General features: G+C 45.2%; 1 protein-coding gene and 1 pseudogene across 1 annotated transcript in view; both read left to right on the forward strand.

Annotated features, from left to right (window-relative positions):
• Window positions 1-11,222: 11,222 nt before the first annotated feature.
• On the forward strand, window positions 11,223-46,716 carry LOC141180583 (olfactory receptor 8A1-like; annotated as a pseudogene).
• A 20,218-nt stretch (window positions 46,717-66,934) lies between these two features.
• The window catches only part of LOC141180584 (olfactory receptor 2A14-like), a 15,100-nt gene continuing 9,945 nt past the window's right edge, over window positions 66,935-72,089 (forward strand). The window contains exon 1 of the mRNA XM_073660678.1: window positions 66,935-67,034. Coding sequence (XP_073516779.1) covers window positions 66,935-67,034 — 100 coding nt within the window. The remainder of the gene's footprint in view (window positions 67,035-72,089) is intronic.

A 72,089-nucleotide genomic window follows, 5' to 3' on the forward strand; every position in this document is an offset into this window, starting at 1 on the left:
CACAGATGTTCAATGATATTCAGGTCTGGGGACTGGGATGGCCATTCCAGAACATTGTAATTGTTCCTCTGCATGAATGCCTGAGTAGATTTGGAGCGGTGTTTTGGATCATTGTCTTGCTGAAAGATCCATCCCCTGTGTAACTTCAACTTTGTCACTGATTCTTGGACATTATTGTCAAGAATCTGCTGATACTGAGTGTAATCCATGCGTCCCTCAACTTTAACAAGATTCCCGGTGCCGGCATTGGCCACACAGCCCCAAAGCATGATGGAACCTCCACCAAATTTTACTGTGGGTAGCAACTGTTTTTCTTGGAATGCTGTGTTTTTTTGCCGCCATGCATAACGCCTTTTTGTATGACCAAACAACTCAATCTTGGTTTCATCAGTCCACAGGACCTTCTTCCAAAAAGAAATTGGCTTCTCCTAATGTGGTTTTGCATACCTCAGCCGACTCTGTTTGTGGCGTGCTTGCAGAAAAGGCTTCTTTCGCATCACTCTCCCATACAGCTTCTCCTTGTGCAAAGTGCGTTGTATAGTTGACCGATGCACAGTGACACCATCTGCAGCAAGTTGATGCTGCAGCTCTCTGGAGGTGGTCTGAGGATTGTCCTTGACTGATCTCACCATTCTTCTTCTCTGCCTTTCTGATGTTTTTCTTGGCCTGCCACTTCTGGCCTTAACAAGAACTGTCCCTGTGTTCTTCCATTTCCTGACTATGTTCCTCACAGTGGAAACTGACAGGTTAAATCTCTGAGACAGCTTTTTGCATCCTTCCCCTGAACAACTATGTTGAATAATCTTTGTTTTCAGATCATTTGACAGTTGTTTTGAGGAGCCCATGATGCCACTCTTCAGAGGAGATTCAAACAGGAAAACAACTTGCAACTGGCCACTTTAAGTAGCTTTTCTCATGATTGCATACACCTGGCTATGAAGTTCAAAGCTCAATGAGGTTACAAAACCAAAAAAAGGGCTTTAGTAAGTCAGTAAAAAGTAGGTAGGAGTATTTAAAACAAGAAAATGATAAGGGTGCCCATACTTATGCACCTGTCAAATTTTGTTTGAAAGCAGATTGCACATTTTCTGTTAGTACAATAAACCTCATTTCAAGGCAGAAACATTACTGTGTCCAACAGTTATTACATATATCAAACTGAAATAGCTGTTGCAAAAACACCAATTTTTATAAAACATTAAGCTTAAGATTAATAGGGGTGCCCAAACTTTTTCATATAACTGTATATGTACATGTATATAGTTGTTTGTAATTGCACTATATCACTTTTTGCACTTTGTCACTTGAGTTTTTTTCTGGACACTGAGGAATAAGAAAAATTATCTATATCCTCGGTCTTACCTTTTGACCTCAATCTGGATGAAAATCCGTAGACTGACTAAGTATTATTGAGTGGACAGTATTGAGAGAGTTTACATCAGTATTCTTATTTGTAAATTATGGACCCACCAGTGTTCTTTGTGTGTTTACACATGGTGTATTTGTATGTAGAGTCTGTTTTTAATTATTTTAAATAAAGCTATTTTATTTTTGAAGCTATATGTTAGCTGATTTTGCCCTCAAAATTACTCTAAACTATTATTCGTCATTTCCAACCTGAAAAGAGGTCAGCACAGATGAAAACATATTCATGTGTGTCTACCTTGGGTAATTGTATGAAATCAATCTGTAGTTGCTGGAACGGAACAATGGTCTTGGGCTGCATCATTGTAGTACCTTAGCAGTTTTCCCTGGACTATGAAAGGTACAGATAGTACAGTCAGAAACATATGCAGTAGCAGCTTGATTCAACCCTGGTGCCAACCAATGTTGACTTACCATGGCATCTTTAGCACAGTGAGTCAGACTATGTGTTAAATGGGTCATCATAGGGAAGAGTGAACTGTTAAGATGACAATTCTCACCTGATCTCCACACATCACACACATGTTGCTCCCTTACTCTTCCAGTCTTCTTTTTCTTTAGCAAGGACTGTTGCTATAGTTTATCCTGCTGCACACTACATACAAAGTTTTCTGGCAGTGGCAAGATGGTGGCTTCTTTAGCAGAAATGTCTTCCAGGGCATTTCCCAGAGCTTCCTTTGTCTTTTCCCTAGTATGAGCCTAAACTTTAATAATCGCGACCTGTTTGCTTAGCTTCAAAGCCCTGATACTTTCTGCATTAAATATGCCTTACTGACCCAATGAAATCCCTACTCATTGAGATGTGTCCATAGTCATATGCCACTCCAAAAGCATATATTGAGTCGGTATAAACATTTGCAGTTCAGTCTTCGGCCATTGTACACACTGCAAGTGCCTTCAGCTGTGCCTCTTGAGCTGAAGGAGAGTACGGGAGTGGTTGCTGTATTATCACATCTTCCAAGGTGGTCACCGCATCCTATGGGTCCCAAGGAGATTGAAGGAGATTTTCTTCATTTATTCAAAATGGAAGCTTCGGGACTCAAAGGGTTAAGTGATCGACATGATCTAAGTTCATTTTTGTAAAATAGTATTTTATTAGTGACTCATATTTTTAATTGGAGTTATTTTTGCTTGTTTTACTTTGATGTTGGCATTGTTAATTAAAGTAAGACTATGGAAATAGTATATAAAGGGAAGTGTTAATGGTGATGTATGAGCCAGAAGAAATGTGTACTCATGTGAAACAGCTGTTGCTTGTTCGCATGTCTTTGCTCCTAATGTGATGACCATATAAAGTTTCTGTTTTTAATCATGTACTAATGGTGAGTGCCGCTTTCAACAGTTCTTTTCTACTATTAAATACTACCACAACGTGGAATAACTACTTTTCCAGCAGTAGCGCGGTCCACTAGAATAATCCATCTCCTTTTACTCCTCAGTATATGCAGATGAAGATTTCCTTCTATCCGCAGGCTTGACTTTAGCAGCTGTATACTCTATGAGCAAACAATAGGGACTTTTCCAACCTGGTCAGGTCAGCACTTCCCTCACTTCTCTCTAACATCCTCTACCCTATACTGTATCACACTATCTGCACTTATCTCTCTATTTCCTCTTCTTGTAGGAAAGCATGGCAGATCTTCACCTTAGACACACATGGAAATAGTGATGGCAAGTAGTGGAAGACTTGATCATCCTACGCTTTTGCTGTTAGTTTTCAATATTTTTACTCAAATAGCTTCTTGTGGCTCCCACCTTCTTATTACCAGATCACTTAGTACAGTTGAATTTTTTTACAGCTCTTGTCTTCTATTAAACTTCTACCAAGTACTATAATCTAAACAAGCAGACCACCGCAAGATCTGGTTTATGACAAATATTACGCTTGATTCTGCATGCCTGATTTTTGTGTTTTGGGTGTGACAGCAGTGCCAGCATTTTTACTTCTTTTTTTTTCTTTTGATTTAATAGTAGCTTTATTACTCATTTGAAATTGCAACTGAACACTTTTAAAAAATAGGCTACAAAAATGGACTACTGGGAATAGGTATATAGTATATTTTTGAAAAAGAGTTTGTTACGAGCTTGAAATGTGTAATAAAGCTACTGTTAAATACTTAAACAGCATGGAACGACTACTTTTCCAGCAGCAGAGCGGTTAACCAGAAACGTGCATCTCCTTTTACTCCTCAATATATGCATTAATACAACTGAAACCAAGAGTGAGAGGAACCAGTAGAACAGATGCTCTTTTGCACTGAGCAGCAAAATTAATTTTGGATGTCTCCCTCCCAGCCAACTAAGCAAGACTGTCCTCCTCATCATCACCATCATTGCCATTTTTATAGCTGCCTAATGCCACAAACTCAGCCTAATTAGAGGCTACCTAGCTGTATTTCTTGAAGAAAGCAATTTCTGCTTGGTATTCTTTCATGGCAAAGACTATTGCCCGTTCCTTGTAATTGTTGTTGTGTGAAAAGTTGTACATCATCATCGATTCAAAACGCAGTAATTATGTCCAGGAACAGTACATGCGTTTCCTGGCCCACTCAGTTAATGTTTTGCATGGCAGTGAAGATGATTAGTGATAGGTGAGCACTAAAATGCTCGGGTGCTTGATGCTCGGGTCAAGCACATTGGAATACTCAGGTGCTCGACCCTAGCAATGAGCCCAATATAAGTCTATGGGAAACTCGAGCATTTTTCATGCGGCTTCCCCAGATGGTCTTAAGAGGGCCTAAAAATTGCCCAAATCGATGGGAACAGTGCTCAAATGACATGGGAACAGCATGGGGAAGACCCCTGGAAGCATTTCTGACTCCCAGGCCACTTCTGTAAACAATGTTGTCAGAGGTATTATGCCACTTTTACGGACTGACAATAAAACATACAAAAACAAAACCAAAATGGATTTTCCTGGGAAATATGTTAAGGAATATCCTCTCCAGGGTAATGACTTGTATTTAAAGCTAAATAAATAACCAAAAACAAAAATACTCCTTCACACCTTGGGCTATGTTCACACGTAGCGTTTTTGATGTGTTTTTGCACTTTTGCATTGCTTTCAACAGTGACAAATGCATTCACCAGGAAATGTCACTTTAACATTTTCCAACCTTATCTGGCCATGTGGTGTGTGAGATATCATCAGACACATCGTGTTTCATTTATGAAGGAGGGACTCTAAAAGTCACAAAGCCTATTTTTATAGGGCCATCAGGCGGCCTTTACTATTCTTAAAGGGCTAGCAGTCGGACCTCACTATTCTTAGAGAGCCATCAGCCAGCTATGTTTTATTGTTCTCACTACTAAAGAGTGGGTCTCCTATACTGTTATTGCGTATGCAGTGAGTGGCAGGGCTGACCAAAATTTGGACGCACCTCAATACCACTTTGAAAATTTGGACGCAACCCAATACCCCTTTGAAGAGACTTAGAGGAGGGCCTCTTGAAAATAATGTTCCCATTAATAGGAAGTAGGTCTCCCATTGTGTTTGCCTATGCAGTGAATGCAAGGGTTGCCAATAATTGGGAGGCACTCCAATGCCCCTTGGAAGAGACGTGGAGGAGGGTCTCATAAAAAATGTTCCCATTAGAAAGGAGCGAGTCTCCTATGCTTGTAATGCCCATGCACTAAGTGTATGAGTTGACAAAAATTTACCCCTGGGGTGGAGGGTGAGGAGAAGGAGGAGGACAAGAGCAAATAGCCAAAATCAGGAAGCGTATACCCATGTGTGGGTGTGAAGAGGTGTTTGGGAATACACCTTAAAAAAAAAGACACTGAATTTGAGTTTATGTTACGCTGCTATCATTCGGTGATGTTGAAAAATCTGGCCCAATCCAGCCCTGGTTCATTTTTATAAGAGTCAGCCTGTCAGCATTTTCAGTTGAAAGGCAGATGCACTTAACAGTTATAATTCCACCAGCGGCACTAAAAATCCTCTCTGATAAAACGCTGGTGGCAGGGCAGGCCAGGACCTCCAAGGCGTAGAGAGCAAGTTGATTCCACGTATCCAGCTTGGATATACAATAATTATAAGGCACAGAGGAATGACGGAGGATGTTGGTATGGTCCGCAGAGTACTCCCTCAGCATCTTCCCAAACTTTGCACTCCTTGTGAGAGTACCCCATGCCTCAGGGCCTGTGCGATGGGAGGGGCTCAGAGAATTCTCACAGAACTTTGACAGTGTTCCCCGGCCTCTGCTGGATTGAAGTTGTGTCTCTTTCGCCTGTACTCCTTGGTTGTCCAACGAACTGTGACCTCTGCCACCAGCATTTTCAGATGGGAATTTTTTTAATAGTTCCGCAACAAGGGCCTTCTGGTACAGCCCCTTTTTTGTAGACCTGTCCGCCTCAGGAATAAGAGATATAAAGTTCTCCTTGCAGCGTGGGTCTAGAAGTGTCATCAACCAGTCATGACTGTCACCCAAAATTTTGAGAACGCGAGGGGCATAGGAAAGGCAGCATAACATAAACTCAGAGATGCTTGCCAGACTACTAACAGGCAAGACTTCCGTGTCCTTACTAAGAGGATGACTGACCATGCTCTGCTCCTCCTCCTCTCTGTCCTCTGGCCATCCATACTGAACAGACGGTATGACAGTTGTCCACGTAGTACCGTCTATAGCGCATGAAATTAGCTCCTGTTCTTCCTCCTCCTCTTCTTCCTCATTATCACCCAATCCACGTTGGGAGGAGATGAGGCTGGGCTGTGTGAAATCACACTGTATGGTGTAATCACCCTTGATCCATCTCATCGTGCTCCGCCTGCAATGCATCCTCTTTGATTGTGAGCAGAGAGCATTTCAGAAGACAGAGAAGTGGGATGGTGATACTAATTATGGCGTCATTGCCGCCCACCATCTTGGTGGAGTCCTCAAAGTTTTGGAGGATGGTACATATGTCTGACATCCATGTCCACTCCTGAGGTCTTATATGTGGAGTCTGAACTGAATACCGATGGCCTTGTTGATGCTGGTACTCAACAACTGCCCTTTTCTGCTCACAAATCCTTCCCAACATCTGCAGTGTAGAGTTCCAATGCATGGGGATATCACACACCAGTCTGTGATCCGGAAGCTGCAAGCGCTGCTAAAGCATGGCAAGGTTGGCAGAAGCTGTAGGTGACTTTCTAAAATGGGCACACAGGCGGCGTACTTTAACAAAAAAATCCAGCAGCTCCGGGTAGGATTTGAGAAACTGCTGAACCACAAGGTTAAGTACATGGGTCAGGCATGGTACATGTGGGAGCTCGCCTCGCCTCAGAGCGGCCACCAGGTTCCGGCCATTGTCTCACATGACCATGCCTGGATGTAGGTTCAGCGGTGTGAGCCACAGATCTGCCTGCTCTTTCAGAGCTGTCCACAACTCTTCAGCATGGTGCGGTTTGTCACCTAAGCATAATAGCTTCAGCACAGCCTGTTACCTCTTGGCCGAGACAGTGCTGCAGTGTTTCCAGCTTGAGACTGATGTGGTCATTTTGGAGATGGAGGCTGAAGAGAAGGAAGAGGCTGAGGAGGATGAGGTCCAGGAGCTGTAGACTGTGGGGGCAACCCTGATTGACCTTGGGTCCGCAATCCTTGGCATCGGGAGGATGTGTTCCGTCTCAAGGTCTGACTGGGTCCCAGCTTCCACTATGTTTACACTTGTCCATGTGTCCGTGGTTAGGTTGCCTTTCCTGGTAACTGCGTTGTTGGGGGCACGGCTAATGTATTGGCACCCGTGCTTGTATATTGCGGGGTCGGCACACCGGGAGAAATAGTGGCTGCTGGGGACCGAATACCGAGGCATGGCCACCGCCATCAGGTTGCAGAATGCTTCCGTCTCCATGAGCATAAAAGGCAACATTTCAAGCGCAAGCAGTCGTGAAATGTGAGAATTTAGTAGTGTGGCCTGTGGGGCACTGGCTTTGTATTTGCGCTTGCGTTCCAAGGATTGGGGTATGGACAACTGAATGCTACACTGGAACAAGGACGTGGACATTCTTCCTGATGCTGCTACTTGAGTGTGTGCAATGACAGGAGCAGGGCAGGAGGCATCTTCACATGCACCATGAACAGGGGATTGGCTTGCATGCACAACAGCGGAAAAAGCAGTGGTGCCACCCGCAAACACTGTTGCTGGATCCTGAGGTTCGGCCCACAAAGTCGGGTGCTTTGCTGCCACGTGCCTGATCATGCTGGTGGTAGTCAGGCTGCTAGTATTGCCACCTCTGCTGATGCTGACCTGGCAGGTGGTGCAAATGGCTTTTTTGGGGTTATCAGCAGAGTCTTTAAAAAACAACCAGACTCGGGAAGACCTAACAGCTGTACTGGCAACTTCCTTCATGTTGGTGTTACGGGGAATGGTTGCCTGCCTTCTGTCTGTGGCCACCACACTGATTCTTCCTGCCTGTTGAGGTGCTCTGCCTCCCTCCCCCTGTGTGCTTCTGTCCTCGCTCTGCATGTTCTCCTGCCAGGTTGGGTCAGTTACTATATCATCCACCACCTCGTCTTCCACTTCCGCACCCTGGTCCTCCTCCTGACTTTCTGGCAATTGTGTCTCATCATCGTCCACCTCTTGTGACACTTTCCCACCGTCGTCTTCGTGTGACCGTGGCTGCTTAAAAATATTTGGGCATTGCTTCATGCGATCTCCTCTTGTCCCGCTTCAAGCGGACCGGGCGAGAGGCCCAAATCTATAAATGGAAAAGTGAACAGCTCTTCGGAGTGTCCCAGAGTGGGATCAGTTGTCTCCGGGCACTCGGCATGGTGGAAGGAAGGAGGATCAGGGTGAGGAATATGCGGTCCAGACTCATGGCTACTGAGACTTGACCGTGTGGAAGACAGGGTGGTGGTGGCTAAGTGACTGGAAGCATTATCCGCTTTCCAACCAACAACCTTTTGACACTGCTCTGGGTTCAATAGTAGTGTGCTGCGGTCCCCTAGGATTTGGGACAGGAAGGTCGAGCGAGAAGATGTGGGTGTTTGTTGTGGCACAATTTCAGCTTGCCCACGGCCTCGGCCTATGCATGCACCATCACCATCACGTCCAGTTCCCCGTCCCTTGCCACTCGCCTTGCCCATTTTAAATGGAGGAAAATATCTTCCATGCTCACTACAAATGGCTGAATTTGGAGTGAAGTTATATGTAATCCATGTGATGGAGAAAACAGAGTTTTAAATACCTGGCCTGTAAGTAACTATTTTGAACAGAAAACTAGTGTTAATTGCTTCACTGACACACTGAAACAAATTTTTAATGGAGGCCAGAAATGGCAGTATTTTCTGACAACGTATATGTGATCCGTGTGATGGACAAAGCACAGTTTTAAATAGCTGGATTTTTAGATCTGTAATATGGAAAGCACCTGGCTGTATTTTTCAGTGCCAACAAGCAAATGGCGCAGAAAAACGGTGTTCTCTGGATTGCTTTTTAAGCAAATAATGAGGATTAAGATCCAAAAAAAAATTATTCCTGGCCCCTGAGACTTGGGCCTATTTCTAGAAATATCTAACAGCAGCACCAGACAGAACTGGAATGGAGCCTCTTGTGCTATATGCACTGCAGTCTGCTATATACCCTGCCTACCTATATACACTGCCTGCCTGATATCTCTGCAGATGGATTATTCCTCAGAAGGACTGTTTGTTGAGATGGATATGTGTCTCTAATATAGTTTGGTACACCTACACTAACTAATAACAAATCTCTCCCTAGCTCAGCAGCACCTCTCCCTACACTGCCTGATTGCGGAGTAGACTGTGATGAGCATGGCGGCGCCAGGTCTGAAATAGACCTGATGATGCTGTGCGGCCAGCCAATCACTGTAATGCCACAACCAACATGGCTGCGGCTTTACAGTGAGTGGCAGGCAATCCCTACATGTTCATTGGCTCTGTAAAGAGCGCCAAACATGCAGGGAGGAGACCCGAGCTCCCGCCGAACAACCCCTTAAATATTCAGCGAGCACTGAGCAGTAGCGAGCATGCTCGCTCATCACTAAAGATGATGCATCACTGCAACAAGGAAAGTACTAGTAACATCCACATGATTGGGCACTGGATCTAGCAATGCTTCCAACACCAAGAGGTGCATGTCCACCACCTCTTCCATCTCCTACTTAATGGACACCTCCCTGTCCCATAAAGGCACATTGCACCTTGAAAAAACTAAAAAAATTTAGCCCTTAGACTGGAATTATAAAAGTTTAGTTCAGGTTGTTTAAAGATGATTAAACTAAAACTAAAAATAATTTCTTTATTAGTCTGAAGTAATTATTGCTATCACAACCACAGGGAAATTTCCTTTTGGGATATAATCCCTTATTTTTATATTTGTTTCCTCCCTGCGCTTTAGAATTATATATTATATAAGCCGAGTATAAAGGACTCATTCCCAGCACACAAACAGGTGTGTGCTGCAGAGTGCTACGTTCCATCTTACTGTCTTTATATTGTCTTAGAAGTAACCGGGGATCTTACGTGCGTTCTGCTTGAAAAAGCCACCGAGGTCTGATCAGTGTGTGTCTGGCAGTATTGTAATGAAGGGAAATTATGTCTGTACAAAAATTTCTATAACTCAGAAACAGAACTAAATAAATCTGTCATGAACAAAATCTTATTTTGAGACAAACACTTGAATCTAGTGAGAATATCTGGTAATTATTTTTTTTTATATTCTTGATTTTTTTAATGTTTTTGTTTTTATGGGGTTTTTTTGTATTATTGTTAAATTTTAGAAAATGTTGCTATTTCTGCAGTTTTAAAACCTTACATTAACATTTTATTTGGAAAATTATCAAATTTACTTCCGATTTTTTACAGGATAGTTAGTAGAAACTGATTGGATTTATTCTCTTTTTTTCTTTCCAGATTTATGTGAATATCTCATGGACAACAACACGTATATAACATTTCATATTCTGCCTTTCTCATCAAAAACCTTCAATAAGCCATTGATTGCTGGGATTTTCTCAGCCATTTATTTGATTGCAATCACTTTGAATTCAGTGGTTATTGCACTGATATGTCTGGATGTCCATCTACACACCCCCATGTATCTATTCTTCTGTAACTTATCCATCATAGACATCTGCTACACCACGGTCATCATCCCAAAACTTCTCCATATTTTATTATCTGGGAATGGCCTGATGTCCTTCACCCAGTGCTTCACCCAGATGTACTTTTTCTTCACGGGAGCCAGTGTGGAGGACATACTTTTCTTCGTCATGGGATTTGACCGATACGTTGCGATTTGCCACCCTCTGTCCTACCACCAGATCCTGAACAAGAAAATCTGTGTCCTGATTGTTGTTGTTATCTGGACCTCTGCCGCTCTAAATTCTTCACTATTTATAGGTTTACTAACTAAAATGCCCTTCAGTAAGGTTGTTACTATTCAAAACATCTTCTGTGACGCCATAGACATATTTAATGCATCCTGTGGTGGCTCCCATGACTTTTACATCCTAGTCTATGTTGAGCTTGTGTTGTTTGGAATTTTCCCCCTTTTCTGCAACTTTTTTTCATACGTAAGAATAATCCGTGTGATTTTATGCATTAAGTCAAGGGAAGGAAGAAGAAAAACCTTCTCCGCCTGCTTGTCCCATCTCATTGTCATGATAATTTACTATTTTGCATGTTCAATGGATTACATGATGCCGTTCTCAGATGGCACCATGATGATCAAACAGATTTTATCAGCGTTTTACACCACGGTGGTGCCCATGGTGAACCCCCTCATATACAGTCTACGCAGCAGTGAAATCCTGAGAGCTCTTCAGAGGTTACTGAGGATTAAATGAAACATCAGTGATGTATTCATCATGTAAGATTGCCGAAAAAAAATTACATTAACCCCTTCGTGGCTCAGCGATTTTCTTTTTTTCCTCCCCTTCTTCCAAGAGCTATAACTTTTTTATTTTTCCGTCCACATAACCATTTGAGGGCTTGTTCTTTGCAGAAAAAGTTGTACTTTTGAATGACACCATTCACTTTATCATATGATGCACTGGTAAGCGTAAAAAAAATGGCAAATGCATTGAAAACAGGGCAATTTTACAATTTTTTTTTCCTTTTCGCGGGGGGGGTTATTTGACATGTTCACTATACGGTAAAATTGACTGGAAAATATGATTCTCCAAGGTAGTATGAGTACGCAGATACCAAACATGCATAGTTTTTTTTTCATTTAAGTGGTTAAAAAAATTAATTTGTAAATAAAATTCTTTTGCTTGTGTCGAGATTTTCCGAGACCAGTACCATTTTCAATTTTCAGTACTTGGGGCTGTGTGAGGGCTTGTTTTTTGTGACCTAAGCTTATGTTTTTTTGATACAATTTTGAGGTAGGAACAATGTTTTGATCGCCTCTTATTACATTTTATCGCAATGTTGTAGCAGCCAAATAATGTAGTTTTGGCGTTTTGAGTTTTTTTTTCATCACACTGTTTACTGATTGGAATAATTTATTTTATATTTTGATAGCTTGAACTTTTATAAATGCTGCAATACTATTTTTAAAAACATTTTTTTTCACTTTCTACTGTATTTGTTAGTCCCCTATGGGGGGACTTGAACCTGCGATCATCCAATCGCTTGTGCTATACATAGCAGTGCATAAGCTAAACACTGGCTTTCACTGGCGAACCATCATGGCAAGCACTTGGGCCATCAGCAAACCCCAGCTGTCATGGCAAAGCATCGGCGCCCCGCAAACCCGTCACGGGCGCTTCAATGAGTGCATGGCATGACGTGTCCCCCTACCAGCGGATTTTAAATGCCGATATCATAGATTGAGCATCACCAGCTGCGATCCGGCCTGTCATCTCAATGCCATCCCAGCGTGTGAGAAATCCCCTGCTCAAGCGGTGAGCACAGGAGAATTCTCCCACGCTGTCAGTGACGTGCATCTGGTGAGCTGAGTTCATTGGACATGAACTCGGCTCATCTGGATGCCGTCACAGCCAGACACTGAGGAGCTTCACTGAGGAGCTTCTCAGTGTCTGCGTCATGGCAAGCTGGATGGCAGCTTTCGGCTACGCTCCAGCCTGTCATGTCAATGTAACAGAGTTGAAGCTGTCCTGGGAACCATGGAAAGGTAAGGATGAGGTTGGTTTATTATTTTATTTTTATTGCAGGAGATCGTTGGCTTCAGCTGGAATGGGCGTGACGGTAAGTAGGGTATAATTTAGAACATTAAAGAAATGTGTCTTTATTTCAATTAAAGGACTTTATTCTGGGTGTTTGTGTTTTTTTTAACTTTGACTATGGGGTTAGTAATGGGGGGTGTCTTATAGACACCTCTCCATTACTAACCTGGGCTTAATGTCAGCTGGCATTATAAGCTGACATCAACCCCAGCCCTATTACCCCACTGCCACCGCTACAGGGCAGTGGGAAGAGCGAGGCTAAGTGCCAGAATTGGCACTACCTATGGATGCGCCATTTCTGGGGTGGCTGACGGCTGGTGTTTCTAGCCTAGGAGGGGGCCAATATTCATGGCACCCTTCCTGGGCTATTAATATCAGCCCCCAGCTGTCTGCCTAGCCATGGATAGCTATTAAAATAATGGGGACCCCACATCATATTTTTGGGGTCCCCCATTTTAATAGCTAGTAAAGGCTAGGTATTCAGCTGGGGGCTGATATTAGTAGCCTGGGAAGCTCCGTGGTTATAACCCCATTCCCAGGCTTTAAATATCTGCCCCAGCCGTCTACTTAACCTCCGATAGAGACTAAAATTACGGGGAACCCCACGCCTATTTTTTTTTAATAAATCCTTTATTTTAACACTAAATGACAAGTACAGTAACCAACACTGTCACTATACTTACATATGTGACTGACATGTTTCTTTCTATCTAATCTATATGTAATGCTCTATTCTTTCTGTCCTAAATTTTCGGGGACTGATGATGAATTGCAGGCCGGCTTTTTTAAAGAGACGGTGCATGAAGACACTATTATTTTTTTAATAAATCCTTTATTTTAACACTAAATGACAAGTACAGTAACCAACATTGTCACTGTACTTATTATATATGTGACTGACATGTTTCTATCTATCTAATCTATGTATGATGCTCTATTATTTCTGTTCTAAATTGTCGGGTACCGGTGTATGCCCCTGCTGAATTGCCAGCTATTCATATTTCACTGTGAGCACTGTTCCCATCGATTTGGGCAATCACTGTAATGCCACAACCACCATGGCTGCGGCATTACAGTGAGTGGCAGACAATCCCTGCATGATTGGTGCTCTAAATAGTGCCAGACATGCAGGACGGGGACCCGAGCTCCCGTCCGAGCATCTCGAAAGTACTCGGCGAGCTCCGAGCATCTCGAGTACTGAGATGCTCGGGCGAGTACCGAGCAGTGGCAAGCATGCTTGCTCATCACTAGTTATCACCTCTATGTGGATAACTTTTATACAAGCATCCTGCTCTTCAAGTCCCTCTCTGTGCGAGGTACCGCAGCCTGTGGTATGGTCCGCAAAAATCACAGAGGCCTCCCAAAGACTTTAATTGGGCAGCTGCTCAGAACGGGTGAGAGCAGAGCCCAATGTAGTGACCACCTGTTGGTGGTCAAGTACAAGGACAAGAGGGATGTCCTTCTCTTGACAATCATACATGGTGATGGCAGCACCCTCAGCACTGTATGAAGTTCCACTACACAGGTTGTCAAACCAGACTGTGTAGTGGGGTACAGCAAGTACATGGGGGAGTTGATCTCTCTGATCAAGTCCTCCAGCCGTCCAATGCTTTGAGAAAGGCCAGGGTGTGGTACAAGAAGTTGGCCGTGCACATCGTACAGATGGCAATGCACAACACTTTCCCTCTGTCACAATGTGCAGGCCAGACTTCTACGTCGTACCTTCACTTCCAGGAGGTAGTTATCAAGGCCCTGATATTTGGCAGTGGTGAGGGAATGGGCCCCAGCACTTCCAGAACTGAAGGACCTCGAATTGTACCAGGCCAGCATTTCCAGGGTGATCCCTCACAGTGGAAAAAAGGTAAGTGACAAAAGAGGTGCAGGGTGTGTTATGAAAGGGGAATACGCAAGGACACCATTTATCAATGCGACACCTGCCCCAACAAACTTGATCTGTGCTTGAAAGAATGCTTCAGAAGGTACCATGCTTCCATGCACTACTAAATTAATTTCTGACGTATGACAACCTGATGAACACTCCACAACTGACGTTTGACAACCTGACTAACACTACGTCAGTTGTGGAGTGTTAGTCAGGTTGTCATACGTCAGTTGTGGAGCGTTCATCAGGTTGTCCTACACAACTGACATATGACACTAAATTATAACATTCACAAATTGGGTATCAGTTCCAAAAAGGGGGCACTTGTTGGGCATTTCCACTGTTTAGGCACATCAGGGGCTCTGAGAATGTGACATGACGCCCATAGACCATTCCATCAGAGTCCGCATTCCAAAGTGTCACTCCTTCCCTTCCGAGCCCTGACATTCACCCAAACAGTAGTTTTCTCCATCACATGAGGTATCAGCGTACTTAGAAGAAATTGTACAACAGATTTTTAGGTCCACTTTCTCCTGTTACCCTTGTGAAAATATTTTTTTCAACATTTTTGTGGAAAAAATTAGATTTATAAATTTCTGTGAAGCACCTGGGGGTTCAAGGTGCTCACTAGCATTGAGCGAACACTAAAATGCTTGGGTGCTCGAAGCTCGGGCCGAGCTCGCCGTGATACTCGGGTGCTCGACCCGAGCAACGAGCCCAATGTTAGTCTATGGGAGACTCGAGCATTTTCGTGGCGGCACCCCCGGCAGTCTTTTAAAAGCCTAACAAGTGCCCAAAACGATAGTGACAGTGCTCAAATGACATGGGGACAGCATGGGGATCGCCCCAGGAAGCATTTCAGACCCCCAGGTCACTGCTGTCAACAACGTGGTCAGAGGTATTAAGCCACTTTTAAGGGCTCACAATAAAACATTCAAAAAAGAAACTGAAACTGCTTTCATGTGTAATATGTTAAGAAAGTTCCTTTCCAGGGTAAAGACTTGTGTATGAGGTAAAATAAATAACCAAAAAAAAAAATACTCCTCCACACCTTGGGCTATGTTCACAATTAGCATTTTTTATGCGTTTTTGCACTTTTGTATTGCTTTCAACCGTGACAAATGCATTCACCGGGAAATGTCATTTTAACATTTTACAACCTTATCTGGCCATGTGCTGTGTGACACATGCATACAGTGCTGAAAAGACATGGGAATAGCATGGGGAAGACCCCGGGAAGCATCTCTGACACCCAGGTCACTGCCTAAAAGTGTGCCCATCAGAAGTCATCCTTGCCGCATCAGAAGATGCAGACTTGCAACTACCCCCGTGCAAGTTCTTGTCCCAAGGCAGTGTTCAATTGTACCTCCCCCATTCCTTGCAATGCAAGCGCAAATATGCAGCCAACCACCTACCCACCCCCAGGCTGCAATTCCATACTGCTTGCTTGCACTGGAAATTGGGCCTTTTAGGCATGTGGAGGCGGAATCTGGCCACCATGTCATGGCTGTGTTGGCGGCCTGGAATCCATACTCAGTCCCCAGCCACCCGACGGCCGGGTGTCCACACTTGGTCCCCAGCCGCCAGGGGGCGGCCGGGTGTCCATACTCGGTCCCCAGCCGCCCCGTGGCCAGGTGTCCACACACGGTCCCCAGCCGCCTGGGGGCAGCCAGGTGTCCATAAATGGTCCCCAGCCGCCCATATTTCTCCTTAGAACATCCCCCCACCCAATTTTCTTTAGGGCAGCATTGGACGAGCCCACCAGAGAACCAGACTACTAAGGTGGGCTCTGGCTTCTCCATCAGGGGAGTTGAGAGTGCCAAGGTGAAGACCATGATAATGATGATACAAGTTAGCATCTGCTTTGTTTTCTTGGAATGCAAGCGTAAGTGTGCAGTCTGTCACCCACCCACCCCCAGGCTGCAATACTATACTGCTTGCTTGCTTGCACTTGAAATTGTGCCTTTTAGGCATGTGGAGGCGGAATCTGGCCACCACGTCATGGCTGCGTTGGCGGCCTGGAATCCATACTAAGTCCCCAGCCGCCCGGCGGCCGGGTGTCCACACTCGGTCCCCAGCCTCCAGGGGGTGGCCGGGTGTCCATACTCGGTCCCCAGCTGCCTCGAAGCCTGGTGTCCACACATGGTCCCTAGCCGTCTGGGGGCAGCCGGGTGTCCATAAGGGGTCCCCAGCCGCACCTATTTCTCCTGTCAACTTCCCCTCACACACTTTTCATAGCCCGGCCTGCTTTAGGGCAGCATTGGACGAGCCCACCAGTGAACCAAACTCCTCTGGTGGGCCCTGGCTTCTCCATCAGGGGAGTTGAGAGTGCCAAGGTGAGGAGCATGATGAGGATGATAGAAGTTAGCATCTGCTTTGTTTTCAAGGAATGCAAGCACATGTATGTAGTAGGGCTAGGCCTGAGGTGGTCAGCGTTTTGGCGCATATCCTACCTCCTCCGAGGATTGCTGGATGTTTTCCTGCTTTTATCCAAGTTCTATGACTCCCGTTAAAACAAAGCTTCAGGTGATAAATGATGGATGAGCTAGTGGCAAAGGAGAAAGAGCAGGAGGAACAGGGACCATTCACATCAATATCAGGCCAGTCAACCACATATGTCTTGTAGGATATGTTTCTGATACAAAAGGAGCGGTCCGGCTACACAGTTATAGGGCATACAGTGAGTGCAATACCTACCAAAAATTTTGAGGCTCTCCAATGCTCCTTGGAAATGACATGGAGGTCTGAGGGCCTTAACTAAACCATTTTTTCCATATATAGCAACTGGGTCTCCTGTGCACTGTTGGCCTAAGCAGTGAATGGAAGGCTTTCCAAAAATTATGAGGAAATGCAATGCCCCTTGAAACAGACGTGGATTACAGCCTACTAAAAACCTTCTACCCATTATTGGGGAGTGTGTCTCCCTTAGTTTTCGCCTTTGCATTGAAATGCAAAAGCTGACTAAAGTTAGGAGGAAATGCAATGCCCGTTGAAAGAGTCGTGGAGATTAGAGGTAATTAAAAACAACATTTCAATGCCCCTTGGAAGAGCTGTGGAGTTCAGAGTGGTTTAACAAGACGGTTTTAATGCCCCTTGGAAGAGACGTGGAGGTCACGGTAGCTTAACAAGACAGTTTTAATGCCCCTTGGTAGAGTGGTGGAGGTCGCAGTGGAATAAAAAGACAATATCAATGCCCCGTGGAAGAAACGTGGAGGTCACAGTAGCTTAACAAGACGGTTTTAATGCCCCTTGGAAGAGCTGTGGAGTTCAGAGTGGTTTAACAAGACGGTTTTAATGCCCCTTGGAAGAGACGTGAAGGTCACAGTAGCTTAACAAGACGGTTTTAATGCCACTTGGAAGAGTGGTGGAGGTCGCAGTGGAACAAAAAGACAATATCAATGCCCCTTGGAAGAGACGTTGAGGTCACAGTAGCTTAACAAGATGGTTTTAATGCCCCTTGGAAGAGTGGTGGAGGTCGCAGTGGAATAAAAAGACAATATCAATGCCCCGCAGAAGAGACGTGGAGGTCATAGTAGCTTAACAAGATTGTTTTAATGGCCCTTGGAAGAGCTGGGGAGTTCAAAGTGGTTTAGCAAGATGGTTTTAATGCCAATTGGAAGAGACATGAAGGTCACAGCAGCTTAACAAGATGGTCTTAATGCCCCTTGGAAGAGTGGTGGAGGTCGCAGTGGAATAAAAAGACAATTTCAATGCCCCGTGGAAAAGACATGGAGGTCACAGTAGCTTAACAAGATGGTTTTAATGCCCATTGGAAGAGCTGTGGAGTTCAGAGTGGTTTAACAAGACGGTTTTAATGCCCCTTGGAAGAGACGTGGAGGTCATAGTAGCTTAACTAGATGGTTTTATTGCCCCTTACAAGAGCCATACAGTACAGCATCTTAAAAACATTATTCCCATTATTGGGGAGTGGGTCTCACATAGTATTTGCTTATGCCTTCCAAGCACAAGCTTCCAAAAATTAGGATGGAGCAACTTGCAATGCCTCTTACAAGAGCCATGCAGTACAGCATATTACAAACATTCTTCCCATTATTGGGGAGTGGGTCTCCCATAGTATTTGCTTTTGCCTTCCAAGCAAAAGCTTCCAAAAATTAGGACAGAGCAACTTGCAATGCCCCTTACAAGAGCCATTCAGTACAGCATATTACAAACATTAGTCCCATTATTGGGGAGTGGGTCTCCCAGAGTATTTTCTTATGCCTTCCAAGCACAAGCTTCCAAAAATTAGGACGGAGCAACTTGAAATGCCTCTTACAAGAGCCATGCAGTACAGCATATTACAAACATTAGTCCCATTATTGGGGAGTGGGTCTCCCATAGTATTTGCTTATGCCTTCCAAGCAAAAGCTTCCAAATATTTCGATGGAGCAACTTGCAATGCCTCTCACAAGAGCCATGCAGTACAGCATATTACAAACATCAGTCCCATTATTGGGGAGTAGATCTCCCATAGTATTTGCTTATGCATTCCAAGCAAAAGCTTCCAAAAATTAGGACAGAGCAACTTGCAATGCCCCTTACAAGAGCCATTCAGTACAGCATATTACAAACATTAATCCCATTATTGGGCAGTGGGTCTCCCATTGTATTTGCTTATGCCTTCCAAGCAAAAGCTTCCAAAAATTAGGATGGAGCAACTTGAAATGCCTCTTACAAGAGCCATGCAGTACAGCTATTACAAACATTAGTCCCATTATTGGGGAGTACATCTCCCATAGTATTTGCTTATGCATTCCAAGTAAAAGCTTTCAAAAATTATGAGGAAATGCAATGCCCGTTCGAAGAGTCGTGGAGGTCCCAGTAGCTTAACAAGATGCTTTTAATGCCCCTCAGAAGAGACGTGGAGGTCAGAGTGGTATAACAAGATGGTTTTAATGCCCCTTGGAAGAGACGTGGAGGTCAGAGTGGTGTAACAAGATGCTTTTTATGCCCCTCATAAGAGACGTGAAGGGCAGAGTGGTATAGCAAGACGGTTTTAATGCCCCTTACAAGAGACGTGGAGGTCAGAGTGGTATAACAAGATGCTTTTAATGCCCCTCAGAAGAGACGTGGAGGTCAGAGTGGTATAACAATACACTTTTAATGCCCCTCAGAAGAGACGTGGAGGTCAGAGTGGTATAACAAGACGGTTTTAATGCCCCTCAGAAGAGACGTGGAGGTCAGAGTGGTATTACAAGACGGTTTTAATGCCCCTTGGAAGAGACGTGGAGGTCAGAGTGGTATACTAAGACGGTTTTAATGCCCCTTGGAAGAGACGAGGAGGTTTGAGTGGTATAACAAGACGGTTTTAATGCCCCTTGGAAGAGACGTGGAGGTCAAAGTGGTATAACAAGACACTTTTAATGCCCATCAGAAGAGACGTGGAGGTCAGAGTGGTATAACAAGACGGTTTATTGCCCCTTGGAAGAGACGTGAGGGTCAGAGTGGTACAACAAGATGCTTTTAATGCCCCTCAGAAGAGACGTGGAGGTTAGAGTGGTATAACAAGACGGTTTTAATGCCCCTTGGAAGAGACGTGGAGGTCAGAGTGGTATAACAAGACGCTTTTAATGCCCCTCAGAAGAGAAGTGTAGGTCAGAGTGGTATAACAAGACGGTTTTAATGACCCTTACAAGAGACGTGGAGGTCAGAGTGGTATAACAAGACGCTTTTAATGCCCCTCAGATGAGACGTGGAGGTCAGAGTGGTATAACAAGATGCTTTTAATGCCCCTCAGAAGAGACGTGGAGGTCAGAGTGGTATAACAATACACTTTTAATGCCCCTCAGAAGAGACATGGAGGTCAGAGTGGTATAACAAGACGGTTTTAATGCCCCTCAGAAGAAACGTGGAGGTCAGAGTGGTATTACAAGACGGTTTTAATGCCCCTTGGAAGAGACGTGGAGGTCAGAGTGGTATAACAAGACGGTTTTAATGCCCCTTGGAAGAGACGTGGAGGTTTGAGTGGTATAACAAGACGGTTTTAATGCCCCTTGGAAGAGACGTGGAGGTCAAAATGGTATAACAAGACACTTTTAATGCCCATCAGAAGAGATGTGGAGGTCAGAGTGGTATAACAAGACGGTTTATTGCCCCTTGGAAGAGATGTGAGGGTCAGAGTGGTACAACAAGATGCTTTTAATGCCCCTCAGAAGAGACGTGGAGGTTAGAGTGGTATAACAAGACGGTTTTAATGCCCCTTGGAAGAGACGTGGAGGTCAGAGTGGTATAACAAGACGCTTTTAATGCCCCTCAGAAGAGAAGTGTAGGTCAGAGTGGTATAACAAGACGGTTTTAATGACCCTTACAAGAGACGTGGAGGTCAGAGTGGTATAACAAGACGCTTTTAATGCCCCTCAGATGAGACGTGGAGGTCAGAGTGGTATAACAAGATGCTTTTAATGCCCCTCAGAAGAGACATGGAGGTCAGCGTGGTATAGCAAGATGCTTTTAATGCCCCTCAGAAGAAACGTGGAGGTCAGAGTGGTATAACAAGATGGTTCTAATGCCCCTTAGAAAAGATGTGGAGGTCAGATTGGTATAACAAGACGATTTTAATGCCCCTTTGAAGAGCCATACAGTACAGCATCTTAAAAATATTATTCCCATTATTGGGGAGTGGGTCTCCCACAGTCTTTGCTTATGCCTTCCAAGCAAAAGCTGACAAAAATCAGGATGAAGGAACTTTCAATAATGGCAACACGGATCACGGTCACCCTGGTTGTATAGTGGTGGTGGAGGCTGATGATAAGGAGAAGAACATAATACAGCCAAAAAGAGGAAGTGTATACACATGTGTGGGTGTGAAGCGGTGCATGTGAATACACCTCCCGAAATAACACAGTGGTTTTGACTTTATGTTACAATGCTGTCATTTGGTGGTGATGAGAAGTCTGGCCCAATCCAGCCCTTGTTCATTTTGATAAGGGTCAGCTTGTCAGCATTTTCAGTTGACAGGCGAGTGCGCTTATCAGTTATAATTCCCCCATCGGCACTAAAAACACGCTCCGATAACACGCTAGTGGCAGGGTAGGCCAGGACCTCCAAGGCGTACAGAGTGAGTTCATTCCAAGTGTCCAGCTTGGATACCCAATAAATAAAAGGCACAGAGGAATCAGGGAGGATGCTGGTACGGTCGGCAAGGTACTCCCTCACCATCTTTTGAAACTTTCCACTCCTTGTGAGAGTACCCCGCGCCTCAGGGTCTGTCTGAAGGGAGGGTCTGAGAAAACTGTCCCAGAATATTGACAGTGTTCCCCTGCCTCTGCTGGATTGGAGTTGTGTCTCTCTCGCATGTACGCCTTGGTTGGGCAATGAACTGTGACCTCTGCCGCTAGAGTGTTCATATGGGAATTTTTTTAACAGTTCTGCAGCAAGGGCCTTCTGGTACTGCCCCATTTTTGTAGACCTCTCCACCTCAGGAATAAGAGAGGGAAAGTTTTCCTTGTATCGGGGGTCTGCAAGTGTCACCAACCAGTAATGACTGTCACCCGTTTTGACAACGCGAGGGTCACGGTTAAAGCAGCGTAATATAAAGTCAGCCATGCGTGCCAGACTGGTAACGGGCAAGATTTCCGTCTCCTCACCAAGATGACGACTGACCATGCTCTCCTCCTCCTCCTCCTCCTCCCCCTGTCCTCAGGCCACCCACGCTGAACCAACGGTATGACAGTTGTACAGGTACTACCGTCTACAGCGCACGATACCAGCTCCTGTTCTTCCTCCTCCTCCTCTCCCTCATTGTCCCCCAATGCACGTTGGGATGAGATGAGGTTGGGCTGTGTGTAATTGCTCGCTCTGGCTTCTTGATCCATCTCATCATACTCTGGCTGTAATGCCTCCTCTTTAATTCTCTGCAGAGAGCATTGCAAAAGACAGACAAGTGGGATGCTGACACTAATGATGGCATCATCGCTACTCACCATCTTGGTGGCCTCCTCAAAGTTTGTCAGGATGGTACAAATGTCAGACATCCAGGTCCACTCCTGAGGTCTTATGTGTGGAGTCTGACCTGAATATCGATAGCCTTGATGCAGCTGGTACTCCACAACTGCTCTCTTCTGCTCACAAATCCTTAGCAACATGTGGAGGGTAGAGTTCCAATGTGTGGGGACATCACACACCAGTCGGCGTGCCGGAAGCTGCAAACGCTGCTGCAACACAGCAAGGGCGGCAGAAGCTGTAGCCGACTTGCGAAAATTAGCTCACAGGCGGCGTACTTTCACGAGCAGATCTGGCAACTCGGGGTACGATTAAAGAAACTGCTGAACCACGAGGTTAAGCACATGAGCCAGGCATGGTACGTGTGTGATCTCGCCTCGCCTGAGAGCCGCCACCAGGTTACAGCCATTGTCACACACGACCATGCCTGGATGTAGGTTCAGCAGTCTCAGCCACAGATCTGCCTGCTCTTTCACTGCTGTCCACAACTCACAAGCAGTGTGAGGTTTATCACCTAAGCTTATAAGTTTCAGCACAGCCTGTTGCTGCTTGGCGGAGGCAGTACTGCAGTGCTTCCAGCTTGTAACTGATGTGGTGATATCTGAGATGGAGACTGAACATTAGGAGGAGGAGGATGATGCGCAGGAGCTGTTCACTGTGGGGGCAACTCTGACTGACATAGGGCCTGCAATCCTCGGTGTGGGGAGGAAATGTTCCGTTCCAAGGTCCGACTGGGTCCTGGCTTCCACTATGTTTACCCAGTGTGCCGTCAGGGAGATGTACCGTCCCTGGCCACAAGCACTTCTCACAGTAACTGCGTTGTTGAGGGCACGGCAGATGTTGTGGGACACGTGCTTGTGTAGTGCGAGGATGGCACACCGGGCAAAATAGTGTTGGCTGGGGACCGAGTACCGAGGGATGGCCACCGCCATAAGGTTGCGGAAGGATTCCGTCTCCACCAGCCTAAAAGGCAGCATTTCCAACGCAAGCAGTCATGAAATGTGCTGATTTAGGACTGTGGCCTTTGGGCGTTAGCTGCGAATTTCCACTTTCGTTCAAAGGTCTGTGATATGGACAATTGAACGCTGCGATGAGACGTGGACAAGGACGTTGATGTTGTTTCTTGAGAAACTGCCATAACAAGTGAAGACTGAGAGGAGGGGGCATCTTTGCATGCAGTATGGACAAGGGATTGGCTTGCACGCACAACAGGAGGTTCTATTACATGCACAACAGTGGAAGAAGCAGTGATGACACCCGCTGACACTTGTCGTGGACCCTCGGGTTCGCCCCACAAAGTCGGGTGCTTTGCTGCCATGTGCCTGATCATGCTGGTGGTGGTCAGGCTGGTAGTTTTGTCACCCCTGCTGATGCTGGCATGGCAGGTGGTACAAATGGCCTTTTTGGGGTTATCAGTAGAGTCTTTAAAAAAATTCCAGACTCTGGAAGACCTACCAGTTGTACTGGCAACGTCCGCCGTGTTGGTGTTACCTGGAACGGTTGCCCGCCTTCTGTCTGCGGCCACCACACTGCTTCTTCCTGCCTGTTGGGGTACTCTGCCTCACTCCCCCTGTGTGCTGCTAACCTCACTCTGCATGCCCTCCTGCCACGTTGGGTCATTTACTAGATCATCCACCACCTCCTCCTCTTCCACTTTCGCACCACGATGCTCCTCCTCACTTCGTGGCAATTGTGTCTCGTCATTGTCCACCTCTTGTGACAAATTGCCAGCGTCGACTACCTGTGGCCGTGACTGTTCAAATATTTGGGCTTCGCTACATGGGATCTTCTCTTCCACCACTTCAAGCGGAGCAGGCGAGGGGCACAAATCTGAAAATGGACCAGTGAACATCTCTTCAGAGTGTCCGAATGTGGAATGAGTTGCTGTCTGACAACACTCGGCATGGTGGGAGGAAGAAGCATCAGGGTGAGGAGAAGTATGCGGTCGAGACTCACGGCTACTAAGAGTTGACTGTGTGGAAGACAGACAGGAGGTGGAGGTGCGCGGGTAACTGGAAGTATTATCTGCTATCCAATTAATAACCTGTTCACACTGATCAGTTCGCAATAGTGGTGTTGTTCTGTGCTTCCCTAGTAATTCGGTCAAGAAGTGGGAGCGAGAAGATGTGGCTGTTGGTTGTGGCACATTTTCACCTTGGCCACGGCCCCGTCCTCTGCACGCACCATCACCAGAACGTCCACTTCCACGTCCCTTGCCACGCGCCTTGCCCATTGTAAAGGAAGTAAAATAGCTTACACTCGCACTATCAATGGAAAAAGGCTAATAAAAAGTAGATAAGAACCATGGAAGAGGAAAACTACAGTTCTATTTCTCTGGCCTACACCCGACTCTTTTAAACAATCAGAACAATCAGAGAGAAACTATTACTGTTTTTCTTTACGGAAAAAATACCAAAACCTGAATAATAGAGATTTTTTACCGTGGAATGGTAAAACCACAGTTATTGTTTACTGAGGTATACCATAAAATTTTAAATATATATATTTGCGGCTGAACAGTGAGCGACACACTCAAACTGTTTTTTTTTTAGATACAAACTGCCCAAAAGTGGATAATACAGAGATTTGACCCGCGGAACTGCAAAACCACACTGGGATTTGTCGGGCCTACAACAGACTATTTTCAACAGATATATTTTCGTGTCTGAACAGTCAGGAGACACTACTGTTTTTTTTTAAGGCTAAAAAAGCAAAAAAACCAGGATAATAGAGATTTTTTACCGTGGAACAGCAAAACCACAGTTATAATTTACTGGTGTATACCAGACTTTTTTAAAAATATAGATTTGCGGTTGAACAGTGAGCGACACACTCAAACTGGGTTTTTTTAGATACAATAGGCCGAAAACTGGATAATACAGAGATTTGATCGGTTGAACTGCAAAACCACACTTGGATTTGTTGGGCCTACAACAGACTATTTTCAACAGATATATTTTTTTGTCTGGACAATCAGGGAGACACGACTAAATTTTTTTTTTACGGCAAAAAATGAGAAAAGCAGGATAATAGAATTTTTTTACCGTGGAACAGCAAACCTACAGTTCTAATTTACTGGTGTATACCAGACTTTTTTAAATATATATATTTGCGGCTGAACAGTGAGCGACACATTCAAACTGGTTTTTTTAGATACAAAAGGCCCAAAACTGGATACTACAGAGATTTGATCCGTGGAACTGCAAAACCACACTGGGATTTGTCGGGCCTACAACAGACGATTTTCAATAGATATATTTTTGTGTCAGAACAGTCAGGAGACACTATTGTTTTTTTCTAAGGCAAAAAAAGCGAAAAACAGGATAATAGAGATTTTTTACCGTGGAACAGCAAACCCACAGTTATAATTTACTGGTGTATACCAGACTATTTCAAAAAATATAGATTTGCGGCTGAACAGTGAGCGACACACTCAAACTGTTTTTTCTTAGATACAAAAGGCCCAAAACTGGATAATACAGAGATTTGACCCGTGGAACCGCAAAACCACACTGGGGTTTGTCGGGCCTACAACAGACTATTTTCAACAGATATATTTTTGTGTCTGAACAGTCAGGAGACACTACTGTTTTTTTTCAAGGCAAAAAATGCGAAAAACAGGATAATAGAGATTTTTTACCGTGGAACAGCAAAACCAGAGTTTTAATTTACTGGTGTATACTAGACTTTTTTAAAAATATAGATTTGCGGCTGAACAGTGAGCGACACACTCAAACTGTTTTTTCTTAAATACAAAAGGCCCAAAACTGGATAATACAGAGGTTTGACCCGTGGAACTGCAAAACCACACTCGGATTTGTCGGGCCTACAACAGACTATTTTCAACAGATATATTTTTGTGTCTGGACAATCAGGGAGACACGATTAATTTTTTTTTTTTACCGCAAAAAATGCGAAAAGCTGGATAAGAGAGATTTTTTTTACCGTGGAACAGCAAACCCACAGTTATAATTTACTGGTGTATGCCAGACTTTTTTAAATATATATATTTGCGGCTGAACGGTGAGCGACACGCTCAAACTGTTTTTTTTTTAGATACAAAAGGCCCAAAATTGGATAATACAGAGATTTGACCCGTGTTTCTGTGGCCTATTCCAGACTTTTTTCAACAGATATATTTGTGTCTGAAAAATCAGAGACACACTTATTTTTGGGGGGAGGGGGACACCAATAGGTTAATAAGACGGGTGTTTGTACAGTGTGAAGTACGAAAAAAAAAAGAGGATTTAGATGAAAAAAAAGGATTTTTACTGGCCCCCGAGACCTGGAGCTAAGTCCAGCAATTTCAGAAACAGGAGCACACAGGACTGTAATGCAGCGTCTGCTGGTATAACCACTGCATCTCCTATACAGCCTGCCTGCCTGCCTGATATCTGGGATGGATATTAGTCCTGAGAACGACTGTTTGTTTGATCTGGCAGCCTTTACAGACCCTACACTAATTATTTTGCAGGATAAATCCCTCCCTAAATCAGCAGCGCTGTCCCTACACTGTCTAATCCAGAGCGACTGTGTCCAAGATGGCGGTGCCCGGTTTTAAATACTCGAGGTGATGCTGTGCGGCCAGCCAATCACTGTAATGCCCACAAATAACATGGCTGCGGCATTACAGTGACTGGCTGGCAATCCCTGCATGTTCATTGGCTCTGTAAAGAGCGCCAAACATGCAGGGCGGAGACCTGAGCTCCCGCCCGAGTAACCCGGAAATGCTCGGTGCTCGCTGAACATCCCTAGTAGCGTGATGCTCGGGCGAGTACCGAGCAGTGTTAAGCATGCTCGCTCAACACTAGTGCTCACCACACATCTAGATAATTTAATTTGGGGTCTAGTTTACAAAAGGGGGGCACTTGTTGGGCATTTCCACTGTTTAGGCACATCAGGGGCTCTCCAAATGCGACGTGGCATCCGCTGTAAATTCCAGCAAGTTTTGCCTTGAAAATGTCAAAGGGTGCTCCTTCCCTTCCAAGCCCTGCCGTGCACCCAAACAATGGCTTTCCCCCACATATGGGATATCAGCATACTCATGAGAAATTGTACAACAACTTTTGTGGTCCAATTTCTCCTGTTCCCCTCATGAAAATAAAAAAATTGCGGCTAGAAAATCATTTTTGTGGATAAAAAGTGTTTTTTTTTTCACGCCTCTACATTATAAACTTTTGTGAAACACTTGGGGGTTCAAAGTGTTCACCACACTTCTAAATAAGTTCCTTAAATGGGGTTTAGTTTCCAAAAAGGGGTCACTTGTGGGGGGTTTCCACTGTTTAGGCACATCAGGGGCTCTCCAAATGCGACATGGAGTCCTCTGTAAATTCCAGCGAGTTTTGCCTTGAAAACATCAAAGGTGCTCCTTCCCTTCCGAGCCCTGCCGTGCGCCCAAACAATGGCTTTCCCCCACATATGGGGTATCAGCGCACTCAGGACAAATTTCACAACATTTTTTGTTGTCCAATTTCTCCTGTTACCATCGTGAAAATAAAAAAATTGGGGTCTAAAATAAAATGTTAGTGAAAAAAAGTTAAATGTTCATTTTTTCCTTTCAAGTTCAATTAATTGCTGTGAAGCACATGAAGGATTAATAAACTTCTTGAATGTGGTTTTGAGCACCTTGAGGGGTGCAGTTTTTCAAAGTGTCACTTTTGGGTATTTTCTGTCATATAGACCCCTCAAAGTGACTTCAAATGTGATGTGGTCCATAAAAAAATAATTTTGTAAATTTTGTTGTAAAAATGAGAAATCAAAGGACGTGGCCTGCTGCTGAGGGAGAGAGTCCCACTTCATAGAACCTCCCTGAATTAGGCTGATTTTAGCCCATTTAAAGGCTTTTTTCTTCCCCATCTTAATTGCCCAGGGTCACAGTAGAGGTCCCCGAACCCCTGGGTTGCAGACCGGTGCACAGAAGAGGCCGCCTCACTACCCGGTGAGCCCGGGCCTACCTGGAGGCCCAAAGCCGTGGCCTCTCCTCCCTGTTGGCTCCGTGGCATGCCCTTCTGTGGTGACGGAGGAGCGCTTGTGGCGAACTGCGGGGTCCCGATCTGGATCACCTGCGGCTGAGATGGCGGCGTACAGACACACGGTATGAGTCACTGCCACCTCTGTGCCAAGGAGACCGGCAACAATGGAGATCCAGTTATTGGTGCGGCAGAGTGAAGGGCCAGTTGCTGACACACACAGACACAAAGAGCTTACCGGACTGTACTCCATGCTCACCGTATTGTGCGCTGCTGCTAGTGGGACCGTGGTCTTCTCTGGGGGGTGCCGCAGAGGTCCTGAGAGGCACTGGGCCAGTGTCTTGGAGAGTCCTGCTGGAGCCGCCTTGGCCGCCCTGTCCCTGCCACCAGGGGCTGTCCCGCCACTGGAACAGCCGCCATCTTGCTAAACCTGCACTTCTCATACAGAGACACTGAAGCAGAAGCTTCAAAAATACTACATCTCTACTAATTCTATTCAAAAGATAAACACTTCTCTCTTCCTCTGTATTTTTATCTATCACCTATTGAAAGCCACAGATCTCTAACCCCATAGAAAATCACTTGTTTTTCCGTTGATTCACAGCAAATGACAAAAATCTCTTTTGACATTTAAAGTCTCCAATGTGAACTTTTCGTCTTTATTAACAAGAAATAAAAGGAGCAACTTATAAGAAAAAAAGGGGATTCACCTATAATTGAAAAGCAATTCCTAATTTTACACTTACACTCCATCCAGTGGACATTTGTAATAAAACAGCTACTTTTTACAATTCACTTCAAGCGCCATCTTGTGGAACACAAGAACATTACAGCCCCAATTTATTACAATTATTGTTCATTCACTACTCTTGTGATACCATCCAATTCTCCATGGCCATTTAATAACGAGCTTTGGCCCCACATATACAATCTATTAATGGTCAGTAGATAATCTGCTCTGGTGATTTTTCCATTTCTTATCATGCAGTAGCTACAGTCTATGAACTATGAATCTGTGAGTCTCCTGGTTCAGGCGCCAACCATGTGAGTTCTGATCCACCATTCATGTTCACCCCCCCTGTACATCTACTCCGGTCTCCTGATTCTTGATTCTTGCAGCTCAGCGATCTTTGAAACTTTAACACAGCTGAAGGCCATCTTTAAATAATATCACTGGCCTATATGAACCACTACCTTCTCCGTAGCGGGCAAAAACAATCTACCTTCTAAAACCACTCTGACATCTCCAATCTTCCTAATATGGCTCCTACTTTTGACCAAGAGGAACATCTTGCCCAATCTTAAGGTGGAGAGGATTTGCATCAATCCCCCAAAATGCCCAGCAATTCTACTTCAAGGAAAGGGGAGACACAAATGGACCCTTCAGAACTAGCAGCTGAGGTCACTGCTAGGCTATTACCCAAAATCAAAACCATAATACAAACACACTAAACACTGCCCTGCTGGATCTACAAACCAGACAGGATGAACAAGTCAAACAACTTACCGAATTAGAATCACGAATATCGAACATTGAGGATGATTTAAAAGAGGACCATTCCAAAATATCAGCTATCGTTCGCGAAAACATAATTTTGAGAGACCGTATAGATGACCTGGAGAATCATTCTCGTAGAAGCAATCTGCGTTTGGTGAGTCTACCAGAATTGTATCTTCAGAAAACCTTGAAACCTCTATGTTAAAATGAAGTTCCAAGACCCTAAAACTACCTGAAGGTAAAAAGGTGGAAAGGGTTCACAGAATCTGTCCTCCACCTTCTACTTCTGGGGCCCAGGGTACAATCAGGCCAAGATAGGTCAAGATGCAAAGTGTCTACGCTCTAGCTTTTCTAAAATTTGGTTTATTGTTACTCAAGTATGTTACACATGTTCGAGCATTGCTCCTTATTATAAAATCATGTCATCATTGTCTTGTATGTATTTCACCAGTCATGTTTATTCTTACAGTCCCTGAATATGTTTATCGTGTCATGGAATGTTAAAGGTTTAAGATCTCCCCAAAAATGAATGAATTCCGTAGACATTTAAAATGTTTAAAGCCCTGATATAGCCTTCCTACAGGAAACACATTTACTGGAGGCAGATTTCCCCCAGATAACAAAATTATGGGTGGGGGGTGTTTATGGCTCATCGTCTGTAGATAGAAAAGCTGGGGTCTTAATCCTTATCAATAAACAATTTACACACCAGATCATAAGCCAACAACAAGATGGAGAAGGAAGGTTGATACAAATAACATTAACCACATCTTGTGCAACCTTCTCTATATATAATGTACAGTACAGGCCAAAAGTTTGGACACACCTTCTCATTTAAAGATTTTTCCGTATTTTCATGACTATGAAAATTGTACATTCACACTGAAGGCATCAAAACTGTGAATTAGCACATGTGGAATTATATACTTAACAAAAAAGTGTGAAACTACTGAAAATATGTCTTATATTCTAGGTTCTTCAAAGCAGCCACTTTTTGCTTTGATGACTGCTTTGCACACTCTTGGCATTCTCTTGATGAGCTTCAAGAGGTAGTCACCGGAAAAGGTCTTCCAACAATCTTGAAGAAGTTCCCAGAGATGCTTAGCTCTTGTTGGCCCTTTTGCCTTCATTCTGCGGTCCAGCTCACCCCAAACCATCTCAATTGGATTCAAGTCTGGTGACTGTGAAGCCAGGTCATCTGGCGTAGCACCCCATCACTCTCCTTCCCCATAACACCATCACACCTCCTCCTCCATGCTTCACGGTGGGAACCAGGCATGTAGAGTCCATCCGTTTACCTTTTCTGCGTTGCACAAAGACACGGTGGTTGGAACCAAAGATCTCAAATTTGGACTTATCAGAGCAAAGCATAGATTTCCACTGGTCTAATGTCCATTCCTTGTGTTCTTTATCCCAAACAAGTCTCTTCTGCTTGTTACCTGTCCTAAGCAGTGGTTTCCTAGCAGCTATTTTACCATGAAGGCCTGCTGCACAAAGTCTCCTCTTAACAGTTGTTGTAGAGATGTGTCTGCTGCTAGAACTCCATGTGGCAATGACATTGTCTTTAATCTGAGCTGCTGTTAACCTGCGATTTCTGAGGCTGGTGACTCAGATAAACTTATCCTCAGAAGCAGAGGTGACTCTTGGTCTTCCTTTTCTTGGGCGGTCCTCTTGTGAGACAGTTTCTTTGTAGCGCTTGATGGTTTTGCAACTGCACTTGGGGACACTTTTAAAGTTTGCCCAATTTTTCAGACTGACTGACCTTCATTTCTTAAAGTAATGATGGCCACTCATTTTTCTTTACTTAGCTGCTTTTTTCTTGCCATAATACAAATTCTAACAGTCTATTCAGTAGGACTATCAGCTGTGTATCCACCAGACTTCTGCACAACACAACTGATGGTCCCAACCCCATTTATAAGGCAAGAAATCCCACTTATTAAACCTGACAGGGCACACCTGTGAAGTGAAAACCATTTCCGGTGACTACCTCTTGAAGCTCATCAAGAGAATGCCAAGAGTGTGCAAAGCAGTCATCAAAGGAAAAGGTGGCTACTTTGAAGAACCTAGAATATAAGACATATTTTCAGTTATTTCACACTTTTTTGTTAAGTATATCATTCCACATATGTTAATTCATAGTTTTGATGCCTTCAGTGTGAATGTACAATTTTCATAGTCATGAAAATACAGAAAAATCTTTAAATAAGAAGGTGTGTCCAAACTTTTGGTCGGTACTGTATATGCCCCTAATATAGGAAAAAAATCTTTTTTCAAACATTTGGAGACTAGACTTTTGCTCAACTCCAATCCTAATAAAATAGTGGTGGGAGATTTTAATTCGGTGGTTTCAGTCCACGAGGATAGGAAAAACACTGCTAGTACACCGTAATCAACAACCTCGCATGACAAAGCGTTAGCACCTCCTATGTCCACCTGACAATCGACTCGTGAAGGTTCCTGAACCCTAGTAATAGAGAATTTCTCACACACATTTCTCACACGCCAACGACTCTTGGTCTCGAATCGACTATATTCTTGTCTCTCCTTCTCTGTTAGCTAAATTGATAACTGTAAACATCGATAACATTGCTATTTCAGACCATGCTCCAGTGCATTTGGAACTATCAAAGAAATTCCCCCAAGGCTCTGATTTTTTATGGAGATTTCCAGATTACTTTTGCAAAAATTATTCTTTTATTTCCTCTCTCAAATTATGGTGGCAGGAATTCTTGTCTGACAACTCGGCACACCAAGATGATCCCACATTACTATGGGAATCGCGCAAGGCGGTACTTAGGGGGGAAATTTAGGCATATACTTTTACTCACAAAAAAAAAGTTATGAGAAGATATAGTGAACTATCCTCTGAACTGAAACAAGTCTACACTACATTTCTTCTTGACCCTTCCCCTTTAAAAAAAACACACAATGGTCTCAAAAATAGACTGAATTCAACCAATATGCAGATATGAGAGAAAAATTCAATTTATCCCAAACAGAAGCATGTTTTTATAGGTTTGGCAACAAATCAGGGAGGATGATGGCCAATTTAGCAAGAGGTCTGAAAAAGCCACAGGGAATTTTTCAATTAAGAAATACCAACGGGGTAATTCACACGAATCCTAAATCAATTAATGAGATCCTAGGCTCATTTTATCAGGACTTATAGAAAAATCCAAAACAAGCCTTGCCCCTCTCCGATACACTCTTAGATAGGGTCAAATTACCTTTATTTTCAGAAGAATGTAGCGCCCCGAGGTTTCGGCCACTACAGGGGTATTGCGCCTCTGCCAGAGGTGTGATATTCCACTCCCGGGTAAGGATGGAGTGTGGACCAGGGCCCAGTTAGCTGCATGCATCACACACACCTCATTTCCGGGGGACAGCTCAACGGTGCTCCCATTAGTACAGTAATACAGGCACGACAGACCATGTCCCTGGCTGAAGTGGGGAGGGGGGAGGAATACCCAGTGATGTAGGAGCAGGAGGGGACAGTTTCTGAGCATAGGTAGGAGCTCATTCGTTGCTGGTCACCTGAGCTCACACACTAGGGGAGGTATATAAGGTGGACACCAACTTAGTTCTGGGAGAAGTTCAGTGAGTGGAGTGAGAGAAGGAGTTCAGCCAGAGAGGGCTGACAAGGAGCTGTGGCTCAGTCCGGGCCCAGCTCCACGAGGAAGGCCTAGGGTGAAGGCCGGAGCAGAAGAAAGGAACAGAAACAGAAAGGAACAGACAAGGAAGAGAAGTACCCAAAGTGTAGAAGAGCTCAGAAACAAGAAGGCAGAAGGGACCCTAAGAGCCCATGAGAATAACGGGTGAAGGGTCAGGCAGATTAAGGGTACCGGATCCCAAGTTGGTGGAGGAGAAACTACCCTCAGCCAAAGACCGGAGGTCGTGATCATTTATTGGTGCGACACCTTACCAAACCTGCTAGGAAGGCACCACATAGGGCCCAGGGAAAACAGCCGGCACGTTAATCCGACAAGGTCCGAGGCAGCCGGACAGAAGTGAGGTGGGGTATGAGAGGCCAGAGAAAGGACACATAAAGGGGGTCCTGTGAAGCGCTTCTAAATTACCTGGAGGTTGATCGAGCCCCTCACCTGGTGAGCGCAGCATGGCTCGGGCAGTCCTTGCTGACAGAAGTGACCTGGATAACAACTGTGAGTAAAAGACCCTGGACTGCATCATTGGACTCTGTGTGATTACTGCTGCGCTTTTACCATCACTCCCATCCTCCCTACACGCTGCCCTGAGGCTACGCTCCTCCTGTGGAGAGTTATCCTATCCCTGTGCTGCACACCAACACCAGCCTCAGTGGTCTGCCTTGCAGCGGCGGTTATCCCTGACCGCAATCCACGGGTGGCGTAGTCGGACATTCAAAACACTGATAAATAGACTGCCACAATTTGGTCTGACCACCCCGAGCCACGGGATCGGGTTGCCACTACTACCCCCAGCATCGTACAGAAGCCTGGTTCCGGGTACCCCACGGCCCAGGGGGCGAGTCAAGAGCACAAATCGATATTAAATAAACCCTTTTCATCGGAAGAGATTACTAATACAATTAGAAATTTGAAACCAAACAAAGCCCCTGGACCTGATGGATACACTTCTGATTTCTTTAAACCTAGAACGCATACCTGGGGCCTCGCAGGCCCGCCCTGTTAATTGTTTTCTATTTTCTGCAAGATTACTTTAGTTAGAATTTTGAAACTCTAGGTATTCCTCAGGTATATAGTTGTTTGTCATTTTTGTTTGAGTTACTCCATGTTATTTGCACATGGACCTAAAAGGCCCCAGGTATGTGAAAAAGTAGATTTTTATGGTCATGCGTTCTAGGGTTAAATCCTTAAGGGAAGAGGTTTCCCCGTTATTAGTATCGATCTTTAACAAAATAACTAATGGCGATCCCATTTTCCCTTACGCAAATATGGCTTATATCAAATTATTGCTAAAACCAAACAAAGATCCATTATCCCCTAATTCATACAGACCGATTTCCCTTATAAATATCGACATCAAGCTATTGTCTAAAATAATGGCTGACAGACTGGCCTCTATTCTACCTCACCTTATATCTCCTGTACAAGCAGGCTTTCTTAAGGGCCGCTCAGCTACGCTAACTATTAGGAAAGTACTGTTGGCGCTAGATAAAATCCACTCTACACCTAATTTAAAAGGTTCCTCGGCGATTGTCTCCCTAGACGCCGAAAAGGCCTTTGATAACATTAGTTGGGATTGGATGTATAAGGTCGTAACCAAGATGTCGTTGTCAGGCCCCTTTTTTAATTATATACGTAATTTATATATGTCTCCAAAAGCTCAGGTGTATACCCCGGGTTTTCTATCCACTCCCTTCCCTCTTGAAAAGGGAACGAGACAAGGATGTCCTTTGTCCCCCCTACTTTTTAACCTAGCACTAGAACCCTTAGCTCGTATTCTATCGAACCCTAAAACTTTTTCAGGCATCCAATTTACTAAGAAATCAATTCAGGCGGCATTTTTTTCAGACGATATCATTCTGTTTATGTCGGATCCCATCCTGCATGTACCTCTAGTATTGGATTTACTTAAAAATTTTGGTACTTACTCTGGGTTTAAAATAAATGGTAAAAAATGTGAATTACTGCCATTAATTGAAAAAGGAATAAAACTTTACCCAAAAGGATCTTTTAACGATATTACTATAGCTCCCTCTCATATCACGTATTTGGGCATAAAAATAGGTCGCTTGCCATCCTCTTTGTACACGTTAAATTATCCCCCCCCCTCATCAAAAAAATTACTAATGAATTGAAGTCATGGCAGGATTTGCCCTTGTCTTTTTTAGGTAGGCACATTTGGTAAAGATGATCAGTACTTCTAAAATTATGTATCAACTCCAAACTCTACCATTGCTACTGAAACACTCTGACGTAACTACACTCAACAGGGCCTTTAGTCATTTTATATAGAGGGGAAAACGTCCTAGGATTAATCTGGACAAACTTATGTCATCCAAAGACTATGGTGGCATTAATTTTCCAAGCATCAGGAATTATAACCTAGCTTGCCTCTTTCGCTACATAACAGACTGGCTCCACAAAAGTCATACACACTCTGATTACTCGTTGGAGTCAGACTATGCGTACCTCTTCCATTTGATTGCACTTCTACACTCTCGATACACTGCCCTACCCCTAGCAATCAAAAAATCAGTAACTTTTAAAGACACCATCTCCGCCTGGAAAGCAGTTAGGAAGAAATATGGCCTTTCTTTCAGAATTTCTAAGCACCTGCCACTATGGCGGAATCCAGAATTTCCTCAGGGCATTGAAAACAAATTATTCTTTAAATGGCAGCAGGCTGGTATAGATAAGATATCTCATCTCCTCCACCCAACCGATCAGAGATGGTTGCCATACCCAGAGTGTATGGATAAGTATGGTCTACTTCTCCAACATGGCTTCCAATATGAACAAATCAGACTTTCCGTTATGTCAAACTTAAGGGATGTTACTTTCGAGACCTCCCAAAATGAATTGGATGTCATTCTACTATCTCCAATGGGTACCCCCCTCAATATCTACTCTCTATTCGGTAATGAAATCTAATTTGTTAAAGATGCACCCTGACATTTTCTTTAAATATTGGAAGCATCAATTGGAAGACGTTGAAATTCCAATTAAGATCTGATCAGGCTGGAAGGTGTATAGAAAATACATTATAATTGAAACATGGAGAGAAACTCAATATAAAATAATTCAAGGAGCTATATACGTCTTTAATATACTGAAAAAAAGATCCATTATTGAATAGACTAATTGCATGCCCTAAGTGTCATCACCCATACTCTGACCTTATGCACAGCCTATGGTCCTGCACCGAATCAACAGTATATTGGGATCAGGTTTCAGATTTGATTCATAGTCCTTACAAAAATACAAAAGACCCCCAAAACTGCTCCACACTCTACTCTTCTTGGCAAAAAACCAGCTACTCAAACATTGGCTAGACCCTAACATCCCCCCATAGCAGAGCTGATAATCCTATTGAATCCCTTTATGGGAGTAGAACAACTAGATGCCCTCAGTAACAAGGAACAACAGGCTGGCAAATATCTATCAAAATGGAAACAGTTTATTATAACATATTGATCTCTGATTGAAAAAACTAAAATTGTCAAACCATTCACTTCTACAGAATAGTATATTCTAGAGGATCTACTCAACAACTTAGGACTATTATGTGTAAACTAAAATATGGGAGATAATCAGAACGAAATCATTTTCTGCATCTAATTCCTTTTGTACTGTTGACAATGATGACTTTAAGTTGTTAATATTTAATCTTTGTTTATTTGTTGTGCCAGCTAATCACAATTTATTGACTATACAATGTGCCTGAACCGGTACGGGCTCCTGATTAATGTCTCATTTTGGCTTTGTTCATCTGTCTTTATTTGTTTTATCTTTTCAGAAAATCCCAATAAAAATGATGTTTAAGAAAAAAAAAAAAGAGAAATCGTTGGTCAACTTTTAACCCTTATAGCTCCCCTAATAAAAAAATAAATTTGGTTCCAAAATTGTGCTGATGTAAAGTAAGACACATGGGAAATGTTATTTTTTAACTATTTTGTGTGACATATCTCTTTGATTTAAGGGCATAAAAATTAAAAAAATTTAATTTTTTGCCAAATTTCTGTTTTGTTCACAAATAAACGCAAGTGATATTGTAGGAATTTTACCACTATCATGAAGTAAAATATGTCACGAAAAAACAATCTCAGAATCAGGGGGATCCGTTGAAGCGTTCCAGAGTAATTACCTCATAAAGGGACAGTGGTCAGAATTGTAAAAATTGGCCTGGTCATTAACGTGCAAACCACCCTCGGGGGTAAAGGGGTTAAAAAAAGAGTAGAAAAAGAAAAAAAAACAATTTATGTTCTGACTGCAACATATAGCTCGTGTCACAGGATTCATTTTTGCACCTATGTTGCTATTGTAATTTGTCATAACCCAATATTTCTGCAGCCTGTTTTAATCTGATCTTGCATTTTTCTGTTGCTTCTTTTTGGGAGGAGAGATTTGTGTTGTTAAAAGAAGGAAAAACTAATTTTACTCTCTGACTGCAATAATGTGTGTGTGTCACGCAAAGACAGGACTGACTTTTGCACCTGTTTTTTTATTGTAAAAGAAAGTGTGGCAATGGAGAGCACAATGTAAAAGAAAAAAATCACCTGTACCACGTGAACTGGCCATAACAATGTGGCAGCTATTGGAAGCTCTTGGAGTAAACATATTCCAAACTAACTAATGGCAAAAGTGGGAAATCATCAAGCAGCCAGGATCTCTGAAACCTAATGATCAGTCATAGATAGTAACAACACTTGGACAAGCTTGAAGAAGTGGGCACACTCCTGAAAGATCCAGGTGTGTTGCTCCTTCCTGAAACCACTCCATGTGGTATCTCAAAAGCTGTGAATGGATTGTAAATGTTTGTTAATTACCTTATAAATTGACATATTGCGGTGAATATGTTGAATTGCAATTTTATATATGTATATATATATATATATATATATATATATATATTTATATATACATATATATACAGTATGTATATTTGCAAAGCCAGGTAAGCTATGGTTAAGTCCGAGCATTGCAGGTCTTGATTAGATGCACCTGACTAGCGTTAACTAAGGACCAGGAAATGCACTGTAGCACCGGTGTCCTTGCGTGCCTACGCTCCCTCCTCCCAGAAAAGACATTGAATTACTCACCACCCAGGGCGTCCATCTGGTTCTCCTGCTTCTGCTCCCACGTCCCAGTGTCTGCGCACACCAAGCAGGTCCCCTGGAAGTGCGCCTGTCTCTGTGTTCTCTGTCTCTTAAAGAGACAGTGTGTACTCTCTAAATGTGCCAATACCTGGGAGATGCCTACTACTTAGGGCACTCCACCTGTTGGGAGGTGCCTGAGCAACATTTGTGCATAGTCAGTTGTTAGTTGCCCTGCCTGTTGTTAGGTCTCCTTGTCCATCTCTGCCTGAACCCAATTCAGTATTGTTTTACCTGTAACCTGTCTGTTATCCAGAAGCTGCACAGTCTACACCTGTACCAGTGGCGGTCCTGTCTGCTATCCTGAAGCCACACAGTCTGTACCCATACCTGTGGCTGTCCTGTCTTGCTTGGGATATTTTACCTGAAACAGTGTTCCTTACCCTTGGAGTCTGCTGCTACTGTTCTGGACATTGCCCTACAGTAGTACCTGGCAGCGACCTGCTGTTCAAGCCTGACCTCACCATCAGAGGCTCCAGTGAAAACCAGGTAGCTGCTTAGATACACCCCTCCAGGGAAAGCCCGGCTAGTGCCACAGTTGGTCCACAATCCACCAGCGTGACACAGGTTCACCTTGGTGTATCAGTCTGCTGAATGTTGAGCAGAGTTGTGTGTGCTGAAGCTAGTGAGTGACCAGCCAAAATGTGAGCTATAGCTGGGAGAGAGACATGCCAGAGTCTCTTTCTAAATGGAAAATCCTGGCACTCACGTGTTGATAATTAGTTGGTTTATTCCACAACTTTTTGTGAGTTGTGGAATAAACCAACTAATTATCAGCACGTGAGTGCCGGGATTTTCTTTTCCTATAGACATTGTTTTCCACGTGCACCACCCTAGCTACACTGAGTGCCGACTATTCCTTCTTTATACTTCTTTCTAAATGGAGACTGCACAGCTCAGGTAGGAAGCTGAGCAGTCTGTGTGTTGGAGTTGCAGAAAAACATGTGGAAGCAGCAGCCTGTTCAATCTGAACTGTGCCCGTCGTTCAACACTTCTGTTTGGGGCTGGAAGCTGCTTGAGTTCAGGTTGAAGGTGATTCCAAGACTGATAGGATTGTGCCTTTTATTTGAATAAAGTTTGCAAACAAAGGACTGTAATCTCTTCGGGTGAGCCCACACTGACATACAGTACAACCCCTGGCAAAAATTATAGAATCACCGGGCTCGGAGGATGTTCATTCAGTTGTTTAATGTTGTTGAAAAAAAGCAGATCACAGACATGGCACAAAACTAAAGTCATTTCAAATGGCAACTTTAGGACTTTAAGAAACACTAAAAGAAATCAAGATAAAAAATGTGGTACTCAGTAAGGGTAATTTTTTCAGACCAAGCAGAGGGAAAAAATTTTGCAATCACTCAATTCTGAGGAAAAAATTATGGAATCATGAAAAGCAAACACACAAAAGAACACTCCAATACATCACTAGTATTTTGTTGCACTGCCTCTGGGTTTAATAAGAGCTTGCAGTCTCTGAGGCATGGACTTAATGAGTGACAAAAAGTACTCTTCATCAATCTGGCTCAAACTTTCTCTGATTGCTGTTGCCAGATCAGCTTTGCGGGTTGGAGCCTTGTCATGGACCATTTTCTTCAACTTCCACCAAAGATTTTCAATTGGATTGAGATCCGGACTATTTGCAGGCCATGACATTGACCTTATATGTCTTCTTTCAAGGAATGTTTTCACAGTTTTTGCTCTATGGCAGGATGCATTATCATCTTTAAAAATGATGTCATCATCCCCAAACATCCTTTCAATTGATGGGATAAGAAAACTGTCCAAAATATTAATGTAAACTTGGCATTTATTGAAGACTAGATGGTGGCCGGATTCTAATGCATCGGGTATTCTAGAATATGTATGCGGCTGACTGGGCGCAATTAGCAGAGCGGTGTTTAAATCTGGCGCCAAAATCGCTGATTGGTCGCGGCCGGCAACTGCGACCAATCAGCAAAGCGGTGTTCAAATTTGGCGGCAATATCGGTGATTGGTCGCAGGCGGCGGCCGCGACCAATCAGCAAACCGTGTTAGTGAGGACTGGAGAGAGTGTTTAAATTTGGCACCAAAATCGCTGATTGGTCGCGGCCGGCAATCGTGACCAATCAGCAAAGCGGTGTTAAAATTTGGCGCCTATATCGCTGATTTGTCACGGCCGGCGGTCGCGACTAATCAGCAGAGCGGGGTTTAAATTTGTCTCCAATAATGCTGATTGGTCGCTGCCAGTGAACGCGACCAATCAGCAGAGCGGGGTTTAAATTTGGCTCCAATAATGCTGATTGGTTGCGGCCGGCGGTCGCGACCAATCAGCAGAGCGGTATTTAAATTTGGCGCCAATAATGGTGATTGGTCACGGCTGCGACCAATCAGCAGAGCGGTGTTTAAATTTGGCGCCAATAATGCTGATTAGTCGCGACCGGCAACCGCGACCAATCAGCAGAGCGGTGTTTAAATTTTGCGCCAATATTGCTGATTGGTCGCGGCCAGCGACCGCGACTAATCAGCAGAGCGGTATTTAAATTTGGCGCCAATACTGCTGATTGGTCGCTGCCGGCGACCGCGACCAATCAGCAGAGTGGTGTTTAAATTTGGCGCCAATAATGCTGATTAGTCGCGGCCAGCATCCACGACCAATTAGCAGAGCGGGGTTTAAATTTGGCGCCAAAATCGCTGATTGGTGGCGGCCAGTGGCCTCGTCCAATCAGCAGAGGGTTGTTTAAATTTGGCGCCAACCTTGCTGATTGGTCGTGGGCGGCCGGCGGCCGCGACCAATCAGCAGAGCGTTGTTTAAAATTGGCGCCAATCTCGTTGATTGTTCACGGTCATCCGACGGCGGCAACCAATCAGCAGAGCGTTGTTTAAATTTGACGCCAAAAATCTCTGATTGGTCGCGGCTGGCGGCCGCGACCAATCAGCAGATCGTTGTTTAAATTTGGTGCCAATCTCGCTGATTGGTAACGGTTGGCTGGCAGCAACCAATCAGCAGAGCGTTGTTTAAATTTTGCGCCAATCTCGCTGATTGGTCGTGGTCGGCAGGCGGCCGCGACCAATCAGCAGAGATTTGTTTAAATTTGGCACCAATAATGCTGATTGGTCGTGGCCGGTGACCGCAACCAATCAGCATAGCGGTGTTTAAATTTGGCGCCAATGTCGCTTGATTGGTTGCAGCTGGCGGTCGTGACCAATCAGCAGAGCGGTGTTTAAATTTGGCACCAATATCGCTAATTGGTCGCAGCTGGTGGTCGCGTCCAATCAGCAGAGCGGTGTTTAAATTTGGTGCCAATAATGCAGATTGGACGCAGCCGGCGGTCGCGACCAATCAGCAGAGGGGTATTTAAATTTGGCGCCAATATCGCTGATTGGTCGCGGTCGCCGGCCACGACCAATCAGCAGAGCATTGTTTAAATTTGGCGCCAATAATGCTGATTGGTCGCGGCCGGCGACCGCGACCAATCAGCAGAGCGTTGTTTAAATTTGGCGCCAATCTCGCTGATTGTTCGCGGTCAGCCGACGGCCGCAACCAGTCAGAAGAGCGTTGTTTACATTTGACACCAAAATCTCTGATTGGTCGCGGCTGGCGACCGCGACCAATCAGCAGATCATTGTTTAAATTTGGTGCCAATCTCGCTGATTGGTAACGGTTGGCTGGCAGCGACCAATCAGCAGAGCGTTGTTTAAATTTTGCGCCAATCTCGCTGATTTGTCGTGGTCGGCTGGCGGCCGCGACCAATCAGCAGAGATTTGTTTAAATTTGGCACCAATAATGCTGATTGGTCGTGGCCGGCGACCGCGACCATTCAGCATAGCGGTGTTTAAATTTGGCGCCAATGTCGCTTGATTGGTTGCAGCTGGCGGTCGTGACCAATCAGCAGAGCGGTGTTTAAATTTGGCACCAATATCGCTAATTGGTCGCAGCTGGTGGTCGCGACCAATCAGCAGAGCGGTGTTTAAATTTGGCGCCAATAATGCAGATTGGACGCGGCCGGCGGTCGCGACCAATCAGCAGAGGGGTATTTAAATTTGGCGCCAATATCACTGATTGGTCGCGGTCGCCGGCCACGACCAATCAGCAGAGCATTGTTTAAATTTGGCGCCAATAATGCTGATTGGTCGCGGCCGGCGACCACGACCAATCAGCTAAGCGGTGTTTAAATTTGGCGGCAATAATGCAGATTATTTGCGGCCGGCAGCCGCGACCAATCAGCAGAGCGTTGTTTAAATTTGGCGCCAAAATCTCTGATTGGTTGCGGCTGGCCGGCGGCCGCGACCAGTCAGCAGAGCGTTGTTTAAATTTGGCGCCAAAATCACTGATTGGTAGCGACTTGCGGCCGCGACCTATCAGCAGAGCATTGTTTAAATTTGGCGCCAATCTCGCTGATTTTTTGCGGCTGGTGGCCGCCACCAATCAGCAAAGCGGTATTTAAATTTGGTGCCAATCTCGCTGATTGGTCATGGTCGGACACCGGCCACGACCAATCAGCAGAGCGGTGTTTAAATTTGGCGCCAATATCGCTGATTGGTTGCGGCTGGCGACCGCGACTAATCAGCAGAGCTGTGTTTAAATTTGACGCCAATCTCGCTGATTGGTCGCGGGCAGCGTCCGCGACCAATCAGCACAGCAGTGTTTAAATTTGTCGGCAAGATCACTGATTGGTCGCGGGCATCGTCCGCGACCAATCAGCACAGCAGTGTTTAAATGTGTCGGGAAGATCGCTGATTGGTCGCGGGCAGCGTCAGCGACCAATCAGTACAGCTTTGTTTAAATTTGTCGGCAAGATCGCAGATTGGTCGCAGGCAGCGTCCACGACCAATCAGCACAGCAGTGTTTAAATGTGTCGGCAAGATCGGTGATTGGTCGCGGCCGCTATTTAAATGTGGCAGCCAATTCGGTGATTGGTCGCGGGCAGCGGCCGCGACCAATCAGCACAGCGGTGTTTAACTCTTGCGCCAAGATCACTGATTGGTCGCGGCCAGAGACCGCGACCAATCAGAGAATCGTATTGGTGAGGACCGGGGAGTGTCGCTGCCTGTGCGGCTGCTTTCGCTGCGAGAAGCCGGGAGATGAGCGGCTGCTCGCAGCAGAAGTATCCCGACCCGCAGCGACGCTCCCCGGTCCTCCCTTCCACATGGAGGTCAGCGGCGCTGGCGGTCGAGGTCCTTCTGCTGCTACTGCCCGGGTGATGAGCGCCTCGCGCCGTCCCGCAGATGAGCCGCTAACAGCCGCCATCTTTTTTCTGAAATCCCGCGTCGCTGATTGGCCGCTGCCGGACCAATGAGCGACGCGGGATTTCCTGGACAGACAGACAGACAGACAGAAAGACAGACAGACAGACGGGATAAGACGATTATATATATAGATGTAATGACAGCCATCTCCCCAGTGCCTTTACCTGACATGCAGCCCCATATCATCAATGACTGTGGAAATTTGCATGTTCTCTTCATGCAGTCATCTTTATAAATCTCATTGTAACGGCACCAAGCAAAAGTTGCAGCATCATCACCTTCCCCAATGCAGATTCGCGATTCATCACTGAATATGATTTTCATCCAGTCATCCACAGTCCGCGATTGCTTTTCCTTAGCCCATTGTAACCTTATTTTTTTCTGTTTAGGTGTTTATGATGGCTTATGTTTAGCTTTTCTGTATGTAAATCCCATTTCCTATAGGTGGTTTCTTACAGTTCGGTCACAGACATTGACTCCAGTTTCCCCCCATTCATTCCTCATTTGTTTTGTTGCGCATTTCCATATTGCTTTAAGTTTCCGGTCTTGACGCTTTGATGTCTTCCTTTGTCTACCAGAATGTTTGCCTTTAACAACCTTCCCATGTTGTTTGTATTTTGTCCAGATTTTAGACAAAGCTGACCGTGAACAACCAACATCTTTTGCAACATTGCGTGATTTACCTTCTTTTAAGAGTTTGATAATCCTCTCCTTTGTTTCAATTGACATTTTTCGTGTTGGAGCCATCATGTCAGTCCACTTGGTGCAACAGCTCTCCAAGGTGTGATCACTCCTTTTTATATGCAGACTAACGAGCAGATCTAATTTGATGTAGGTGTTAGTTTTGGAAATGAAAATTTACAGGGTGATTCCATAATTTTTTCCTCAGAATTGAGGGATTCCATATTTTTTTCCCTCTGCTTGGTCTGAAAAAAATTACCCTTACTGAGTACCACATTTTTTATCTTGATTTCTTTTAGTGTTTCTTAGAGCCCTATAGTTGCCATTTGAAATGACTTTAGTTTTGTCCCATGTCTGTGATCTGCTTTTTTTCAACAACATTAAACAACTGAATGAACATCCTCCGAGCCCGGTGATTCCATAATTTTTGCCAGGGGTTGTATGTGCCTGCTGAATGAACCTTCCACATCCTCCTCAATGGTCATCTGTTCGTCCACAATAGTCCTTAGACTTTAGTTATAAAAGTTTAGTTCAAGTTGTTTAAAGTTGAACAAACTAAAAGTAAACCTAATTTCATTATAAGTTTGAAGTAATTCTTGCAATAACAACCACAGGGAAATTTCCTCGTGGGATGATATTACATATTTCTACATTTCTTTCCTCTGTGTTTTAGAATCACACGAGTATATTATATAAACCGAGTATAAAGAGCTCATTCCCAGCACACAAAGGGGTGTCTGCCACAGAGTGCTGAGTTCCAACTTATCTTTATATTGTCTTGTCTGAAGTAACCAGGGATCTTACGTGTGTTCTGATGCAAGAAAACCACCAAAGTCGGATCAGTGTGTGTCTGGTAGGACTGGAAATCCAGTATTGTGAATGTGAATTATATTGTGAAGGGAAATTATGTCAATCCAAAAATTTCTATAACTCAGAATTAGGGCTTCATAAATAAGACTGACATGCCAAAAAAAATATTTTGAGACAACCTCTTGAATCTAGTGAGGATATCTGGTAATCTTTTTTTCTATATTGTTGATTTTTCAATGCTTTTTTTTTGGGTGTTATTGTTAAATTTTAGAAAATGTTGCTATTTCTGCAGTTTACAACCCTCATATTAACATTTCATTTGGAAATTTTTCAAATTTACTTCCGATTATTTTAAATAATAGTAAGTAGAAACTGATTAGATTTATTCTCTGACTTCTTTCTTCTTTCCAGATTTATGTGAATATCTCATGGACAACAACACCTATATAACATTTCATATTCTGCCTTTCTCATCAAAAGCCATCAATAAGCCGCTGATTGTTGGGATTTTTTCAGCCATTTATTTGATTGCAATCACTTTGAATTCAGTGGTTATTGCACTGATATGTCTGGATGTCCATCTACACACCCCCATGTATCTATTCTTCTGTAACTTATCCATCATAGACATCTGCTACACCACAGTCATCATACCGAAACTTCTCCATATTTTATTATCTGGGAATGGCCTGGTATCCTTCACCAAGTGCTTCACCCAGATGTTCTTTTTCTTCATGGCAGTCAGTGTGGAGGACATACTTTTCTTCGTCATGGGATTTGACTGATATGTTGCGATTTGTCATTCTTTGTCCTATCACCGGATCTTGAATAGGAAAACCTGTGTCCTGATTGTTGTTGTTATCTGGATCTCTGCCGCTCTAAATTCTTCACTATTTATAAGTTTACTAATTAAAATGCCCTTCAATAAGGTCGTTACTATTCAAAACATCTTCTGTGATGCCATAGACATACTTAATGCATCCTGTGGTGGCTTCTATGACTTTTATATCCTAGTCTATGCTGAGCTTGTGTTGTTTGGATTTTTCCCGCAACTTTTTGTCATATGTAAGAATAATCCGTGTGATTTTGCGCATTAAGTCAAAGGAAGGAAGAAGAAAAACCTTCTCCACCTGCTTGTCCCACCTCATTGTCATGATAATTTTTTATTCTGCATTTTCAATGGATTACATGATGCCGTTCTCAGATGGCACCATGATGATCAAACAGATTTTATCAGCTTTTTATACTACGGTGGTGCCCATGGTGAACCCGCTCATATACAGTCTACGCAGCAGGGAAATCCTGAGAGCTCTTCAGAAGTTATTGAGGATTAAATGAAATACCAGTGATGTATACATCATGTAATATTGATGAAAATACATTTACATTAACCTCTTCATGGCTATGCAATTTCGTTTTTTCCTCACCTTCTTCAAAGAGCCATCATTTTTTATTTTTCCGTCAACATAACCACATGAGGGCTTGTTTTTTGCAGGACAGGTTGTACTTTTGAATGACACCATTCATTTTATCATGTGATCCACTGGTAAGCGTAAAAAAAATGCCAAATGCATTGAAATTGCAAAAAAAGTGCAATTTTTCCATTATTTTTTTTGGGGGGGTATTTATTTGACATGTTCCCTATACAGTAAAACTGACCTGGAAATATGATTCTCCAGGTCAGTGCGCAGATACCAAACGTGCATAGTTTATTTTAGATTTAAGTGGTTAAAAATTGTAAATTTGTAAAAAATAAAAAAAAGTGCATACATGTGTGTATGTGCTCTGTGTATATATATACATCTATGTATGTGCTCTGTATACATGTACAGTATATGTATGTGTTCTGTATGTGCTCTGTGTATACATATATGTGTGTGTACATGCGGCTGGTGTATACATGTGTGCTATGTGTATGTATACATATGTGTGTGTAACACACAGTGTTTGTGTCACCTACTATCTGTGTATGTAGCATCCATTTTTAAATCCTGGCTGCACAAGCAAGAGTTCATAGACGTAAACATGTCGGCAATCACCCAAACGAGTGAAATTCTGCTCATTTATCAGATGATTGGTTGTTTATGCCAGAACAGAAATCATTTTTCTCAGCAGCACATCGCTCGGTGTAAACTGCAGATATGCTGCTGATAACATGATACTATATGGGGACAGATTGATCTTTTAGTGATTGTTCTGTGCCAATCATCCTTCCCCAGCCGGTGTAAAGACGCTGCTAAACAAGCGGCAAACGATTTCAATATTGTCGATCGCGCTCATTTAACAGTCTCAATTCGGTCCATGTAAATGCAACCTAAATGTTTGTGTGTGATGGTGCAATATGTGAGTGTTGCACCCCAGGAGTCTGGTTGCCACATTAGCATTGCGTCCCTCACAGGGGGTGATGCCATGCCTAGAAGCAAGGAGGGGTCCCCTTAACAGGTTACACCAGCATTCAAAGCATTTCCTGGCTCCAGACCAGAAGGAGGAGCTCTAACCCGGTTTCAGGAAAGCTTCCCCTTTAAATTGGAGCCTGGGGCGGGGTTTAGAAAAGTTAGTTGGAGTGAGAAAAATCAGTTGGAGACAGGAGAGAGAACCTGGGGAGGGGAGATGTGACCAAGCTCGCCCCAGAGAAAAGCGCCAGAAACTGTGGTTGTTCGGGTACTGAAGTCCGGGCAGCTAAATCCGAAGGGCAGGAGACTGCAGGTCTCCTGGTCCCACCAAACACCCAGCAGCTTAGCAGCATACTAGAGCCCGGAGCCGCCACGACAGAGCGACGCCTGAAAAAGGCTCGAGCTGCCTGCCATACGAGTGAGGATTTAATGATTGTTCAGGAAAGAGGGCCGCAGCATAGCTTTACTCAGCAGGGCCAAACAGGACAGCGCAGCAGGAAGGCCTACAACTCCACCTGGCAAGGTGGATCCCCAAATTGCTTCTAGGCCGCCCGGGTCTCCATTACCTTCTGTGATCAGTGCCCCAGTCTGCTCCAGCAAACCTCAAGTAAAGGTAGAGGAAAGCGCCATTCTTGTGTCGTCTGGTCATTATCTGCACCCTCAGTCCTGCACCCTAACATTCATCCAATATACTGCCCTGGGGCCTAGCTCTGCCCGTGGAGAGTGGCACTATCTCAGCTGCCTCACCATCAGCCCTAGTGGATCTGAATAGCAGCGGCGGATCCCTATAGCTGCACACCACAGGTGGCGTCACAAAAATTTTCCCCTAAACAAACTGTCCTTGTCCTTTTTATTGACCGCCTTGGGCCCAGAACCGGGTCACGCCCCCATGACAATCCCAATGAACCAACTGACCCGGTGGCGAGTACCCCACAGTCCTAGGGGGCGCGTCAACTTTGGCGTCACAAACAGGATTGTCATAGCCCGGTATAGCCGGGTACTGTGTGCCATAGACTTTGCTGGACTGCATAATCACGTCATTTGATGTCAGCCGAGGGGAAGCAGGAGGCCCTGATCCAGAACCGCAGGGTAAGCGATCCTTCTCGATGGCAGAGCAGCATACAGGTACGCCAGCAGAAACCCAGGACCTGGCTGAGGTTCACTAGTGGGGGAAGAAGATGCCCAACCTAGAAGAGGATCCAGCTGCGGGTGCAGCCGCAGCAACTGCCTTTATCCATGCCATATATCCCAGGGGCGGCATGGTTGCCTCAGTACTCAGGGGAGTTGCACACCCTGAGTGAATTAGAGGAGAGACTGCATAGTTTGTTCAAAGTGTACCCCCTGCCTGAGGAGCAAAAAGTCAGCATCCTTATAGGCCAGCTAATCCGTGCAGCCCAGAGAGAAGGGAAGTCCTGTCTGGGCAGCGACAAAAGAACTGTTAAGAAAATCCTGGCCAGGTTGAAGGATACCTTTGACACCCGCACAGCAGTGGAGATTAAAATTATGTTCTACGGGTGCAAACAAACAGTGCAGGACAGTGTACGGGACTATGCTCTAAACCAGCAGGAGGTGATGCGAGCCATTAAACAGGTAGACCCCGACAGTGTGCGAGACGAGTACAGATTGCTAACCGAACAGTTTATTGAGGGGCTCCTGGCTAACGCTCACCGGACATAGCTGCGCATTAAGGATCTGCAAAACCCTGACCTAGTTTTGCGCAATTTAAAGACCGGGCCATCCGGGTGCTGCGAGAATCAACCCAAAGAGGCACTGTACCCCTCTGGCGCCCAGCTATCACATACCACCAGTATAAGTAATATATAAGGTCCAAGCTCAACTTATGAAAAAAGGGTGCCAGGAACACAATTTTACTAGACAAGATATATTAAGGTTCCGGCACTCTCAATAAATGTAAAAAGTCAATATTTGTGATTCAAAAGTAGATGCTTTAATTGATTCTCCAATATAGTTGCTCATCTAGTTGCCCAACGGAGGTGGTGTCTAGTGTTGAGCCACCCCCGTAGTGTTCGAGTTCGGTTCGGTTCGTCGAACACCCGTGTGTTCGCCGAACTGTTCGTCGAACTGTTCGTCGAACACCTTCGAACACCGTTAAAACCAATGGCAGGCAAACAAAAACACATAGAAACACATAGAAAACACCTTCAAAGGTGTCCAAAAGCTGACAAACTGCTCAGAAGACACAACTAACACATGGAAAAGTGACAAGTACATATAGTCATGCGAAAAGAAAAGAGGTGGAGGAGTAAAAGGAGGGGGAGACACAGATATAGGCATGTCATGCCCTTCTAAAATCCAAAAAGTGAGAAGCCGAGACGGCCAGTCCGCTCCTGCCCGTGCCACCTCCGTGTCGCCGGGTTTGTGCCAGAGCCGCGGTGAACCCTGACGGCCAGCCCCCCTCTCCCAATACTGGTGCCTGTCCGCTGGTGGGTCGAGAGAGCCCCCCTGTGGTGGAGGCAGCTCTAAGCTTTTTAATTTAAATTGTCCCTCTAATTTGAATGAATACACTTTAAATCCATTTACAAGGATCTATTGGAGGGCAAGTCTCATGCCAGCAGCCGCGTAATTCCAGCTCCAGTAGCGTCCACTAAAGCTGCTGCAGTTAAAAAGCTTTTATAAGGATCGAGCTCGGCTGTCCACCGCAAGGCATCCTAGTGCCAGTCCCAGCCCCTATGCCTTGGGGTGCCTCCTGATGCTCTTCACTAAGTATCCCGTGGTCCCGAAGCATTTCCTTTGAAAAAATTAAGTGTCCAAACTACAGGTGGTGTAGCTTGCTTAACAGCCGGGATAATCCGCTGACTAGCAGACACTGCTACTAGGCACAAAGTATTTCCTGGGCTAGATGCAGTTAAAAATTTGTAAGTAGATACTCTCGTTGAATGCTGAGAAAGCATTCCATAGAGTCTCCTGGCACGCCATATATGATTCTCTTAAAAAGCTTGGGGTAGGGGTCTAGGGGACCCTTTTATAGCCAAAATCACGGCCCTGTATCACAATACGTCACCTAGGCTGAAGATAAATGGAACTGTAGCACCGAGGGCTCGGTTGCTACAGACGTATTGCACCTCACCCAGAGGTGTGATATCTCACTCTCAGATAAGGATGGAGTGTGGATCAGGACCCGACACCTGCATGCATTACACCACATTGCCGTGGGGCAGGGCGACCAATATGCCCCTGAGATGGGCACGACAGTCCCTGTCCCTGGCTGGAGTGGGGGGAGGGAACACTGAGGAAGGGGAACCCTGCAGTGCAGGAGCAGGGAGGAAGCAGTTCCTGGGTGCATTGAGAAGGGAGTATAAAAGGTGGGCACCATCTTAGTTCAGTGCAGAGAAGTCTGAGCAGAAGTGGCAGGGAGCAGGGGCTCTGCATGAGCTCTGCTCCGGAGGCGGGCCTAGTAACAGAGGCCCAGGCCTGCAAGAGGGAGAAGGAAGGAAGAGGAGCGGAGAAGGCTCCAGGAACGAGGAATGAAGGGATCCCAGGGGTGCGGACGGGCGAGTCGCCACCGCACGCCAGAATCCACCTGCGTGGAGGGGTCAGGCCAAAGGGGGAGACCGGTCCCCGAACTAGTGGAGGCAGGAAACGACCCTCAGCTAGAAACCGGAGGCTCTGACATTTTATGTGGCGCAGCCCCTTGCTCCACCCGCTAGGAAGGCACCACATAGGGTCAGGGAAACTGGCGCCAAGTTTACCAAGAGGAGGCCCGAGGCAGCCGGACAGAAGTGTTGGTAAGAAAGGCCAGACAAAGGACACACAAAGGGGGTCCTGTGAAGCGCTCCAAAGTTATCTGGGAGTTGTCTGAGCCCCTCACCTGGTGAGCACAGTACGACGTGGGCAGCCGTTACCTGCAGACGTGGTCTGGATAATAAGAACTGTGAGTAAAGGCCCTGAACTGCATCACTGACTCCGTGTCGTTACTGCTGCTGCCCTGCACCATCACCCCCATCCTCCGCATACACTGCCCTGAGGCTATACTCCTCCCGTGGGGAGTTATGCTACGCTCTGCTGCACCCACAACACCAGCCTTAGCGGTCTGCCCTGTAGCGGCGGTTCACTCTGACCGCAATCCACGGGTGGCGTAGTCGGACATTTAAACATCAAAACCACATAAATAGTTCCGCCACTGGTTTGACCGCCCTGAGCCACGGAACCGGATCGCCGCCACGAAGACTACAACCACCAGCATCCACCAAAAAGGGTCCGGCTCCAGGTGTCCCAAGGCCCAGGGGGTGCGTCAGAACATTTTCATCACCTTTCACAATCACCAATGGGACAAGGCAGGGATGTCCTCTGTCCCCTCTCTTATACATCCTAGTGACGGAGCACCTGCTCTCATCAATTCGCCATAACCCCAATATTAGGTGGATTGAGGTGGGAGGCACCGAGTACAAGTGCTCTCTATTTGCTGATGATGTCCTAGTATATATCACTCAATCACATATATCCATCCCTGCTGTTATGGCTGAAATAGATCACTTTGTTACATGGTAAAATTTTAAAATCAATGCAGCGAAGTCTGAGGCCCTCGATGTCTCCCTCCCTAAATCCATATAGGATTCCATCCAGTCCAACTTTCCCTTTGCCTGGCCCTCACAGGGTATCAAATACTTAGGAATTCCTATTCATAGAGACCTCTCCCATCTATGTTATCTTAATTTTGGGCCCTTTATTGAACAATTCCATACAGACCACGGTTGGCAAGTTAGAACTGTAAGATTCACTACGTGAACCACTGGTGTTTTGTGGAAAAGCACATGTACACCGCGTTCCAAATTATTATGCAAAAAGTGTTTAGGAGTGATAAGGGAAGAATTTGTTTGTTTGTCAGTTAAACTCATTGATGGTGATGTGTGTCAGGGCTCTTTATATCACTGTAAGCAATTGCAGACACCTGTGCTAATTAGTTTGGCAGGTGTGTCCAATGAAAGGCAAGACTACTTAAGAAGGCTCTCTCACATTATTAAGCAGCCTACATTTTCTGCCAAAATGGGAAAGAAAAAGGATGTGTCGGCTGCTGAGAAGCAACAAATTGTGGAGTGTTTAGGTCAAGGCATGACTACAATCAACATTGTGCGATGATCAGGATGAAGTGTCTTGGCAATCAAGAAGTATGTAGCTGATTCACAGTACACACGTGTGCGTGCTGATAAGGGCAAATTGAGGACTCTTTCCTACAGGCAATTACGTCAGGTTGAAAGAGCAGCGGCAAAAAAGCCTTGTCATAGCAGCAGACAAGTTTTTGAAGCTGCTTGTGCCTCCAACGTCCCCCGAACAACAAGATGCAGGGTCCTTCAGAGGTTTGCAGCTGTGCATACGCCATCCTGTCGACCTCCTCTATCCACTTCACACAAGCAGAAACGGCTCCAGTGGGCCAAACATTACATGAAGACTGATTTCAAAACTGTTTTGTTCACGGATGAGTGCCGTGCAGCGCTCGATGGTCCAGATGAATGGAGTGGAGGATGGCTGGTTGATGGACACCCCACGCAAACACGGCTACAGCGCCAACAAGGAGGAGGTGGAGTAATGTTTTGGGCTGGAATCATGGGGAGAGAGATTGTCGGCCCCTTTAGGATCCCTGAAGGCGCTAAAGATGAACTCCATAATGTATGTGGATTTTCTCAAACAGCACTTCCTGCCATGGTTCAAGAAGAAGAACCGTGTATTTCACAGCAAGATCATTTTTCTGCATGATAATGCACCATCTCATGCTGCACATAAAACATCTGCATGTCTGGCTGATATGGGCATAAAAGGGGACAAACTTATGGTGTGACCCCCATGCTCCCCTGACCTGTACCCCATTCAGAACCTTTGGAGCATCATTAAAAGGAGTGTCTATGATGGCGGGAGGCAGTTCACATCTAAGCAACAGCTCTGGGAGGGTATTCTGTCCTCATGCAAAACAATTGAAGCAGAAACCATCCAAAACCTGACAAATTCAATGGACGAGAGAGTTCAGAAGCTCCTTTCGAACAAGGGGTCCTATGTGAAAATGTAACATCACCTAGAATAAAGTTTTGAGTTGAAAACTGTTTGATTTCAGTTTCTAACAACCTGCTAATGCTTATAATTTCAAAAATGACCATTTTTTTGGTCTTTATTAAAATGAAAAGGTTGATCGAAAAGTTTGGGGGATCTAAGAGTGTGGCAACCCAGTAGTCATGATTACTTCGAATTCTGACAATATGAGGGTCATGCTGCAGGTAGTGCAGCAAGAAGGCACTTATGTGTCTTGCGCATCTCGGAGCCCCAAAATTATTTTCCGGGCTAGATGCAGCTAAAAATTATTTTTAATTTTAAATCTGGTGAAGCTTATTATAGATGGCCTAATAGGATCAGTGCTGCACACTGCTACAAAGCCCAAATTATTTTCCAGTCAAGATACAGATAAACATGATTAGTAATTTGAAAGCTTAAAACGGTTGGTAGGGTGATTTTAACCAATCATCAAGCTTTTACTCTCCCCAGGATGACACAGGGGTAGAAAAGTCGTTTCGGATCCATGATTTGTTCATCTTTATGAACGTGAGTCTGTCTACATTATCAGTGGAGAGCCGCGTGCGCTTATCTGTCAGCACACCACCAGCAGCGCTGAACACACGTTCAGACAGAACGCTGGCTGCGGGGCATGACAAGATCTCCAAGGCGTAAGTGGCTAGCTCCGGCCATTTATCCAGATTGGAAGCCCAAAAAGAGCAAGGGTCCAGTGACACAGTCGTGGCTTCAATGTTTACTTGGAGATACTCCTGTACCATCGTCTCTAGGCGTTGACTATGTGTCAGACTTCTTGTCTCCTGTGGCCTTGCAAAGGATGGGCTAAAAAAGTGGTGAAATGATTCCGCAAAATTGATGTTACCAGCAGATACTGTGGTTCTGTTACGGTTTGAGTGCTGAACACTTGACGGTCCCACGGTTGGCAAGTTGGAACTGTGAGATTCACTACGTGCACCACTGGTATTTTGTGGAAAAGCACATGTAAGATTCTGCAACAGTCTCTGCTGATACTCCTGCATGCGTGCATCCCTTTCTATGGCAGGAATAATTTCTGCAAATTTACTTTTGTACCGGGGATCTAACAGTGTGGCAACCCAGTAGTCAGGATTATTTCTAATTCTCACAATTCGAGGGTCATGTTGCAGGTAGTGCAGCAAGAAGGCACTCATGTGTGTTGCGCATCCAGGAGCACCAAGTCCCTGTTGTGTTGGTGGCGAGGTAACAATCATGCTTCCTTCCTCTGTCCTCTCCCCCCAACCTCGCACAACAGAAATGTGATCAAGGTCTCCCTCATCTGATGAGTCTTCCATCAGTTCGTCCTCCACTTCTTCCTGGGCTCCTGCACCTTCCTCACTAGTTTGGCTGCTACCATGCGCCCTGGTTAAACCATCTCCCCCACCCTCACATGCCTGCCGCCTTGGTGCTGCCGACTGTCTGGACCTTGCAGATGTTAGCCCTTCCGCATACAACTCCTCCTCCTCTACTTCCTCCGCCTCCTCTTGTGCCACCACCTGACTCCGAATTCTGTTTAACATGTGCTCCAGCATGTAAATCACCGGAATAGTCATGCTGATAATGGCATCGTCAGCACTAAACATCTTCGTCGCCATTTCAAAACTGTGCAGAAGGGTGCATAGGTCCCTGATCTGAGACCACTCCTCCAGCGTGATTTGCCCCACCTCTGAATCTCGTTGGCCCAGGCTATATGTCAGAACGTATTGCACCAGGGCTTGTCGGTGCTGCCACAGTCGCTGCAACATGTGCAGAGTTGAATTCCACCGGGTAGGCACATCGCATTTTAGCCGGTGAAGTGGCAGGCCCAACGACTTCTGTAGAGATGTAAGTCGCTGAGCTGCGGGATGCGAACGGCGGAAGTGAGCACACAGCGACCGTGCCCTCTGCAGAAGGCCATCTAGTCTGGGATAGTGGGCTAAAAATTGCTGGACAACCAGGTTCAACACGTGAGCCATACAAGGCACGTGTGTGACATTGCCCCGGCGAAGGGCCGCACCCAGGTTTGCAGCATTATCGCACACGGCCTTCCCTGGTTTCAGGTCCAGTGGAGACAACCATTCATGAAATTGGTTCTCCAGAGCTGACCACAACTCCTCAGCTGTGTGACTCACATTTCCCAGACATTTCAATGTAAAAACCGCCTGATGACGTTGAGCCCTACTGCCAGCATAGTAAGGAGGTGTGCAGGATCCCTTCTGCGCAGTTAGAAAGCTTGTGGCATGACCAGACAGGCTTTGGGTGCAGGTGGAAGACCGAGAGGAGGTTGAGGAGGCAGAAGCAGTGGAGGAAAAATGACATAAAGAGGATTGACGCACAACTCGTGGGGACGGCAAGACTTGGACAGCAGCCCCTTGTCCTGCTGTCACCATAGTTACCCAGTGCCCAGTCAGCGACATGTAACGCCCCTGTCCATGCCTACTCGTCCAAGTGTCTGTGGTGAAATGCACCCTGTCACACACAGAGTTTCTCAAAGACGCGGTGATGTTGTGTGCGACATGCTGGTGGAGCGCAGGCACACCTTTCTTTGAGAAGTAGTGCCGACTGGGCATGTGTTACTGGGGCACTGCGACGGACATAAGGTCTCGAAAATCCTCTGTGTCCACCAGGCGGAAAGGCAGCATTTCTGTAGCCAAGAGCTTGCAGATGGTGAAATTCAACCTCTTAGCTTTCTCATGGCTAGGAGGAAATGGTCTTTTACTTGTCCACATCTGAGGGACCGAGGGCTGGCTATTGTGCTTAGACGGGGTTGATAAGGGTGTCCCCGGCAAACTGCCGGTCTGTGAGGAAGATGCAGGCGGACATGTTAGGTTGCCTTGATCCAAAGGTGGTGCTATCGATGTCGGACAGCGCTCAAGACCAGCTGGTGTTACCACCTCCAAAGAAAATGATGACCTGCCAATCACGCTGGCTGTTGCGGGTAAAGAGGTGGCAGGTCTGCGCCCCAAAACAGGTGTGACTGCTGTCCCCCCAGTCACAGAGGATGAAGAGGCCGCGGATGCACAAGATATGGCAGACGGTGGTTGGCCCGGCCGGCTAGACCGCATTGTAGCACACTGAGCTTCCCACTGCAACTTATGCTTCATGTCCATGTGCCGGTTCATGCATGAAGTACTCAAACTATGTATTTTTTGGCCTCTACTTAGCTTTTGCTGACAAATGTTACAGATAACACGAGTTGGGTCATCTTTATCGATCTGAAAAAATGCCCAGGCTATGCAAGGCTTAGCACCCATGCGACCTGAAGAGCCACCACGACTTGTGGTGAGAGGCAGAGTTGTGTTTGAGGATGCAGTTGTTGACGTGCTTCCAGTACTACGTCTCTATCCAGGAAGGCGCAACCTGACCTCGTCGTCACTAGCATCTTCCTCCACCTCCTCTGCTGACCTCATCTCTTGGCTGACTGTGGGTTGACAGTAAGTGGGATCTCCGACCTCATCATCATCACCCTGTGCGTTATCACACCCGTCGTCCTCAGAGCCAACCTGTTCCTGCCCTGACAAAAAACTAAAGTTGTCGCTCCAATCAGGTATTTGAGTCTTATCATCGTCTTCCTCATTGTCTCCACCAACAGGAGTTACAGTTTGGGAATGAGGGTCTACATTATGGTCAGAACCTTCTGCGTCTGGTCCTGGATCCGACTCATAAAGATTCTGGGCATCAGTGCAGATCATTTCCTCGTCTGGATTCACAGAAGCGCTGGAGTCGACCTCTGATTCCCAGGCTATAGTATGAGTAAACAGCTCTGCAGACTCAACCATCTGTTCTACCTCATACTCAGACGGGCAGCTGGAGATTTGGGAGCTGTGAGGAAGCAAGTGCGATTTGGGTGACACCTTTGAGGACTGGAGTATTTGTGATGTTGAAGTTGATGTGGAGGAGAGCCCACTTAAAGGAGCACTTGATATCCGTTGAAGCACCTGCTGTTTTTGTGCCTCATCTGGAATTTGTAGCGATTGGCGTGGCCGTAAGAAAGGGATCTTATCACATTGTCCGCTAAAAGAAGTAGACATTTTAGTTTGGCTGGAAGATGGTCTTTCTTCTGCACCTACCCCACGGACACAACCTTTTTTCCCCTTCCCAACACGCCTATTCCCCTTTCCACCAGCAGCAGGCCTTTTTCCACTCATTTTGGTGGTTAACTAATTCACAACTCTGGAGTTGTTTGCACAAAAAAACAATGGATGGTAACCGAGCAGAGCTGAGTGGCCAAACTGTGGTATTAGGCCAAAACTATTGGCTGGGTTAGATGCAGAAAAAAATTATTTTTAATTTGCAACCTGATGGAGGTCAGTATAGATGGACTAATAGACCAAGTCCCACACACCGCTAGAAGCCCAAATATTTTTTCAGAGCTAGATGCAGAAAATTTTTTTATTCAATTTGCAACCTGATGGAGGTCAGTATAGATGGACTAATAGACCAAGTCCCACACACTGCTAGAAGCCCAAATATTTTTTCAGAGCTAGATGCAGAAAAAAATTATTTTTAATTTGCAACCTGATGGAGGTCAGTATAGATGGACTAATAGACCAAGTCCCACACACTGCTAGAAGCCCAAATATTTTTTCAGAGCTAGATGCAGAAAAAAATTATTTTTAATTTGCAACCTGATGGAGATCAGTATAGATGGACTAATAGACCAAGTCCCACACACTGCTAGAAGCCCAAATATTTTTTCAGAGCTAGATGCAGAAAAAAATTATTTTTAATTTGCAACCTGATGGAGGTCAGTATAGATGGACTAATAGACCAAGTCCCACACACCGCTAGAAGCCCAAATATTTTTTCAGAGCTAGATGCAGAAAATTTTTTATTCAATTTGCAACCTGATGGAGGTCAGTATAGATGGACTAATAGACCAAGTCCCACACACTGCTAGAAGCCCAAATATTTTTTCAGAGCTAGATGCAGAAAAAAATTATTTTTAATTTGCAACCTGATGGAGGTCAGTATAGATGGACTAATAGACCAAGTCCCACACACCGCTAGAAGCCCAAATATTTTTTCAGAGCTAGATGCAGAAAATTTTTTATTCAATTTGCAACCTGATGGAGGTCAGTATAGATGGACTAATAGACCAAGTCCCACACACTGCTAGAAGCCCAAATATTTTTTCAGAGCTAGATGCAGAAAAAAAATATTTTTAATTTGCAACCTGATGGAGATCAGTATAGATGGACTAATAGACCAAGTCCCACACACTGCTAGAAGCCCAAATATTTTTTCAGAGCTAGATGCAGAAAAAAAATATTTTTAATTTGCAACCTGATGGAGGTCAGTATAGATGGACTAATAGACCAAGTCCCACACACCGCTAGAAGCCCAAATATTTTTTCAGAGCTAGATGCAGAAAAAAATTATATTCAATTTGCAACCTGCTGGACGTCAGTATAGAAGGACTAATAGAACAAGTCCCACACGCTGCTAGAAGCCCAAATATTTTTTCAGAGCTAAATTAAGAAAAAAATTATTTTTAATTTGCAACCTGATGGAGGTCAGTATAGATGGACTAATAGACCAAGTCCCACACACTGCTAGAAGCCCAAATATTTTTTCAGAGCTAGATGCAGAAAAAAATTATTTTTAATTTGCAACCTGATGGAGGTCAGTATAGATGGACTAATAGACCAAGTCCCACACACCGCTAGAAGCCCAAATATTTTTTCAGAGCTAGATGCAGAAAATTTTTTTATTCAATTTGCAACCTGATGGAGGTCAGTATAGATGGACTAATAGACCAAGTCCCACACACTGCTAGAAGCCCAAATATTTTTTCAGAGCTAGATGCAGAAAAAAATTATTTTTAATTTGCAACCTGATGGAGGTCAGTATAGATGGACTAATAGAACAAGTCCCACACGCTGCTAGAAGCCCAAATATTTTTTCAGAGATAAATGAAGAAAAAAATTATTTTTAATTTGCAACCTGATGGAGGTCAGTATAGATGGACTAATAGACCAAGTCCCACACACTGCTAGAAGCCCAAATATTTTTTCAGAGCTAGATGCAGAAAAAAATTATTTTTAATTTGCAACCTGATGGAGGTCAGTATAGATGGACTAATAGACCAAGTCCCACACACCGCTAGAAGCCCAAATATTTTTTCAGAGCTAGATGCAGAAAAAAATTATATTCAGTTTGCAACCTGATGGAGGTCAGTATAGATGGACTAATAGAATGATGCTATGCCCAAAAGATTTTACTTCACTAGGTGCAGTAAAAAAATTGGTATTCTATACACAGGTCGTATATCTTGCAACACAGATAGGCTACTCCACTGACTAACACACTCTGCAATAGGCCAAAAAGGATTAGCTTTGCTAGATTCAGCCAATTGCTGTGAAAAAAACTTGCACAGCACTGGCACAGACCTGCCTGGCAAAAACTGATAGGAACTGATGTAACCTAGTCCTGAAAAGGACTCCAATTACAATTAGTCTTTACTCCCACAATCTATCTATTTAAGAGCACAGACCTGCCTGATAAAAGTCGTAGGAAATGCTGTAACCTAGTCCTTAAAAGGACTGCAATCACAACTATTCCCTACTCCCAAGCTATCTGTATATTTGTGCGAAAATTGGCTTGAAATTAACAAGGTATAGCGCACACAGCAACAGCGGTGCCGTCTAACACGCAGCTGCAGCAGTGAGAAAATGGTGGCGACGGGGAAAATGGCTTGGTCTTATAGGGCAAGGACATGTGACATACACTGCCAATCACACATGCCCTTGCTTGTGTGAAAAAAAGCACTTCGCTCCGTGTGTGCGCTGCTGATAGGCTGACAGATTGCACCTCCCCACTGCATATGCGGGAAAGAGAAAAAAAAATGGAGATCTTCATTGTTCCTGCAGAGATCCATCCCCTGCCCCTCCCCCCGCCCCGCTGTACACTCAAACTGCGTATTAACATTAATTTTCATCATTACTGAGAAAAAATCCAGTTATGATTTTGGTGCACGAACAGTTATCGAACATAACCTCGAACAGCCGAATTTTTCTCAAATTGTTCGTGTTCGCCGACCGACTCGAACACCGCCCAAAACAGCTCGAATTTGAGATTGGCGAACAGTTCGAGTAGAACAACGCTCATCTCTAGTGGTGTCCTTTTCCCCGACACCTGTGGAGGCTGACGCGCAGACCTTAGATAATGACCCCTCTGCAGACCTACGCCTTCAGGTCCAGGAGCTGACCAAAAGTGTGGCTACACCAACCAAAACCATGCAGGCCATGCAAGTGTCTCCAAAGGAAAGGATCCAGCTGGTTTCCAGTCCAGGTGACGTCCCGTGGCGACGGCAGAGAAGAATTCCACTGACCAGAGGGAGAGACAGCGATCACTACGACCAGAACGAACAACCCATCTACAGCCGCTGTCAAAAGGTGGGGCACATTGCAAGATTCTGCAGTTTAAATGAGCAACCCCTGTGGCAGAGGGTCAACGCCCAGGAGTAAGACGACCAGGCCCACGAAGCTCGCGAGACAAGTACGTGGTAGGACCACTGGTCCTGCCTGTTGTGCTTGATAGCATCCCGATGAAGGCGTTACTGGACACTGGTTCCCAGGTGACAATGATGCCATATATCCTTTTTAAATGGTACTGGGCTGATTCAGACATTTTCCGCAGTCCAGATGAACACTTTAATATCTTTGCCAGCAATGGTCTGCCCTTGCCTCAGGTGGGATATAAAGAGGTGACCATAAAGGTTGGCCGAGTAGAATTGCCATCACAAGGGTTGATTATTGTAGATATTGATCGCCGAGAAAGCCATCCTATGATAACCTTAGGCACCAATGTGATAGAGAATTGTCTTGGGGAAACTATTGCTTTGTTGCAACAGGTCGCAGAGACTGCCAGTTATAGTCTGCAGAGAGTTCTGCAGAAGGAGATCAAAGCCCTGATGCAGAGACAACAGTTAGAGCTGTCTGGTGGAGAAATCAGCAGTATCAGAGTGTGTGATCCATTCCCCATTGCAATACCCCATAGGAGTGAAATGTTAATATCGTGTCGGCCAGCAATAGGTCTAAGGGGTCAAGATTATCAGGCTCGGGTAGAATCCATGCACTCTGATAGTAGGCCCACCATCTTGACGGCCAGGGGGGTAGTCGATGTCCGCAAGGGGAGAGTACCGATATGCATCCTGAATTGTGGGGAGAAAGAGGTCCATTTACCCCGGTATGCCACCCTTGCTAAGCTGTTCACTGTCAGTAACAACGCAATAAAGGCAGTGGAACCCTTGCCTCCGTCCGAACAGGCAGAGGACAATGGCTCCAAGAGACAGATAGAGGATTGGTGTCAGAAGTTACAAGTAGGCACTGACTCCACCCCTTTTCACCAAAAGCATGAGTTGTACCGGGTGGTCCAAGAATTTGAGCGAGTATTTAGCAAACACCCACTAGACGTTGGGCAGGTAAAAGGTGTCCAACATCATATCCTCACAGGAGATCATCCGCCCATTAAAGAGAGGTACCGGCCTGTACCCCCAACTCACTATCAATGTGCCAAGGGAATGTTATGGGAAATGAAGGCGGCTGGGGTGATCAGAGATAGTTGTAGCCCCTGGACAGCTCAATTAGTCTTCATTAGAAAGAAAGATGGTACAATAAGGATGTGTGTTGATTATAGGCAGATTAACCGCATTACACATAAGGACGCCTACCCATTACCCAGAATGGAGGAATCATTAGCTGCACTGAGATCCGCTAACTATTTCTCTACTTTAGATCTCACCAGTGGGTATTGGCAGGTTCCCATGGCAAAGGCGGACAGAGAGAAGACCACGTTTACGACTCCAAAGGGCCTCTGCGAGTTCAACTGCATGCCATTCGGGCTCTGCAACGCCCCGGGAACCTTCCAGCGGTTAATGTGGGGTTGCCTAGGACACAAAAACTTCTAAACAGTTCTGCTCTACCTGGACGATGCAATTGTCTTCTCAAAGACGTACGAAGACCACCTGGCCGAGGTGTTCGAGGCCTTATCCAGTTTTGGTCTGTAAGTAAACCCATCCAAGTGCCACCTGTTTAAGCCCAAGGTGCAGTACCTAGGCCATGTGGCAAGCACCGAAGGTGTAGCACCAGACCCTGAAAAAGTCACCGTGATCAAGGACTGGCCAAGACCCTCCACTTTCAAGGAAGTGCGGCAGTTCCACGGGCTGGTAGGCTACTACAGGAGATTCATCAAGGGTTTCACCAAGACACCAGCACCCATGCAGGACCTCTTAGTGGGACAGTCAAAGAAGGTCAAGAACCCGAATTCTCCTTTCAAGTGGGGTAAAAAAGAAGAATCCTTCACTTGACTGAAGGTGGCTCTTACAGGAGACAAAGTCCTGGCCTACCCCGACTATGGCCAACCCTTTACACTCTATATGGATGCCAGCAACATGGGATTGGGAGCGGTGCTGTCCCAGGTACAGCAGGGCAGAGAGAAAGTGATTGCCTACGCCAGCAGGAAGCTCCGTCCCACAGAAAGGAACCCCGACAACTATAGTTCCTTCAAGTTGGAGTTTCTAGCCATAGTCTGGGCTGTAACAGAGCGCTTCAAACACTACCTGGCTACAGTGAAGTTTACCATTTTCACAGACAATAATCTGCTGACCCACCTTGAAGCGGCGAAGCTAGGTGCGCTGGAGCAGCGATGGATGGCCCAGCTGTCCAACTACGAGTTTACCATCAAGTATCGGGCGGGGCATAAAAACGCTAGTGCTGATGCGCTGTCCAGGATGACCAACTTGCTAGATGGGGGAGAAGACCAGGAAGAGCTGAAGGACATAGAGCTACCGGCTTTCCATCATCACGGGGTGACCCAGTGCTCCCACTGTGTGAGGGACAAGCGCTCCACCAACAGAGAGGCCACGTTTAACCCATTGCCCCACCATGGATGTGCAGAGACGCAGGATAGCGACCCAGCTGTACAACTAGTAAAGGAGTTGCTGACACAAGCTGACTCGCACCCTGGTCCAGATGCTCCACGGGAGACCCAACAGTTGTGGAAGGATAGGGGTAAGCTGTTAGTCTACGATGGAAAGCTGTGTCGGAGAAGCATCAACTCCCGGACACGCAAACTGGTCTGGCAGGTGGTAGTCCCGAAGCGGGATGTGCCAATGGTCTTAGAGGCGTACCATGATGGAGAAGGATACTTGGGGTGGAAGAAGTTGGAAGTCCTGCTACGTGAGTGATTCTACAGGGTTGGCATGAGGAAAGCAATCGAGAGACGGTCTCGAGAATGTGGTCTATGCAACCTGAGACGGAAAGACTGTGATAGCCAGAGGGCTCCCGTGCAGCCCATAGTCACCAAACAACCACTTGAACTGGTAGCCTTGGACCACGTGAAGCTAGCCCCAAGCCGGTCAGGCTATGTCGCTCTCATCATAGTAGACCACTACTCCCGGTTCCTGGAGTATCGCCAGTGAAGGATCAGACAGCTAAGATGGCACCCAAGCATTTCAACAACACTTTTGTCGCCCGCATGGTTACCCTGAACGAGTGCTTACCGACCAAGGCACAGCCTTTGAAGCAGAAGTGTTTCAGGAATTCTGTAACTTGTACGGCTGCAAGAAAATAAGGATGACGCCGTATCATCCCCAGACCAACGGGTTATGCGAGAAAATGAACATGGTAGTAATAGACCTGTTGAAGACACTACCCCTTGAAGAGCGTAGCCTGTGGCCAGAGAAGTTACCGGATTTGGTAGACCTATATAACCACATCCTGGTGAACTCCACCAACTGTACACCCGCCTACCTGATGAGGGAGTTTTAATACCTGAGACGACATCACCAGCTGCAGACTGGGATACAGAGCGGCAGCAACAATACCGCAAGGAGCAAGAATGTGTTGAGAGAAGTTTGTCCCAGGCGAGACAGAGGCAGGAAGGAACTTATAATCAGCACGTACCTGCAGTTCCCTTGTCACCTGGAGAACAGGTACTCAAAAGGAAGAAACGAGTTCACAAACTAGATGATCAGTGGGAGGATGACCCATACATCGCCTCATCAGTAAAGATGGAGGAGAGACTTCAGCGGCAGTCTCAAGAGACCACCTAAAGATATGGCCAGATAAATTGAGACACCAAGAGGAAGACCAAAACAGCCCCCAGCACACAGAAAAGGTGGAAGAGACGGTCCTTGGAGAATTTCCCCGGTCGTGGACGCAGGTGAACCAAGCAATCGTGGTACCTGTTCTGACCTTTCCTCAAGTAGCCTTACCAGAAGCCGCAGAGACTCTAGAACAGCTGAGTGACCAGACGGCCCCAGCAACAGATGCCACAACCGCAGTGGAATGAGTGAATCTGTCCCCTGCTAGCGCTGAATATGTCAGTCCCATGGTGAGTTTAAGAGTTCGCAGAAGGCAATCTGCTATACCAGTACTACGTAGGTCCACAAGTAGCGTAGTGAATAGTGCACCCACCACACGAGCGGTAGACACTAGAGACCCGGGTAGGTCATTAGCAATAACTGTACTGCGTAGATAAACCTGTAGTACCAGAGGTCATTTCCCTGCCTGTTATAGGGACTAAGCTTTAATAAGATAATAGTGTATAGTATATAATTGCAAACGTTAAGCATGAGAGCCTACAGAGACTTCCTATAAGAACTTTTAAGCAATCGTGAGTGTATGTAGTTATTATATTTATGACAAATGGACCACATGACTAGATGTGGTCAGAACAATATTGAGTAGAGTTAATTGTTAGCCTTGAAAATAAACCGCAGGCGTGGCCGAAAACCAGGCCCACCGACTGAGTGTGCTCTAGCCACGCCCAGGGACGATACATGAAGTGGGTTAAGGCGGTTCCCACCAACCAACCTTTAGGTACGCGGAAAAAGATAATTCCCGGATAGCGGCGTAAAGAATAAGCGCTTCAATGACTGCTCCCAATTTTTGTTTGGTTTTTGTTGTTCTGCAATTTTTGCCTTTTTGAGACTTTGTAAATTTTTTGGAATACATATCGTTATTGTTGTTAATTGTTTAACTCTAAAGGTGTCCTCAGTACGGGAGTACTGAATTTAACAAGGGGGGAATGTAGCACCCCAGGAGTCAAGTTGCCACATTGGCATTGCCTCCCTCAATGGGGGTGATGCCATGCCTAGAAGCAAGGAGGGGTCCCCTTAACAGGTAACACCAGAATCCAACACATTTCCTGGCTCCAGACCAGAAGGGGGAGCTGTAACGTGGTTTCAGGGGAGCTTCCCTTATAAATTGGAGCCTGGAGGCACAGTTTTGAAAAGTCTGTTGGAGTGAGAAAAATCAGTTGGAGACAGGAGAGAGATGAGAGAGAACCTGGGGAGGGGAGCTGTGATCAAGCTCGCCCCAGAGAAAAGCGCCAGAAACCGGACACCGGAGTCCATGGTTGCTCTTTTACTAAAGTCCCGGCAGCTAAATCCGGAGGGCAGGAGACTGCAGGTCTCCTGGCCCCACTAAACACCCGGCGGCTGAGCAGCATACTAGAGCCCAGAGCCGCCACGATGGAGTGACGCCTGAAAAAGGCTCGAGCTGCCTGCCATACGGGTGAGAATTTAATGATTGTTCAGGAAAAAGGGCTGCAGCATAGCTTTAGGCAGAAGGGCCAAACAGGACAGCGCAGCAGGAAGGCTTACAACTCCACCTGGCGAGGTGGATCCCCAAATTGCTTCTAGGTTGCTCGGATCTCCATTACCTTCTGTGATCAGTGCCCCGGTCTTCTCCAGCAAACCTCAAGTAAAGGTAGAGGAAACCGCCATTCTTGTGTCGTCTGGTCATTATCTGCACCCTCAGTCCTGCACCCTAACATTCATCCAATATACTGCCCTGGGGCCTAGCTCTGCCCCTGGAGAGTGGCACTATCTCAGCTGCCTCACCATCAGCCCTAGTGGATCTGAATAGCAGCGGCGGATCCCTATAGCTGCACACCACAGGTGGCGTCACAAAAATTTTCCCCTAAACAAACTATCCTTGTCCTTTTTATTGACCGCCTAGGGCCTCTGACCGGGTCACGCCCCGTGACAATGCAAAGGAACCTACCGACCCGGTGGCGAGTACCCCATGGTCCTAGGGGGCACGTCATGAGCATTCAGGGAACCGCTTTAAACTTTTGCCCAGGGCCTCACTATGTCTGACGCCGGCCCTGAATCTAGCGTGAGTTTCCTCTTGCCGACAGCGGCTATGAAACCTCCACCGATCAGCTATGTGTTTGCCAATCAGTGGTTTTTCAATAACCGGTTTAGATTGTCAGGCCGCGGTTATGATACGAAGAGAACAATCGGTAATAGATCGTTCTGTGTGTAAAGGCTGTCATTGTTCTTTAGTAGTATATGTCCTGTGTACTTAATTTATAAAAAAAAATGGGGAGGAGACAACACAAATATTAAAAACATCTTAAAAGTACAAAAACTGAGTAATTTCCCATTTAGTAAAATGGGAAATTGTAATAAAAAATAATACAGGGAAAAGGGAAATGGCATTTAAACATCAAACATACAACATCATTATTTTTACTGCAGTAAAACCATCTGCTTAAATAAAGAATGTCAATGGAGAGAACAATGTAAAAGAAAAAAATCACCTCTATCACGTGATCTGGCAATAAGAATGTTGCATCCTCAAGAAGCAATTGGAGTAAAAATATGCCAAACTAACTAACGGCAAAAGTGGGAAATCATCAAGCTCCCCAGGATCTCTTAAACCCAGTCATTCATAGATAGTACCACACTTGGACAAGTTTGAAGAAGGGGGAAAACCCCTGAAAGATCAATGTGAGTTGTTCCTTTCTGAAACCACTTCATGCAGCAATTCATAAACTGTGAAGGGATTATAAACATATGGAAATTACCTTATAAATTGACATATTGCGGTAAATATGTTGAACTGAAATTTTTTATATATATTGTAGCAAAGCCAGGTAGACTAGGTTTAAGTCCTAGCACTGCAGGTCTTGATTAGCTGTACCTGACTAGCTTTGATTAAGAAACAGGCAATGGGATCACCTTGGTGTGTCAGTCGGCTGGATGTTGAACGGAGTTTAGCGTGCTGAAGCTGGTGAGTGACCAGCCAAAATGGGAACTATATCTGGAAGAGAGATATGCCAGAGTCTCTCTCTGAATGGAGACTGCATGGGTCAGCTAGCAAAATCTGAGCAGTCTGTGTGTTTGGAGCTGCAGACAAATGTATGGAAACTGTAGCCTGTTCAGTGCGAATTGTGCACGCAGTTGAACACTTCTGTTTGGTGTTGGAAGCAGCTGGTGTTTAGGATGAAGGTGACTGGTAGGATTGTGCTTCTTATTTGAGTAAAGTTTGCTCTCGAACAAAGAACTGTAATGTGTTCAGGTGAGAACTTACTGACATATATGTGAATAAGCTGTTTACTTGCTGTGATATCTTTGTGCCCAGAAGAGACTGTTTTGGTTTTGAATCCTTTGGATTTTATGAAAGCAATAAAATTGCACATGTTTGGACCATAACGCATTGCCTGTGTGAACACTACTGTCGTAGAGAAAAAGTTATAAAATCCATACAGACATCTCCAGAGAGGGGACATATCACCCTCACATTGAACATATTGGATTAGTTATAACTGGGAAAGTGAGAGAGAGCTAACACTTCAATCTCCATTGAAGTAGGACCTCCCGCAGTGACCAGGTAATTACAAGAGATCTGCTGTGAGAACCAGACACCAATGTTAGGATTCTTATATTCAGAGGCATAGAAGTACACTTCTGAGGTAAGAGCATCCTCTGTTCAAAGGACTGGTCACAGAATTTTTGGAGCCAGTGGTCAATGATGAATATTGGGGTTTGCATCAATTTGATATTTATGGGAGATATATTTTTGGCATCATGGCGAAGGGATGAGCATAATGCATTCACTAACATTGCTGTAAGTCTACTCTAACGCCTGCAACTTAACCGGTTCAGGACCGCCCACTGTACATAAACGTCGGCGCTGCCCGGGCTCTGTGCAGCGCCGACGTTTAAAAACGGTGGGTGGTCCCGCAGCGCTCAGGACCCCCAGGGTCCTGCTAGCGCTGCGGTACCGGTTCAGAGCGATAGCTCTGACATGTGGCATCATGGGGACCTGAATGGATCAGGTCCCCATGATGTTAACCTGTTCCTATCTTCTAGATGCCGCGATCCATAGTGATCGCGGCATTTAAAAGATAGTAACAGCTGGTGGTCGGCGATCGGGACCCCCCACATACCTCAGGAGCGGCGGGGATCCCGGTGCTGTGACCTCTGACATCATTGAGACCTGATTGGCTCAGGTCTCGATGATGTCAGCGTCACACCAGCCAATCAGAGAGATTACCAGGGAAGTTTGTTTTAGCAACAAACTTTCCCGGGCGATCTGCCTGATAAATACACTGTTTCTCCTCCGATCTCAGTGAGAGAGCAGAGGAGAAACAGTGTGACAAGAGCTGTGTCAGCCTTGCCACTGTGAAAGTAAAAAAAAATAAATAAAATAAAAAAGAAAGTAAGAGTTAGGGTTAGTGAGTCTGTCAGATCAGTCAGTCCTGTCAGATCAGTCCTGTCAGATCTGTCAGTCAGTCAGTCCTGTCAGATCTATCAGTCAGTCAGTCCTGTCAGATCTATCAGTCAGTCAGTCCTGTCAGATCAGTCAGTCAGTCCTGTCAGATCAGTCAGTCAGTCCTGTCAGATCTATCAGTCAGTCAGTCCTGTCAGATCAGTCAGTCAGTCCTGTCAGATCAGTCAGTCCTGTCAGATCTGTCAGTCAGTCAGTCCTGTCAGATCTGTCAGTCAGTCAGTCCTGTCAGATCTGTCAGTCCTGTCAGATCAGTCCAGTCAGTCAGTCCTGTCAGATCAGTCCAGTCAGTCAGTCAGTCCTGTCAGATCAGTCCAGTCAGTCAGTCCTGTCAGTCAGTCAGTCCTGTCAGATCAGTCAGTCCTGTCAGATCAGTCCCGTCCGTTCAGTCCGGTCCGTTCAGTCCAGTCAAAAAATCTAAAAATAAAATGGCCCGTCAGACTTATACCGCAGAGGAGGTGTATGCCCTGCTGTGTTCTGACACTGATGACAGCGCAATCTCAGATGGAGATGTGGATTTTGAGGGCTTTAGTAGCGGCGACACTGAGCGCTCAGAAATGAGCAGTGATTCTGTTCCATCCTCAAGCCCAAGGACCAGTACAACAATAGGGGCAAATAGCGCTACTGGAGAAACGTCTCCAAATCAGGGAACACTGCCCAGTACAAGCGCTGTCCCTGCTACTAGTGAATTGGCGCACGCCAGTGTACAAGGGGCTTTGCCACATGATCTAGCATTTCCCAGATGGGAGGCTTCGGATTCGGCTGCTCCATTCAGCCCTGATTTCAACGCCACTCCTGGTATAAATGTGGAGGTGGAAGATTTTGGACCAATTCATTTTTTTAATTTGTTTTTTACAGACAGCTTGCTAGAGCATATTGTCGTGCAAACAAATTTATATGCATCCCAATTCATAAGCCAGAATCCCCGATCTTACTATGCTAGGGCAAATTTATGGACACCAACTAATGTCCCGGAAATAAAAAAATTTTTAGGACTTACATTTGCCATGGGGCTTGTTAAAAAACCGAGCATTCGATCCTACTGGTCCAACCACCCTGTTCAAGCCACCCCTATGTTTTCAGTCATTCTGCCTAGGACCCGTTATGAAATGCTCTTGCGGTTTTGGCATTTTAACGACAATAGTCAATGCCTGCCCAGAAATGCCCCAGAACATGACAGGTTATATAAAATTAGACCCATCATTGAAAATTTGTCAGAAAAATTCTTAAGCCTCTACACCCCAACACAAAATATTTCTATAGATGAGTCCCTTGTAAAATTCAAAGGAAGACTGCACCTCAAGCAATTTATCCCATCTAAAAGGGCAAGGTTTGGAATAAAGATCTATAAAATGTGCGAAAGTTCAACCGGATACACATCCGCTTTCCGCATATATGAGGGGAAAGATAGCCAGCTAAACCCACCAGGATGCCCTACTTATCTGGGGACATCTGGAAAAATTGTTTGGGAGCTGATAAGTCCATTTTTTCAAAAAGGCTACAATCTATATGTGGACAATTATTACACCAGCATACCCCTATTTAAAAGTCTGGTTGAACACAACATCGGGGCTTGTGGGACCATCCGTAAAAACCGTCAGGGGTTTCCACAACCATTGGTCAACCAAAAGTTCCAAAAGGGGCAGTCAGGGGCTGTACGCAACGGAGAGCTGCTTGCCCTGAAATATAGGGATAAGAGGGATATTTTTGTCCTCAGCTCGATCCACACAGATGCCACAAGGGCCACTGTAGAACTAGGATCCACCACTCCGAAGCAAAAACCTGTGTCAGTCATTGACTACAACAAACACATGGGGGGTGTGGACCTTGCAGACCAGGTTCTACAGCCATACCAGGTATCAAGAAAGTCCTATACCTGGTATAAAAAGTTGGTTATCTATTTGTTTCAGGTGGCCACATACAATTCTTTTGTGTTGTACAAAAAAGCAGGAAATTCAGATCCTTTTCTTGATTATCAAGAAAAGGTAATTGAAAATCTTGTTTTTCAAAGTGTTAGCCCCGCTCATCCATTAGAATCTGAGGATGTGAAAAGACTCACTGAGCGACATTTTATTGCACTTATTCCAGCAACGGAAACAAGAAGGAACCCCCAGAAAAGATGTCGTGTATGTACTAAGAGAGGAATGAGGCGTGATACCCGCTACTATTGCCCACAATGCCCATCATTGCCAGCCTTATGCGTCACTGACTGCTTTAAAATCTACCACACAGAACCACGTTTTTAAACTGTAAAAATGTATCCCAATTTGTCATTCAAACATTTGGTTCATTTAGTGAATGACATATTCGAGTAGAGCTCACTTAATTTCCAGGGGTGGGGGGGGGGGGGTTCTCCAGAATCTAAACCTTCCATTGCGTGCTTGTTTCTGGAAATCATCCATCGAGTTAAAATGGTCACTAAACCCATAGATGAATTCCCAGAGGGGTGTCATTTCCAAAATGGGGTCACTTCAGGGGGGATTCTTTAGCTCTGGTACTCTGAAAAGTGCCAGAACAGCATAATCCCCCCTGAAGTGACCCCATTATGGAAATGACACCTCTGTGGGAATTCATCTATGGGTTTAGTGACCATTTACCTACTTATTTTCCCACCACTAGATTAATTTATACAGAGGAGTAGATTGTAAAATTCGGTCACTTGTTGTGGGTTTCCTCTGTTTAGGCACCTCAGGGGCTCTCCAAATGCAACATGGCGTCCGCTATCCATTCCAGTCAAATTTCCATTCCAAAAGTCAAATGGCGCTCCTTACATTCCGAGCCA

The sequence above is a fragment of the Phyllobates terribilis genome, unplaced genomic scaffold, assembly GCF_046119375.1.
Source record: "Phyllobates terribilis strain yellow unplaced genomic scaffold, ASM4611937v1 Scaffold_33__1_contigs__length_13283291, whole genome shotgun sequence".
In the NCBI taxonomy this organism is placed as follows: domain Eukaryota; kingdom Metazoa; phylum Chordata; class Amphibia; order Anura; family Dendrobatidae; genus Phyllobates; species Phyllobates terribilis.